The sequence below is a fragment of the Eschscholzia californica genome, unplaced genomic scaffold (assembly GCF_041429995.1).
Source record: "Eschscholzia californica isolate CP2 unplaced genomic scaffold, dmEscCali1.0.p SCAF_2, whole genome shotgun sequence".
NCBI lineage: Eukaryota > Viridiplantae > Streptophyta > Magnoliopsida > Ranunculales > Papaveraceae > Eschscholzia > Eschscholzia californica.
In genome coordinates this window covers 49,530,118-49,601,287 of record NW_028238309.1, presented here as the reverse complement: position 1 = coordinate 49,601,287, position 71,170 = coordinate 49,530,118, and the positions used below count along the sequence as shown (strand labels likewise).

The window sequence follows — 71,170 nt, the reverse complement described above, 5'->3', positions numbered from 1 at the left end:
CACACATATCTAACTGATGTACATTCATTATGTGGTTGTGAATGACGGAACAAGCTATCAAGTCATAAAATGTAAAGGTTTGTAGGCAAGCAATTTTTTTAAGTAACCCAAAACACCTTTCTATCTCATTTCTTAGCGAGGAATGTCAATAATTGAATAACTCTCTAGCGTTTGTAAGAAGACAGCCACGACGTTTGTTGAGATGATAACGGACTCCACGATAAGGAGTCATAAAACCAGGAGCATTTGGAAAATCTGCATCACCTAAGTAGTATTTCCCTATGAATAAATGATAAGTTAGTGTCGTAGTTAAAACCGTTTAATCAATGTTATGCAACAAATATATAGATATGAATTATAAAGCTAACCGGTTGCGACAGTCAATGGATCAATTGGACTTCTTAATGCGGACCTGAATATTCGAGCATCATGAATCGACCCTTTCCATCCAGATAATGTTGGGTTGTGGAGTCACCTACTAGTGTTATATGCGGATAACTTGACATCTAATGTCAAACACTAGTATTCCCAGGATCATCATGCATAAGCTAATAATCAACTAAGAGTTAAAGAATACCTTAATCGTTATTTTCCCTCGAACCTTTCCAATCGCATACGAAGACCAAGAGCTCCAATTGTAGCTCCTCTACTTGGGACACCGAATGGTCTACTTAATCTCCCACCTTGTAAGCTAGCTAGAACTCCAATGGTGGTTTGATAAGAAGAACTCCTTATTCTTTATTGACTAGTTGATAGCTTTTGAGAGTTAGCTCACTTTCTTCTCTACTTGATGTGGTAGAGTAAGAAAGTTGTTAGAGAAATTTCACTCCTTATTCAAGTCCCTAAGAGACCTTATATAGAGTTCTAAGTGAGAGTCCAACTCTAATTAGATTCCTAAAAAGTCCCTTTTGAATAAGATTAAGGAAATAGTCGAAAATAGAAACTAATTGATATTTTCTCTATTCCTTTAGATGTGGTCGTCCCCGATAGGGGAATAACTCCAGATATGGCCGGCCCCTATAGGCCACCCCAATCATCATGGTCGGTCACCCTAATGGGCCCAAAACACCATTTTGGTGCCCCGACCCAAATTCCCTCTTTTCAGCCTTTTGTGCTATCTTTGCCTAAACTTCTTTTAAGCCTATGAGACAAATTTATGGGACTCTCCCATGATTATATATTTCATTCTCACTAGTCATATCATCCAATTAAATAGCCATTCTTATGTGTAATCCGATGTAGGATCCGGTCGAAGTTAGTCGCGAATTACTTCGTAATTCGACAGTCGTAGTTGGTTTCCAGCTAAACACTACGACCCCTAAATCAACCGGACTTGATGATCTTCTTCATCAATTGTCCTATTCGACAAATTGCTCGCATTGCCCTAGTCTTAGGACACTTCCTTCAAGGACATCTTCTTTATAAAGGAATATCCTTCAGATAAAACTTACATAATTCTCATATTGAAATAACATTCTACAAGCACATTTTGTCGTATATCACCTTTACGGTTACGAAACCTCGGTTGATAATTGGTCGAGACAGTTGCATGTATATATGTGACATCTACAACCTCCATAATACATTTGCATCACTCAGTATCCTCAATTCATATCCAAGAGCATGAGCAGATTTAATAGCTCATAATATGATATTAGCTAGGATGCAATGGAACATTCGCTATCTCTTTAATTGTTCTTCTTTGTGAATGAATTTCAGTCATCATCTCTATGAGATAGTTCCAAAGAACAGTAGACATTAATTTATCAACAATTCAGTGATACCCATCTCTTCAACAACCCAATCCTCACTATCTTGGTCGATACTTGTCGTGTCCAAGTCGAAAGCTATAACAATTCCATCCATCTTAAACCCTAGACAGAGTCTAGGGTCTAACTCAGTAAGACAAAAGCATATCTATTTCACTTTGACATTTAAGAAAGCGCCTTCTAAGCACCAACTAAGCAAGACAACCCTCAAAAGATGAAAACAATGCAATTGGATAAAAATATTGAAATGTAGAGGATGAAAGAGTGAAAAATGTCTTACCTTCCGAGAAGACAACCGAATTGGAGAGTTTAAAAGCAAAAAATGTCTCGTCACTTCAATTCTCGATATATGATGGACATGAACCTGCACAAATTCAATTTCAGATACAACATCAAGTTGAGAAAATTTACATCAACAACATAACCAAAATTGAGAAATCAAGATGCCCCCCTTCAGGATCATAGAGAAAATCAGAAAAAATACTAAATTCAAATAACTGTTTAAGACAATCAAATAAGATCAAAATGTTGATTTCTTGAGAATTAACATCAAAATAAGATCAAACTAAGACCCTAATAGATACATCAAAATGTATATGACAATCAAATCTCAGAATAACCCCAAGAGTTAGTGAACCCTACCATAAGAAATCGTTGTCATCGTCAATATGGATCCATAATTTCAAATAAATGATTTTGTTTCATATGGAGAGAGAGAGTTAGTAAATTGCAAGAGAGAGGGATAAATGCTGGAATTGGAAAGATTAAGATTTCAGAAAGAGGAATTGGAGAATTTGTAACTGAAATCTTGATGAATTGAATATTCAAGATGAAGTAAGGGATAACCTCTTCGAATCAGTGAATGGGGGATAGAGACTCTTAACTATCAAACCATTGATTTGAAAGAGAGATAAGAAAGAAACGCATGATTAAGAGAAAGAGATAATGGATTCGATCAATGTATGACTGAGGGAAGTTAAAAGTGTGGAAGGGACAATGCAAACGGATTTAATTAATGAGGGAAGGGATAACTAACGCTAATTGATATGATATAGTGGCTACAATAGGATTTGATAGGAGACAGTAGATTACGCAGACGATTACGATTTATCGTAACATATCTCAGTCAACATGTTCAGTTCTGTAACATTGTTCCATTGAATGGGTGAACAAATAATTATTTTTTCAGGTGGGTAAGAGATCAAAAGGTTAAGATATAAGATCAAAGGGAGTGAACGATCGGATTTGTCTTTCGGTTTGTCCCAGTCAGCAAAAAACTTTACGTTTTATATAATAGACTAGAATCTAACACTTACAAAGTTCCCTAAAAATATAAAACTGCTAAAAATAATAATTATCTACTAACAAAAATATTATATTACTAAAATAACTAGATCTTCAGATATCCAAGATACTTGGATTATCTTCTGAAAATCTCTCTGCATCAGAAGGGCAGCATCAGACAAGGTAGCAGAGGAGTCGAAGATAAATGAAGCAAAAATTAGCATAACTTTGGCTCCTGCCATTAGATTGAGGGGTGGTGTTTGGCAAGTACTCCTACAACTGGAGGATCTTCGAGAGGGAAGAAGCAGAAACCGGTATGTTCTGCTCTACAGTAGGTAGATTATTGATTAACCCTTGAAGGGAGGGAGCCGCCGATGTTTCTGTTCGAGCTAATAGTACTGAAAGTTGACTCGATCTGTCGGTGTTTTTACTTCAGTTAATTTCTGGATCAGTAACCTGAACAACATAATTTGGTTTTAATATACTTCATACAATATTGACTTCTTCCTAGCTCATTTTGGTTTCTCTATTCATGAAAATATGTTGCATGTAACATTTTTTACTTTGGTGAAAAATGTCTATTATTAGCAAAATTTGGTATGACTCCAAGTTGCTTATGTTAAACCCAATTGGTTGGTCGGATAGTTAAAATTTGAGCCTTGGGCGAGTTTGGGTGTGACTCAACTCAGCCTCTTTTCCCCTTCTAGTGTACAATGTTGAGGAAGATTGTTTGGTAATTGATCCAGGTTTGGCAGGGGTTGTCTTATATCGAAATAAAAGGTTTAATTAGTGATGTAACAGTCCGTGATTGTTTAATCCAATACAAATGCAATTTTTCTTTTTTGACTTGTAAAGTAGGAAAAAAAAAATATTTCCTTGCCAATTATCATCCAACTAAACAACGATTTAAACAAAAACAATTGGGAAAAAATTGATTTTGTTATAAATATTTAATTTATGGTGGATGACCACCACACTTTGTAACTCCTACCACCATTAGTTTTCCACCATTACTTTCTATTCAAACACCATTATTATATGACTATTTGTTATGTAACTCATCTAGCTAAATGCTTATATAAAGAGGTTTCTTGCTTATGAAGAATATGCACCTAATGTACCCAATAGATCAAAGTACCAATGTATAAATGGATCAAAATATCAAAGTACTAAAATGGAGAATTCTCTACAAACACAAGATTACAATCTAGTTTCTTCTTGTCTATATCTCTTGGCTCATATTTCCATTGTATTGTTCTTCCTTACCTCTTTTATTTTTCACACCACGTTATCAGCACGAATTGCTTTATGATTAAAGGTAAGAAGAAATTATCAACTTTTTGATCAAGATATAAGCAAATAAAAGATTGGTAAGTTTGGTAAATTGTGATTGATAATTTAAAAGATATTTGCACATTTCTTTGTTGAATTTTCAAATTTATTATTCTTATTTATCTCTAACCATTGATTGTGTAATTGTTGAGGCATAGTGAATCATATCAAAAAGATATTAGAGTTACATAGATGATAATGAAAAAATGGTTAGTATTGCATCAAACTAATATGAATGTAATGCAATCTATTATATGGTAAGGTCAAGGTAAGTTATGCTTCAAACGAAAAAAAAAATTTTACTCTCATACTAATGTTTATTTTTGTATGAATATATCATAAGTGCATATTTTGATTTATTAAAAGAAGATTTCTCCGAAGAGGAAACTTAACCACCAGAATTTGATTAAGATCAAATTAAAGCATTTATTTGTAGATGAGGTTACCAAACCTGAAGTTTGATGTATATACTTCTTCAAATTTAGAAAATTCTAAAAGAATTACTAGAGTAAATAATCTCCAAGGATGAAAATGTATATCTCATATGAGTTGGTTTTTTTTTTGTTGAACATATGAGTTGGTTAATTGTATCAAAAAGGGTAAACCCTTAGAAAAACAAATTTATCTACGCATTTCTGAAGAATGACAAATATTGGTATTTCAGTATTAGAATTAGTTTCCACTGATTATTAAAGGATTATAATTAAACAGTGGTAAGAAAAATCTGATACCGAGTTTAGATTGAAAATAGAGTGACAAAATTGAGAATCTCATTTTACTATACCAACATATAGTTTGATTAAATTTGACAAAGATCTTCATCGTGGAATGCCGCCATTTTTTGTGAAAAATATGAAGGAGAATAAGATATCACAATCTTGGTTGCACTTATATTGCAAACCAATCATATATCAATGTCTTGATATATCAATGTTTATCACATCGTCTTGATATATCAACGTTAATTTGTCAGGCTACAACCATTTAATTCATCGGACTTTAGGTCCAATAGTATTTCGGCAGTTATCGTGTTTATCACATCGTCTCGATATATCAATGTCTTTTAACGACTAAAGTATATGGTATTCGACTTCTCAAAAAACATGTCTTCTAAGCCACATGATAGAAAAAGTGTTGTTATTGCACAGCAGACTTAAGGACCCCTCGACGTGAATCCTTTCTACTGGTTCTAGTTTGATTATCTTCAAATGATTGTACTAATTTGAGTTTTCTCTAAAAGTAAACAAATTATGTTTTAATACTAGGTATAACCCGTGCCTCCGACACGGTAAAATTTATTGGACGCATGTCTTAGTTGGCAAAAAGGTTTGTTCTGTATATTATTTCAATTGCCTTGCATCAAACCATTAATCACATTATTAATCAAATAAAGTGATAGCTTGAACACCTTCACTAAACAAACTCATTACCAATTTAACAAATGGAAAGAGATAAACCCTACAAAATTCTCCAAAAAAGATTATTTTGAACAAAATTTCTCAATATTTATCATATCCCTCCTTGAAGTTGTATGCAAGCTATTCAAGTCAAATGAAACTGCCTTTAATTCCTTTTATTGAAAGAGAAAATATTTTTAAGTCATAAAACATGAGTTGTCAAAGAAATTGCACCCCTCACATCATTCTTGTGCAATAACATATGTGTATGATCCGAGTCATTCACATCACGTCCATGTTGTTAAAATTGAAGTGAGAACCTCTATAATTTCATATTCTCTCGAAGTATTCAAAGAATAGTAGCTTCTTCAACAGTATTTGAAAGAAATTTTCAAGGCATTCACACATTACTACCAATTATATTATAATTATTTGAATTGCTATCTATGACAAACCTAGTAAAAAAAAATTCAAGGCAAACAAATTGGAATAATTTCAATCCTAAATTACAATCATTAAATTCTAGAACATATTAAGTAAAGCTCAAAAAAAGCTTCCTCCAATAAAAATGCATCATTGATTTACATCTAGTCTACAGTTTTACAAAAAAAAAAAAAGACAAATAAGTTTGATTTTCTTCTTAAGAAAGTGTACCTGAAATTTTGTTTCTGCAACCCGCATGATAAATTTCTCATTCAAAGTATGGTGTTCTTCGTTTCCCCTCATACGACCAAATTTCAAGGTACCTCTCCCCCTGAAACTTCAGAATACAAAATTTTCATTCGAGTGTTAATAATCTAATAACATTGCACCTTTAGATAGTTGGAAGTTAAATCTAATTCGTTGAAAAAAAATTTGCATTGGATGTAGTGAATAATCAAAAGAGACCATCTTTGGTTTTGATGAATGAGGAATCGTATATAGACGTAGCTTCTTAATATCAATGAAAACCTAGATGTGAAGAGAAGTAGCGACAAGATTAAACATCCACCAAATTAAAAAAATCTTTAAGAATAACCTAAACCTACCTCAAATATATAATAAAAGCTTAAATACCGTAAAATCAATGAACCATTAAAAAATTTCTTACCTTAAATCCAACATCATGGGAAATACTGACAGGACTAAGCATCAACTCTCGCTTGATTTTGTAGATCCGAGAATAAAAGATGAGATACTCACAAACAATAACTTACTCATGATAGATATCATGGGTATCAAGTGAGATACTCACATACAATAACTTACTCGCAGATGAAGATGACAAAAAGGATATGGAAGGCATAAAGTTTTTTTCAAAAAAGTGATGACATAGAGGAAAGAAACTTTAGATGATATGTTGTTATGATGAATGTATGAAATTGTTTGGTTGTTGTTAGAATTCAAACTGGATAAAGAAGTCATTCTCGGTTTTGCCATCAAAATCCGAGCATCTTTCATTGACGTATGTAAGAAAGATACCTTTTGAAGTTAAATGCCAAAATCAACATGTCCCAAAATCTTAGAAGACCAAAATGTAAGATAAAAATACAGAGTTCAACCTCAACAAATATTACATTCGCCAACAATCATGGATAGTGGATGTGAGCCTAAAATACAAGCTTTTTGATCACCATTGAGGAAATTAATGAAGAGATTAGTAACTGAAGAAAACGGAAGAAGAGTGAAACGAAGTATACTTATAGTGCATCTTTTTAGACAGAAACATAATGTTAGATACAAATGACGATTATAGTTAGTTGATTATGAACCTGAGGTATCTAATTAAAATGAGGCTAAATGAATCAAGTAAAACCAAGCATTTTGGCAGATAAATATATCTAATGACCAAGGAAGAAATCTTCAGCTCACATAACGCTAACTTAACCTACATATAAAGGAGTTTATACCTTGATATATAGACAACTTGAGTATATTATAGTTCCAGGAGCAGAACTAAGTATTTGTTGGTCTAACACACAAAAAAAAAGATTAGATGGAATGAATGCAGTAATGAGCTTTTAGGCCTAATCACGCAATGCAAAATTTCTAAGCTAATAAACAGAGCAATGACATAAAACAGAAAGTAAACAAAAAAGGAAGTTCAAATATCTCTAAGCTAATAACCAAAGCTTTAGACATATAATATCGTGTGGTGCATTCATATACTTTGGGTGTTAGGGGATAAAACCTAGATTTGCATCTTGTGAACCATATATCAGCAAACAACTTGGCCCTACACAAATGCTACAATGAAACTCAAATATAGAAAATCTGAACCTAAAATAGAACTATATTTACAATACTAACAGTACATTCTTACACCAATCTAAATTTGACAAAACTAAATTTGACAACCATTTGTAGTATGAACTCGAAATATTTACCTTATCCGCACATTCTTAGTTGTTAATAAGGAATGAGAAATACGAAGTAACCTGGCGTGCAGTATAATGCAATTGAGTAGTTTCTAATCAGTGTCTACAATAATAATAAAAACACTAATGATAGATATGAAGAAACAAAAAAATGCATTTACATAGATAGATAGATACCATTTCAATAGTACATAAAGAAACAAAGGAATTAGTTTCAACACAAAATATACTTTGTAAAGCATCTCAAAGATTAACTAAAAATATGTTTAGATTCAATCGAACCTGAAAATTTGAATGCATTTTCAGAAATCAGTACTAAACCACCACAATCAAACCAAAAAAAGATGGTTACTTGACAGGGTACCAAATACCAAAAATAAGCCAGAGAATGTTAAAATCACCTATAGCTTTCCAACATTATTACAAGCTTAGGAGATTTTTCCTTGTAAGGTGTTTGATCTCAAGTTGTTTTCCGTTCCGTAGATATCTAGTATTTGAAAGACGGTGATTAAAGACATTGAAAACTACAAGAAAAACACTACGGATGACGTGAAAAACTACGATGAGGGGTCACCCAAAACGTGTTATGGAAAAGGACAAGAGAACACTACAAGAGACATTTGATCAAACACATACATGGCAACATTAAACATATAAAGAGGCCAACCAAATTTTGACATTTCTATCAAAATCTACCTAACAACTACCGAAAGAAACATTCACAAATATCAAAATGTAAAGTTATGGAAACGAAAGACTATAAGATAAAGAAATGCAACCAATGAATCATTCTTACCACTAAACTTACGAAAATAAAACCAATGTAATAAATTTCTATAATGAAGATAAAGTTTGCCAAAGATCGAGAAAACAAAAGATTGTAAGATCAAACCACATAAACTTATGGACAATTTTGAAAACGAAACCAATTTCTACAAAGAAGATGAAGTTCACCAGAGATTGAGAGAAGGGAATCAATACTAACCTTTCACCTGACCATGAACAACGAACTCTAAAACGAAAGGAAAATGATGAAGGACATTCAAATGTGTCCATGATTTAGTGAGGGAGAGGAGATGTGTCTGGTCAAGTGAGTAGATACATCCCGTCAGCTAAGGAAAAAACGTTTGTTGAGAAATCAGGAGTATGGCTTTAGGGGCCCACATGGTCACTTTATAGTTTTGCTTAATTCAACGGTGGATGATAGTGCTGAAATGGGTCGGACGACTGGATTTACCCAGAGGTTTGTCCCAGATAGCACCATCCACCTGTTTTACTAGACTAGGTTTCTGCCGCATCCTACAGATGCGACAGATCCCTCTTGCTTACGCCATCATATTTTTTTTTTTAATTTATTCCAAAGGGAGAAGATGAAGATAAAGAAAGTAAGGGATAAGAAATAGGGTGGGTAGTTGTGGAGAGAAATTAGGGAATGGATTTCTGTATGAATCGATTTTGACACTAATACCCTTCTTTTTTAGTCTATTTACATAAAAAAGGATTTTATGTCATCCGTCGGATGTGATCTCTATCAAACTCTAAAAAAAATGGACGGTCAGACTCATCCAAAATAACTGACTAATCTGTTTTTATATATTAGATAGACGTAGCTTCTTAATATCAATGAAAACCTAGATGTGAAGAGAAGTGGTGACAAGATTAAACATCCACCCAATTAAAAAATCTTTAAGAATAACCTGAACCCACCTCAAATATATAAAAAAAAACTTAAATACCGTACAAAATAAATGAACCATTCAAAAATTTCTCATCCTTAATTCCAACATCATGGGAAATACTGACAGGACTAAGCACCAACCCTCGCTTGATTTGTCAGTCAATTTATGTCAATGTTAACGGTTGACTAATTCTTTCTCCTTTTACCCCTCCTTTTGAAAAATTTGCTCTCTTTATCTCTTCTCTATCCATGTCGGGTAAGTGTCATCGACGACGACAGACCCACATATCTGACTACCCATTACCATAACTTTTTTTAAGAAATTAGTTTCTTCTTCATCCCCTTACATCATCACCGAAAATCCGCCAGAAACACTATAATTACCTCCCTTCCTCATCGTTTCACTTTTGAATTTTGGTGACGGGTTGTCGCCGCAATCCTTCTCTGACGATGGAGCGAGAAAATATAAAGAAGACAAATTTTTCGCAGGGAGTAAAAAGGGAACAAGTTAGTCAACTGTTAAAGTTTACTAAGATTGACTAACACAAAAACTCTAAAAAATACTGTATTAAAAATTGGTCGTCATTAGAGGCCATTTTGGTAAGTTGGTCATCTTTAGAGATCCAAAATAGAATTAACTTCTAATTTTAGTGGGCACTAGACAAACCACACTAGTTTATAGATAGGGCGATGTTGAAAATGAGAAATGACTATTTGAGTAATAATATTAAACGCAACTGTTTAGAAATACTAAAGTACCATAATTATAAGTGGTGTGTGGACCGTTCAGTCATATTATTTCCCATCTTTTTCATTCTGAAAAATACCCATACCCAATCAAGTTCAATTTTCTTCTCAAGAGTGACCACAGATTTTCTGGAATTCCTTTATTGTCCTTATTATTTTCTTTTTGTTCTGCTTCTTCGTCGTCCATGTATGATTTTGACATAAATGTATACACGAAATATATTGAAAGTTGCCAATAAATGGAAGTGATTTAGTTGAGTAAATCATAAGATGTCAATTGTGGCGTATATATCACAAATTTAGATCGAGATGATTAGATCATACTGAGTAAAACAAAATTAGTATAGTTTGGCCGACCGTCGAACCATGGCAGGTTCATGCGAGAAGCACAAGTACCCTAGTTCTACTTCGCGATACAACATCATTATGTTTGAGACTAGGTAGATGCTCATACTGAGTAAAAACAAATTAGTATAGACCAACCGCCAACTCTTGTGCGCAAGGCGAGTGCCTTAGTTCTAGTTCACGATACGATACAACATAGTTAGGTTTGAGACGCTTTACGTGCCCATTCTGAGTAAAAATAACCTAATTCTAGTTCACCGTACCACATCCTTAGGTTATATGAAATGAACCAATTCACTTGCGCGCCTAAACAAACGCACCACCCCAAACCCACCAGGGAAGAGCGAACACATAACAGTAGAGTAGTAGAACAATAGAACTCCAGGGACTGATAAAATATCACCCAACCTCATAATTTATCGTCGTTGTAAACCTAAGAAATCTGCAGATTATTTCAGTTGATACCTATTTCTGAAATCTCCATGGCTAGGATTTAATTCCAGCCATGCAATTATAGCTTATAGAATGCATTCAGGACTAGGGTTTATCCTGAGACTCAGAAGGTCGGTTTCAAATATCTCGAATACTAGATTCACGAGTACTGATGATGTTTTGATTCGTTTACCTCGATTTTCAATTTTCAATGTTGGAGTTACCGCAAAAAGTAGAAGGAACTTTTGCGGATACGCAGTTGAGCAGTTTTCTGATGATGAGTACGAATGCGATTTTGAGAATCAGAAGGTTATTATTCTAATCTTCATATGAATTTATGTGTATTTTGATGGAAAAACTATATTTTTAAGTTCGGGACTGAAAAAGAACCGATTTTTTTTTTAATCAGAAGGTTTTTGTTCTAATATTCATTTTGTTTAACATCTGAATTTGTATTTATTTTGACGAAATGACTCTGTTTTTATAAGTTTGTAATTGAAGAAGAACGATTTTTTTTAATGAAGTTAGAGAAACTGGGAGTTTTTGTTTGAATCAAAGATCTTAGTGCGGAATAGGTTAAGTTTTTTTTTTTTTTGAAGTTAGTTGAATTTGATGTACATTGCTGTAGTACTAAGATTAGAGCAAGTTTGTGAAAGGTGAAAACTTTGCTTCACTTTCTAAATCCCTTGTAGTTTTCTTGATTGAATTTGAATAGTTTGTAGAATGTAATTGCATTTGGGTCATGTTTTAGAACCACCTTTTCTAGTTTTGTGTTTCAGGAGTACGAAAATATAGATTTTTTTTTGTTGTTCTAAAATAGTCGAAACTCTTTTATGTTAGGCATCTTCCTCTGTCGCCAACATTGACGAATGGAGATGGAAACTTAGCTTACTTGCACGTAGTGAAGAAGACCAAGAGATAATTTCTAGAGATAGAAGAGATCGACGAGATTATGAACAGATTTCCAACCTTGCGAAAAGGATGGGACTTTACAGGTAAGAAGAAAGGACATCTTATCTCCTGTAATCCTTCATTTGTACGTGAATATGAGAATCATATTATCGTTTTTATGTTTCAGTGAACTTTATGGAAAAGTGGTGGTTGCAAGTAAGGTTCCTCTACCCAACTACAGGCCAGATCTTGACGATAAGAGGCCACAAAGAGAGGTAGTGATTTTGTACTCTATGCTTTTTGGGTCTTTCTGAAGTTACATACATTTTTCTTTTGTGGGTGATTGAATGTTCGGCGTTCTTCGCTCACAGGTAGTTATCCCGCTGAGTATGCAAAGGAGGGTAGAAGGCCTACTTCAGGAACACCTTGACAGAGTGCAACTAAGATCTGGAAAGGATGGAGATAGTTTAGATGATGAAAAGGTCGGTGTTCCAACTGAAAATATGAACCCTGAAGAAAACCCAGATACATTTCTCGATGGATCTGTAATGGAAAAGGTTCTTCAAAGGAGGAGTTCGAGAATGCGTAACTTTCAGAGAGCGTGGCAGGTAAAGTTGTGTGCTTTTCTTTGTCATTGCAAATTGCTGGTTAGTTCCATCCTATTTCTCTTTACTGGCTTTTTGCGCCTGAGGATTGCGCCTTTCTTAGGGCTACTTAGACAAACCACATCCTGTATTTAGTTCTTTCTGTAATATCTCTCTGGAGTCAGTTCTCAGCCATTTATCTGTTTTGGTCAGATCATCATTTAGTCATAAGGAAAATTTCCTAGCAAGATATCTAACACTTGCAATGTAGACATCAGAAATGCCTACTGCTGAATTGCAAAACTCCCGAAATCCTCTCTCTTAAAGTTCGCGTCTTTTCGTAATTACATTGCGTTGGTTATAGACAAAATGACAGATGTGAGTTACTATATAATAAGGCCACTGTTTGGTTGGTCAATGAAGAAAATCCTCGTTCCTAACCAAAACAGGGGTTGAAATTTAATCTCTTGTTAGGCGTTAACATGTAGTAGACTTGCTAAACCACAATAAATCAACAATTAGGGGTTTGAAATTCGGCATATGATTGAAATTGCTTAACCATATCAATGTATTAAAGTTAATTACAATGATCAGATAATGATCACAATATTGATCGTGCGGTCTTGTTGAATATTTTAATTTCGTGCCAATATGTAAGCCAATGAGACAGATTGTCTTCATTCAAAAAAGAAAGAAAGAATGAGATAGATTCTTTCTAAACCACAATAAATCAACAATTAGGGGTTTGAAATTCGGCTTATGATTGAAATTGCTTAACCATATCAATGTATTAAAGCTAATTACAATGATCAGATAGTGATCATAATATTGATCGAGCGGTCTTGTTGAATATTTTAATTTCGTGCGAATATGTAAACCAATGAGATAGATTGTCTTCATTCAAAAAAGAAAGAAAGAATGAGATAGATTCCACACCAGGTACACGACCATTCGCTATCTACATTACATGGACTGATGACAGGTTGTGCTTCTTTAAATTTGAATATGGCGTATCCTTATTGGTGTTTTTATCTGTTTGATGACTATATTTCGTTTTACAGGAATCGCCCGAGGGCAGGCAGATGTTAGAGTTCAGGAAATCTCTTCCTGCACACAAGGAGAAGGAAAGACTGCTCTCAGCCATTGCACGGAATCAGGTTTTAATTTGGAGCTGATATCCTCCCCTAGCAGGATTTTCAGCTGAGTATGTTGAACAATTGAACATTATTTTGTTCCGACCATGAATATTTTTTTTAGAAAGCTCTAGCATGGCATGCAAAATTTACTATCCTGACGTTTTACAGCCTACAATGTGCTTGATCATTTGCTTGTGAATATGGATCCTAGAAAACTTCAACTGAAGGATAATCATATTATTTCTCTTTCCTATTTTTTCTCTTTTGTATTACTTATGTTCTGTTAACTGCTTTCTATTTAATCTGTTAATGTTAAAAATCCTATGATCAGATATTCATCATAGGGTATTACTTCTCTTGCTTGACTCTTATTATGTTTATGAGTTCTGATAAAGTTTAGCAAATAAAAAAAAATACTATGAGAGCAATCTACTTGGGGAGCTACAGATGTCGGCTTGGATTGCTTATATCGGTAAAGTTATATTTCTAGAAATAACAGATATGAAGTAACGTATCCGTATAAAAGTTCCATTAAGTTCTTGTGCAGAACCATAAGGGGACCCAAACAATCCAATAAATTAAAATATTTTGGTAGGTTCAAATATAATATGTAGTCTACTTTAAATGTACTTTTTGATACTTCTCACAATGTGTTATACAATGATGTGGACAGAACATAGAGTCAATGTACTTGTTTTGACGGTTACTCATATCTTTTGTTTTCGATAAACCTAATAACCTTTAGGTTGTCAGGTTATTCTCTTTTACGTACTATAATGCATAAGATAAAACTGTGGATCCTCATTTCTTGTGCAAAAATATGAAACGAAACTATTTCCTTCTTACTATGGAATATCTTGTACATTTCTGATGTTATACTGTTACGACATTCGTTTAAGTTGTAGCACAAGACTTCTTTGACATTTTATGCTTATTAGCATTTTTCGCTACCTCTTAATCATTAGTCATTACATCAGTAAGGATTTCCATAAAGGCTTATACATTTTGTTCGTCTTAGATGAAGTTGACATATAAGTTAGAAGTCAATGATAATGATTGTAAAGAGTTTGTCATGGGCACTACCAAATCCAGATTTACCCAGTGCTTTTGCAATTGCCAACTTTCTTTTACAAAGAAGTACATAATTTGATCTTCATTGCTTTCTATGTGCTAGTTAGGGAAAAACTCTCTTCTCTGTTATGTCAAATTGTCCTATGGCTGGTATGGTTTGTTGATCTCTTCTACAATGACAGGTGATAGTGATCTCTGGAGAGACTGGATGTGGAAAAACCACCCAACTTCCTCAATATGTATTAGAATCTGAGATAGAATCTGGTCGTGGAGCATTCTGTAGCATCATATGTACTCAACCTCGAAGAATATCTGCTATGGCTGTTTCAGAAAGAGTTTCTACAGAAAGAGGCGAGCCTCTTGGTGACTCGGTAAGTTACTAAGTTGCTATTTTATTCACCTTTCGTTTTCCTTAATTTTGGATTATTTTCTTTGAATGGCTTATATTTTGTTTTAGAGTTATTTATTCCATCAACTGTACAATATAAGCTTTTGTGGTAGGTTGGTTACAAAGTTCGATTAGAGGGAATGAAAGGAAAAAATACCCATCTGCTTTTTTGTACCAGTGGTATTCTGCTTAGAAGGTTACTGTCTGATCGCAATCTCAATGGTGTGACTCATGTGTTTGTCGATGAAATACATGAGCGTGGTATGAATGAAGGTACACTTCCTAAGTACTCAACTTAGTGTTGCATGTCTTTCCTATGAAAGTATTCCAGTTCAATAAACACACCTACTGTATTCTTACTTTAATTTTTGTTGCAGACTTCTTATTAATCGTGTTAAAAGATCTTCTTCCACGTCGCCGGGATTTGAGACTGATTTTAATGAGTGCCACTCTTAATGCGGAGTTGTTTTCAAATTATTTTGGAGGTGCACCAACTATTCACATTCCAGTAAGAGAATACTCAATCCATTAGCTTCAAGTTCCTAGCTATTTAGAAAAGTTATGAAGGTCAATGGCGGTGTCATATAACTTATTTATTTCTGTTGCGAAGAAGTTATTCCTTTCATGTTAAGATATAATTTCTTTTAAGTGCTCAGCATTTGAACTGCACATGGATGATAGTTTTTTTTTGGAACTTCGAATGAAAATATAAATAAAAGTAATATTTACATGAGGTAAAAAAATTCTAGGCTTGCAAACGAGTGTAGGTAAAAATCAAACTACACCTAAAGATAGCTCCTCTAAAAAACCCAAAAGTTACATGGTCACTACCAATGCTGCCCAAGATGTTGTTCATTACTTCATTGTTAAATTCTTACCCCACCGGACTCCGCTTGATCAACCAAAAAGCAACCTTTGCACCATATGAATAATACTGTTCACTGCCGGTATCTTTTTTCTCAAAGTACCTTTGCACCATATGGCATATAGATACTTCTCCAAATATCTTTTCCTCTTCTTGATACCTTTACCTTATGCCATTGAAGTAGTGATTCTTCTGCGTATCGTGCTAATACCCATGAAGTCTTGAAAGAAGATAAAAAATAAGCCCAGACCTTAGGTGAAACTAGACAATGTAACAAGAGATGATCCAAAAATTCCAAGTTGTGCTTGCACAAGATGCATCTTCATTACTTTTGGTCAGATATCAATGGTAGGTATCTTCTCCAAAATAGCATGCCATACCGAAAGATTGACTCGTGGCTGTCTGTTTTTTCCTCCATATTTCTTTAGTAATCTCCCTCTGTGTTCTGTAGTTGACTATATAAAATAGGGGTTCTTTGTATCCTTTTGCTTGCCTAATTATTCACTATAATATGACGTTGCATGTTTTGGAGTTCCAGAATTTAGTATATTTTGTTTTTGAAAATTTGAATTAATATTAAAGAAAAAAAGGGAGAGACCAATCTTTTGGAAACACCAATGCTTCAGGCAACCCTTATTGTGAATATACGTGGTTCAAAATCAGACTTTTTTTTTCGTGAATACTTAGGCATTTATGACTTTTAAACCTCTACCCTTGTCAATATCAGGGGTTTACATATCCTGTAAGAGCACATTTTCTGGAAGATGTCCTGGAAATGACTGGATATAGGTTGACTACATTCAATCAAGTTGATGATTATGGCCAAGATAAGTTGTGGAAGACTCAAAAGCAACTATTACCCCGGAAAAGAAAGAATCAGATAACTACATTAGTCGAGGTACTACATTCAATCTCTTCTGAACAGTTGGTGTTGCAATGATAGAAAATAAATGATTTCTTCTAATCTCCAAGCACAGTGCCTTAAACCTTCTATCTTTTAATACTCCTCAGGATGCTCTTAGCAAGTCAAGCTTTGAGAGTTACAGTTCAAGGGCACGTGATTCTCTGTCATCTTGGACACCTGATTCCATAGGATTTAATCTTATTGAGGCGGTTTTATGCCATATATGTCGAAAAGAACGGGCCGGGGCAGTATTGGTATTCATGACTGGGTGGGAGGATATTAGTTGTTTGAGGGATCAAATTAAGGCTCATCCTCTCTTAGGAGATCCCAACAGGGTTTTGCTGCTTACATGCCACGGATCAATGGCCACATCTGAACAGGTACTATATCTGTTGTATAGTCTCTTCTATCTTTAGCGTGCATCTCTTTATCGGAAGCAACTCTTGTTTCATTTCTTTAGTCTATTGTTTTTCCGCATTAAGTTCGATTGAGGTAAAATAGTGCTCGGATGTTGGATTTGCTCCACAACCTGAAATGTTTGACTCGTTCCCATGACTTCTACCTTGCAATTGGTTATGGGTTGGCCTGGCCTCACATGAGTACTCCTTTGTCTTCTGATTGCTCCAATAGCACGGGGATCTTTGTTCTAAAAAAGTGGGTGGTATCTCTACAATAAATATCTTTTTGCTTAGGGATTGCACTAATTCACATCTCTATCAAATCAATGACGTTGTAGCTGAACAATATAATTGCATGGTAAAATAAAGAATTTATACATTTGCAAACTACCAGGTTGTCGGACTTATTTTGGAAAAATGATCTTTAAAACTGCTTAATAGCTATAAGGTATGAAAACTGTTTCTTCTGGTTCGTTAAAGAGAGATAAAGATTCCTCAATAGATTAGAGTTCTGGATTGATGATTGATTCACACTGAGCACTTATTATGAGCTCATGAAAAAAAAAATAGATATAGGAAATGGTACTTTTGTAGTAATGTAATTTATCTGCCTGTTTTATTCTCTTCTACAACATGGCACTGTTTCCAGCTTCTGGTTAAAAGTTCATGGTCATATGTATTTTGAGTGAGTGGTCTGTTTTGAATGAGTTCTTTTTTCTTTGTTCGGCAAGTATGGTATTGTGAAAGGATCACAGTTAGCATTTAACGATTTAGAATGTTGAGCGCAACTAATGAGTAAACAGATTATGGCCAACTATCAGTAAAATCCTCTCTGACATGTAAGATTCGAACCTTGCACTCCATACTGGACAGACGCACATGTCAGCACCCAACCAAAGTGGACTTCTCATTAGGTTTATAACTTGGAAAAAGACAAAAGATAAATTTTAATCCTTCTCCATCGTCTTTGATATGTATGAGTAACACTAATACAGCCATGATTCCATGTTATTACAAATTCCATTTCCTTTTAAGGCTAGGATGTTCAGGTTTGTTTTGTTGTTTCAATAGCCCATAATTGGCCTATGCTTCTGTTTAATTGTAAACAATTAAGGTTTGACCAATTTTTACACCTATAGAAAGGGACTACGCACAAACATGAATATGGGCGGCCTTTGCTGTTTGCAGCTTAGTGGCTTGATCTTTTGACAAAATATTACATTCCTCAAAAAGTCCAAATGAATTACATGAATTTTGGTCCCCAATGTTTTGTTTGCTTACGAATTGCTAATTGTGTTACTATGAAGAGGCATCTTCTTTTTGGATGATATTAAGTTCTGGCATTTGTAATGGAAGCCAGAAGTACTTCCGTTCTCTTCTTTGGCATCTAGTAGTTGATTTTGATATTTTCCATTTGCACATTCCTCAAGATTTACATGTACTGCGAGATTAATTCGGCCATGAAATGATTATACGATGCAGAAACTTATTTTTGAGAGAGCCCCTCCAAATGTACGCAAAATTGTTCTTGCTACAAACATGGCAGAGGCCAGCATTACGATCAATGATATTGTTTTTGTCGTTGATTGTGGAAAAGCAAAGGAAACTACATATGATGCTTTGAACAATACACCTTGTTTACTACCATCGTGGATATCACAAGCTTCTGCTCGTCAAGTAAGTAACTTTTCATTTTATGGACTATTCTTGCAAGTTGCAACTGTGAGATGGATGTTTAGTATGTATGGTATCTCTATCAAACCAGTGTTTTATTTGTACGTTGAATAGGTATCAATTTGTTTTTTCTCTGTCTTTGTGCATGCACTTGTTGATGGTTGGATATTGGTTTCCAGGCATGTTATTTTTTTTTATAATGCACTGTTTTACATGAACATCAAAGGAGCTTCACGCTTTTGCAGCTTCAAGCATTCTTTCCCTACATTTTTCTGCAGTATTTTATGTTAGACTAAGTTTTATTTTGTCTTTTCATGGATCTCAGAGAAGGGGTAGAGCTGGTCGTGTGCAACCAGGAGAATGCTTTCATCTATATCCAAGATGTGTTTACGAGGCTTTTGCTGAATATCAACTCCCTGAACTTTTAAGAACTCCTTTGAACTCACTCTGCTTGCAAATAAAAAGTTTGCAGCTTGGAACGATTGGGGAGTTCTTGTCAGCCGCTTTGCAGCCTCCAGCACGACTGGCTGTAAGTTTTATTTTTTTTATCATCTCTTTCTACTTGGTATTTGAGATCAGTTTCGTTTGTGTAATCACCTATGACCTAATTTGTGCTTTAGCATCTTCTGAACCTTCATACCAGCTATCAGATAACTATTCTCTCCACTGCCATTAGAGACTAAGGATGATCATTCGGATAAACCTTTTTATGTTTTATAGATGTCTCCCATCTTTGTTTTATACTTCTATTATGATCTGATCATATATATATGTTGCAGGTCCAAAATGCAGTTGATTTCCTAAAGATGATTGGAGCTTTAGATGAGAAGGAGAACTTGACGAATCTTGGTGTGTTTGGTTAATCTGTGACATAAGAGAATACACAGTATTTTCTTTTTGTATAATTAGTGGCTCATGCTTACGGGATTTTGGTTCTTTCACTCTTTCAGGGCAATTTCTGTCAATCCTTCCTGTTGATCCCAAACTTGGAAAGATGCTTGTCATGGGTGCTATCTTTCGCTGTTTTGATCCTGTTCTTACAGTAGTGGCTGGATTAAGTGTTAGAGATCCTTTTCTGTTGCCTCAAGACAAAAAAGATGTAAGGTCAATTTCCAACATATTAGTTCCTCAATTACTTGTATCGTTTTGGCTGAGGGACTTTACCAAGTTATTCAGTTGTTTTCTCTCCTCCCAAGTGATGCATCGCTGCGTCTTAATTCTAAAGTATTGGTTTACTTCCATCAAGTTTCTCCACATATAAATTAAGCTCAATGAACTCATTTTATCTTTATGGCTTGAATGTGGAGAGCAAAATTTGTATGTGGACAGCTTGATAAGGAAAGAGCAAAGGTTTAATATGGGGGAGCTGTGTTTGTATCTTGCAAGAGTCAATTTTCTCATTAGTTTCCAGGAACTCATGATGGGTAGAAGGTTTACAGCAATGGGATTTTGCCGGAACTGTCAGATGCGGATAGTTTGACAAAAGATCAGCCCTTGGACCTTCTCCTTGTGCACCTACAATGATAGGGCTATACACGTCACAAGCTTATTGCCACTTGTTATTCCAGTATAATGAAAAGTTTAGATTATGTTGGGGCATGCTTCCCTAGTTGTCTGTGGCTGTGCTTAGACTGCTTTCTTATAGGCATAAATCTCTTAGTACTTGATCATGCAACACGTATCTGAATCAAAAGGAGTTACTTTTATGTGCCTTGACAGTTAACAGTTAATAATACTGCTAGGATCTTAGGTTCACCTGTCTCCCATTATGAACCACATAACCTTGTTTAGACTCCAAGAAGGCCAATCTGATTTCTTGTTCTCATTCAGCTGGCAGGGACAGCGAAGTCAAGGTTTTCCGCGAAGGATTATAGTGATCATATGGCTCTTGTTCGTGCGTATGAAGGCTGGAAGGATGCAGAAAGAGAAGGATCAGCTTATGAGTATTGCTGGAGAAATTTTCTCTCTGCCCAGACTCTTCAGGCCATCCATTCTTTGCGGAAGCAATTCAACTTTATCTTAAAAGATGCTGGTTTATTAGAGGCAGAGGCCAACAAGAACAATAGTTTAAGCCACAATCAGTCACTGGTTCGTGCTGTCATCTGTTCTGGCCTCTTTCCTGGAATAGCATCCGTTGTGGTAAGAATTCACTTATTCATCTTATATTTTATGCATCACCATTAAAGTTCTCAGATGCTTATGATGTGTAAATCAACTTCATGTGTGCAGCATCGAGAGAGTTCCATGTCTTTCAAAACGATGGATGACGGTCAGGTTCTATTATATGCTGTAAGTTAAAAATTCTATTCTAAAGCAATTGTATTTTACCTTATGATTTTGTCACTTCATACTTTTGTAGTTTGTAGCATTGATTTTTTTGGTAGTAATGTATACATGCATGTTTCAATCTGCAAACAGCTGGTCTTATTTTAGATCTTAGTTGGGCCGCTAGCTCCTATTTTACTTGTGAACATGTTCTGTATCTGTAATTTATGAGCAGGAACTCCCGTAAAAAGCTAAGCAAATACTTGCTTATTGACATTTCGAGCGGAACTTGTGTGGTTATTTTACACTCTCCCCTATTAATGGATTATTTTATCCGTTATCTGGTCACGTGACGGAGAGATCTACGCAATGTACGTCAGAATAGCCTTTAAGTATCTGATGAGATATCCCGTGTTGTAACCAGGGCTCCAACTAATCCTGACCACCTTAAACTAAAACTAGTGTACTTGGCAGAGTATAATGGATAGTACTAGTAGGCTGTCCTTTAATCAAAATGTTTTTGATACGAGATAGACGATAGCTTGCCTCCAAACTAGGTTAATGTCTTTTTTTTCCTCGGGTGAATTTGTGTTTTTATTTTCTTCATCAGTCCTTGCGTACTGCTGTTAGCTGACAATGATTTTATACCTATTTCAGAATTCAGTCAATGCACGTTATCAGACAATCCCTTACCCATGGTTGGTATTTGGTGAGAAAGTAAAAGTCAATACCGTCTTCATACGCGATTCTACTGGTGTATCTGATTCAATACTTATCCTCTTTGGCGGTACTCTTAGCCATGGTTGCATGGTAATTACATTTGGACACAAACAATTCTCATGTTTTTGTTGCTACACATAATTTAACTGGTATAGATCTGTTAGCAATGATGACATATTGTTCATATTTCAGGCTGGGCACTTGAAAATGTTGGATGGGTATGTTGATTTCTTCATGGATCCAAGTCTTGCAGAATGCTATTGGACCCTAAGAGAGGAACTTGACAAGCTTCTTCAAAAGAAGGTTAGTTCAACAATCGAAGAAGTGTAATTTGAAGCATTCCTTGTGCATGTGCATTAGATTCTATGGCCTTGGGAACTATAATATAAATTTGGATTATTTTAGCATACATATTGAAGTTCTGTTTTATCATGTACAATGCAGCTTAAAGACCCTAGCCTAGACATCCACAAGGAAGGAAAGTATCTTATGCTTTCGGTGCAGGAGCTGGTCTCAGCTGATCAATGTGAAGGAAGATTCGTGTTTGGTCGTGAAAGTAAGAAGGTTAGGGAAACTTCTGGTGAAAACAGCGAAACCAACAATCACCTTACAAAGGACGGAGCAAACCCTAAAAGCTTGCTTCAGACTCTATTGATGAGGGCGGGTCATAGCGCTCCAAAGTACAAAACAAAGCACTTAAAAACCAATGAGTTTAGGGCATTGGTTGAGTTCAAAGGGATGCAATTTGTAGGGAAGCCGAGGAGGAACAAACAACTTGCAGAAAGGGATGCTGCTGTGGAGGCATTAGCTTGGTTAACCCACACTTCTGATAATAACCAAGATGAAGATGACAAGTCCCCACCTGATGTCACCGATAACATGTTGAAACTGCTCGGAAAACGAAGGAGGTCAAAGAGACATACTAACTAGTCAATGGTAGTAGCATTAGCAGATTATCTAGGTTGATCCCAATTCGAATTCTTTTGATTCTTCCGATCAGCCAACGAGTCTCGTGTTGGTTATTCCATCTTCCTAGATATCGGAACAGCCATTTAGGCCATTGGTGGCTGGTACTGATCGAGGCATATGCGCTTGGGCGAGTATAATATTTAGTATCTTATCTATGATCATGGTTCCGTGGGAGATGTATATGTTTATTAATGTTATTGTTGAGAAATATGTAAAGTAGTATTGAAGATCAGATTGTATTTGTAGTGAGTTAATTTTTTCTTATCTGATAATCTGATCTGAGATGTCACTTTACAATCATGAATAATCAAATAAATACTAGCTGCACACTAGAATATACCCAGTTGTATTTTACATTCTTTCACCTGCCCAAGGGAGGTATCAGTTTTAAGGGAATGGTGTGTGAAATTCACATTCAAGTGGTTGAAAGTTTAAAATAGAAATTGAAACTATGGTAGTTTTTGTTTTGAAAAATTGGGTGAAGTGACTCTGGTTGTGGTGTATTTTGGCCAAATAACTGTATATTGCTCAACTGACATTTTCTTTATTCTACTGCTCTTCGTATACAAGAGAGTGTAGACGATCTATAATCATGTGTTGAGCTCGTTTTTATTTTCGTCTCCAGTGTTGGAATTTGCTTTCGAAGTTATAGTCTTCATTTGTTCTTTGGCTTCCACAAGATTGAGTTGTTGGTTTAATCTAATGCTAAGATGAAGGAGAATGGGAGAGAAAAGAGTCATGATTTGGTTTGTCTACAATAGATTTGAAATTTGATTGGAATTCTAAATGGACTCAAGTCTGATTTAAAAATGTTTATTTTTATCTGGTCGTGATGTTTGATTCGTCGAAATACTTGAATTGGGTTGTCGCAGTTCCATCTGAGTCATTTGAATTCAAACTAGCAAGAATCAACCAACAAGAAAGAAAAAAAAAAATACTCCTACTTAGGTTCTAACTTTTTATAAGTAATTAGTTTGTCTAGGGGCTCATCTTTCTCATTTCTTTCTCTCCCATTACAAAAATGGTTCTCAATTATTTTTTATGTACCACTATCATTGGAAGATCAAAGAAAGAACATGTTCTTTTCGAGACCTAATCTTTCCCAAAAAACACAGTATTGGACTTTCGTGTTTATGAGACGAAGTTTTATACACCAAAGCGCATAATGTACTTTCTGTAATAGACAAAAGCTAATATGGGAAAAAATGGGAAACTATATTTACTATCAAAATAAATTTGTTTTCCCCATCTCTTTGTGGACAAACCCTAGGTTAGGGTTTGTTATGAGGTATTGCATATAAACTTATCATCAAATTCCTCAGTGCACAACATTCTGCAGTTTTTTGAAAAAACATTCTGCAGTTTTGTCTAAACAATCTAAGTAATACAAGAAAACAGAACTACGTCAACTAACACAAAAAGTTAGTTGATAGGCAAATTAAGAAGCGCTTAAACACCCAATAAACAATGTCAATAACTTGGCATTTGAACAACACAATTGAACATCTCTACCTCTAAATCTCTCTGAAACTTTAGACCACAGATAATGGCTATAAGAGAATTAGTTAGAAATATAAGTGAGGTCTAAGAACTTTAAATTCAAACAAGTACTTCAGTTTAGATGCAAAGAGAACAAGATAACGTTCTAAAATAGTACGATGTGTAATTCGAGGAAACATATCTTCGACTACAATCACATTCTTATGCAGATTTTTAGTCGGCTGTCCAGCTCTGTTCCACTATCTCACGCACTTTCCGATTGTATTCACGCTTGCTCTCACTGAACATACGTGCTGCCTCTGAATTTGCTGGAGAATTGGGGTTCGGATCACAAAGCAAAGACTGAAAAGAAACGAAAAGTACACAATAGTATTAGAAATTACATCAATTAGGCCAAAAAGAACAATTGATTCTCACAAACTCAAGATATAAACAAAGAAAATCAATGATTTGGCTGTGTAAGAAAAGAAATGTATACTTGCTAACAATTTTGAAGTTTTGGGCAATACAATTTAAGGTCGCAAAACTGGACACCTTGGGCTAAACAGACACCACAGGCAAGCATAGGCATAACAAACATAATCTGTTATGGAAGGAATCAAGAATCGAATCCCAGACTCACAGGTACTGATGAGCTTATGAGCTTTGTTTGGTGGCTTTTAAACATTCGACTACCCAACTCCTTAGTTGAGGTCTCTTCTCCTTTTCTTTTCAACATTGGTTTACCTATCTCGTGTACAGTATTATGATCCGAGATCGATGGTTCCAATTTTTTCCACACTTAATCGAATTGTCCCGTTCAGCGATTTCTTATATAACTAAATCTATAATTTTGTTGCTTAAGCAATAAGCTTTATTATAAAACGATATCAGACCTGAATAGAAGTCAGAATAGCTGCAGCATCATAAATAGGACTCCACTGGTTCTGCAAAATATCCAAGCAAATACTTCCATCTGCATAGACTGAAAAATTCACAAACACACTTTCAGGGGAATGCAGAAACATCGTCACTTCAGCTAAAATCCTCCTCATCAAGCATGATTCAATACTTAATAGAGCAAAAGTATATATATATATATATATATATATATATATATATATATATATATATATATATAGAGATGGATATATGTAGATAGATACGTATAGGTTTAGGGAAAGGCAAACATACTATTTGGGTGAAACATCCGGGAAACAAAACGAACTGTTGGAGGCTTATTAGGGTATTCCTCTGAGAACTGCAGTGTCAACTTAAACGTACCTGCAAATATACAAAGAAGATTAGGAATCTAAGCAACTACGGAGTCAAATTGAAATAGTAAAAGATCAATGATTTATCAAAAGTTATATAAAAAATAAGGAAGTCCAATTTTTTTTTTTACATTTGTCCTCTTCTTCTTCAAACTTATACTACTTACATATAGAATCACTCTTCATAAAAGTGAGTGATATAACTGAGATTTTCATTGTAAGTTTAGAAGCTCTCATGATCCAAAACGGAAGACTAACAAGCAAGAATTAAGGGCACAAGAACAATAGATTTTCATTGTAAGTTTTGAATTGAACACTCATATTCAAATAAGAATAATCAGATTCGCTGTCAAAATACGAGAGTTAGCTAGAAAGAAGATCGTATAACGAAACATATTTAAGTAAACCATGTTGCCGCATAAGTATAACCACTCAGTTAACTCCTCAATTCACTCTTAGCATATACTATAAGGGGCAACACCATTAGTAAGCTAATCGGGATTTAGAACGGACTTGCCAGTAGTCTACAAATGGTTCCTCTGGAGGGGGATAATATGGTTAAATTTTGTCCGGTAAGGCGATTTATACTAATGGTTCTCTTTAGATGGGCTTAATCGGTCCAAAATTTTCCAATTTATAAAAGCCTGCATCAATCCGCCGATAGGGTAGGGTCACACGAAACTACAGGCCTGTTCCGCACCACTTCTTATAGAACTTTTGGTTCCACTACATCTACGACGACCAAGAGGAACGAGCATTTCAGCACCAAGAATGACATAATCCAATCAATAGACTGCACCATATTTATGTATAATACAACTCCTAAACTTGAAATTAGATATACTTCAAAGTTCAAAGCAAGCAAGAGTGTTCCAAAAGAGAACTTCAAACATTCACTAAACACCCAAACAACAACAACAAGAACAACCAAAATACCTTGAAATTCGAAAGTCATTAAACATCAAACCCCATACAATCCATTCATTTTCCCTATTCTCATCATTTTATAACTACCCAGAACTAAATTACTAAGAAATTTAAACACATAACAAAGAAATGAAAGAAGTAGAAAAAAAATCCCCAAATTTACCTCCATCCCAAGGGGTATCATCAGGTCTGCAAAATCAAAACCCAAATCAAATTAACAGAAACTAAAGTGAAAAAAAGAACTCAAAGAAGAAAAAGGGGATAGTGGGTACCCAAATATCACAGCGTTCCATAGCATGATATTATTGTCTTGAGGAGCCCCACTGATACCAGCAGGTGGGTCTTGCTGCAACCTCTTGAAATCCCTCATTAACCTCTTCCTTGCTGATGTCGACATCCTTTCACACACTTCCTCTCTCTCTCTCTCTTCTCGCCGGAAAATTCTTTCTTCTTCTCTCTCAAACAATTATCAAGAAACGAAAATCAGGGCTTGTATAGCTTCTTGACCTTTTTCTCTGATTGGGAGAGGAAACAGGCAGGAAACAATATATATAAAGAGAGAGAGAAGACCCAAGTGGTTGATTTTAAAGGGGAAAAATCAAATCAAGTGGGTGTTGTTGTCTAAGATTCGGTTACGTACTGAATAGCCTTCGTCCCTTTATGACTGTTTTCATTTCTTTCCTTCAAAAATAAAACTTTGGGTTAAAAACCAAAATCACCCCCTAAATAGCTTTAACTCTAATTAGGTTTCACGTCCGTGGGTAATTGAACTCACGTCCGTGGGTAATTGAACTTCGGATTTATGTTATGTGGTTTCTGTGAAAAGCTAGAAATAATTGTGTTTTCGAAGGTATACTACCCGACGGGTATAAAATTATTAAAGAACCTCAAGACATGCAAACTGAATTCTCGAATAGAAATACCAATATGGAACATCATATGAATCGTCTGGTGGTGAAAGAAGTGGATTGTTGGAAGCCGCCTCCAAGGGGTTTATTAAAAATCAATTTCGATGGAGCGTATTGCAATAATATAGCGGGAGCAGCTGCAGTGTGTAGAAATGAAGAGGGGAACTTTGTAATGGCGTTATCGAGTAGAACAAACGCATCGTCGGCAATGGAGGCCGAAGCTATTGCAGCTCGATTGACAGTTCACCTAGCGCTTAAGTTACCGGAATATGGTTGTCTATTAGAGGGGGATGCAATGACTATTATAAAGGCTTGTTCGAAGGAGAAGGACAACATCCCGTGGAGAATCATACCACTTATCATGGAGATTACAGAGGAAGCTTCGAGGCTACAAAATAATGACTTCTTTTTTTGTAACCGTGAAGCTAATAATGTAGCTCACACTCTTGCTAAACGTGCTTACAATAGCGATCTAAATCAGACTACGAAAATCTATTAGATTCCGAGTTATCTTGTAAGTCTGTTGGAAACAGATTTATCCAACATGAATTCAGGCTCTAATAGTTAATAAATTGAGGTATTAACCTCCTTTCACCAAAAAAAAAAGGTTTCACGCCCGTGGTCCATACAATAATTTGATTTAAGTACGAATAGGAGGATATATGGTGTCAATATAGAGTAATGATTATGTCATATGAATGTGATATAGCGGAGATATGAAATAATGTATTGAAAATTGACATTCCTAAACAAACTATCTATTCATGTCAAATCTAAATTCTTTTAAGAAATTATACTTAGAAATCTTACATCCAAACAAACTATTAGACTAATGAGACTATTAGACTAATGGGATTCTATTTTGTCATTAAATCTCAACTGAGTATGTGGTCGGACCAGACTTACTACAAAAATAAAATAACATGTTATATTATGTCATGAAAAACACTTTTTCTCGTTAAATTTGGACTGACTCCGTAGGCTAACCCGGATTTGACTTAGATTATGGTGGCGGTAGAATGCCAAATCTAAAACTTCTCGGATTGAATCAAATGCTGGAAATAGCTCTGTACCTAGTAGCTAATTAGCAAATTTAAAACATATTTTTATGACAAATGCAAAGTATAAATTAAATTAAACCCTACATCTACAAATAAAAGAAAACTTTTTTTTTTTGTTGAACTAATAAAAGATAAAACTTAGAAAAAAGAAAAAAGGAAAAAAAAGTACCAATAATTTTATTCCCCTGTTAGAAAGAAAAGCTGAAAAGGAAAATCAGAGTGTTAGATTCTATGTATGAGGTGAAGTGAGTTTCATCCTCTCATCTTTCTTTTCTCTTTCCATAAGCCCAAACTCATGGTCCATACACGTGCAAATGTGCCATAACATTATATTCTCCTTTTAGGGGTCGAGTTCTTTATAATCTTCTTTTTACAAATTCTCACATCTCTTTAATTTGTGGGGCTCAAGATAAAAGATTAGGTCAATTTAATTCTGAATAGCGTGTTGCTAAAGGTGAAGGCGAAAATGTTGTAGGTTTCCGGATTATTCACAAATTTCAAGAAGTCCAAACTAGAATCGAGAGACCTACAACATTTTTGTCGGGGCCTTTAGCCCCTCCCTTCTGAATATATTTGATTTTATGTATAAAATTATATTTCAAAATAATAACTAAAATAATGTTGATCATCACAACTTTGTAATGGAAAGTTCGAGTGGTTTATCTTCAATATGATTTAAAAGAAATTATGCTACATCGTGAAAATAATAACAAAAATATAAAAAAAACGGTATTAATATACAATAAGAATAAAATAAACGTACAACATCATGAAATAATTCAACATTTGCGCTAATTTTAGTGAAAATTTTAAATGACTATTTTATTGTCCACCACTTCTTGGTGTTGTGGTTGGACACTCAATCATGTAACATGAAGAAGTCTCAAATTCGATCTCATGGAAGTGTAAATTTAGGATTTACTGAAATTTGATATGCATTAATTAATTTAGTTGGATTTTAGACTTATTAGTGGAGAAGTCCCAAATTCATTCCCACGAAAGTGCAAATTCGGGTTTTATTGAAATTGGGTATAAATAAAGCAATTTAGTTGGATTTTAGACTCTTAAATTATAGTGTGCATTCAATTCTTACCTTTTCATGATATATTAATGTCTTGTAATGACTATCGTAGTCTATTTCCAAAAGAAGTAAATGTCAAGTTTTTTCAGTTTGGATTCAAAGAGTCATTACATTTGAATGACATTGGTACATCATGAATACAATATGTAATACATCATGAATTTGGATAAGCACTATGACCGCCAATTAAAACATCTTGGTCCTAAAGGTCATATATAAACACTTTTAAGGTTATCCTAGGGCCATGAAAGCTCAACTATTCCTACCTCTACTTTTTTATTTCGTAAATTATACGATATAAATCTTGATGATAAACTGCTTCCACCAAGACTGGATCTCAAAAGCTTAAGAGGGAGTGTCCAACCGCTGCAACAAAGAATAGGGGATAAAGATGACAATTCTATTCAATCTAACATTCAGATTGACCTCCAACACTTGGTTCCCCGAGTGGTTGATATGTGTTGACAAATATCGATTCCCAGAGAAGGTGAAAACCATGGTTATCGAATTTGGGCTATTAAAGATAAATAATGTAATAAGTTTTTTTTTGATAATGTAATAAGTTTGTCAGGCTTCAGACATCTTTCACGTTGTTGGGCTTTAAGCCGTTTTCATTATAAGTTTAACTTAGATGGTTATCGTGTTTATCACATCTTCATGATGTATCAATGCCTTGTAACAACTAATGTAGATGGTAGTCTGTCGAAAAAAAAAACATTTGGATGGACCTGGTTTGTTTTTCCCGCCTTACTTCAAATGGCCTTTGACATTTGCACAAGAATCCTTAAAGGGTTATTTCCCTAATACTCCCAACTTTGTGACCGGTTTCCTGCCTAGCCCCCTACTTTGTTAAGAATATTCAGATGGCCCCTTTTTTCACTTACCGTTATAACACCGTTAACAAGTCAACATTTCTCTCTCTTTCATCTCATCACCTCTCTCTGCCACCTCATCTTCTCGCCACCTCATCATTTTCACCGACCAGAAAAAAATTCCGACCGGCGACTTTCGAACATCAAATTGTTTTTTTTAAAAAAACTCACCCCTCTCTCTCTCTAGATCTGGTGAACCAGATCTGTTTTGGTTCACCAGATCTAGAGAGAGAGAAAGGGGCGAGTTTAAAAATGTCTGAAGGTCGCCGGTGAAGATGATGAGGTGGCAGAGAGAGGTGATGAGATGGAAGAGAGAGAAATGTTGACTGGTTAACGGTGTTATCACGGTAAGTGAAAAAAGGGGTCGTCTGGGTATTTTTAACAAAGGAGGGGGCTAGGCAGGAAACCAGTCACAAAGTTGGGGGTATTAGGGAAATAACCCATCCTTAAATTATGAGCTTAGGTAGCACTACAAGGCCCACAAAATGAGTGGGCTTCAAAGCTTTTGAACAATGGTGTATTGGTGTGGAGGTTTGCCTCTTACAAGAAAGGTATATGGGCACTGCTAGTTTACCAATCACACCTCTAGTTGAGGGCCAACTGTCCCAAAGCCCAAATGACTCCAACTACATTATTTGTACAACATCTGTAGTTGTATTTGGTAGCAATCTTGGTTGAAAAGTTTGAAAAACAATTGGGAACAAAAGGTGGATCAAGTGTTTGAATGGAGTCTTTAATTCTCCTAGTTGTGGTCTTAATGTATATATTTACCCATTCCTGAGTTCAAAGCCACATTTAAAATTGATGGTGATGTTGAAGAACTAATAGTACTGGGAGTGGAAGAAAAAGTATCTCATAAAATATCAGAACATGAAAGTTTGTTGTTGTAGTTATTATCCTCATCAACACAGCTAACACCATTAACACTGCAACTACCAACAAAGCTAGAAGAGGGATCCTATGGTGATGAAAAAGCTCCATTATGATTTTGAATTGGGTATCCATAATATTGAGATCAAATTGAAGAATACTAATCCCATCACCCATTTAGAGAGAGAAATTTGTGTGCTAACCACTAGTTCTGAACTTCTGATGATGAAGTAAGAGCATCTCCAATGGGACACTCAATCTTTAACACTTAGAGTGCCACATATGACTTTTTGGAGTTTTTGTTAAAAAACCATCTCCAATGGAACACTTTGTTAGACACTCTAATATGAGATGGACACATTTATTATAGAGTGTCTAGAGAGAGAATCTCTAAAATGAAAGTGTCTACTTGAGACTCTCTAAGTGTTACTTTATCATTCCAACCAATAGAAAACCTTATTTTTCAACTACTTTTTATCTATTGGATTGAGGGGGGACATGTGTATTAAGTATAGAGACTTTAGAGATCTCCATTGGAGACCAACAAAAATTGGAGTGTCTCTATATTGACATTTGGGAAAGAGAATCTCTTTTGACCCTTGACACTTAGGATTTTTAGAGTGTTTGTTAAGTGTCCCATTGGAGATGCTCTAAAGAGAAGGGAACTTTCAACAAAATAAAAAGTAAAGAGAAGGGAATGTGAGAAATTACTTTTGTAAGAAAGAGCCAAAAAGAGAAAGAAAAAAAAAAAGATTATTTCCTAAATAGCCCCAAACTTTGTGACTAGCTTCCTACCTAGCCCCTTACTTTATCAAAAATATCTAGATGACTCTGTTTTTCAGTTATCGTTATAACTCCATTAACTAGTCATCACCTCGCTCCTCCATCTCATCACCTCTCTCTGCCACCTCATCGTCCTCACCGACGAAGGTCGCCGACCGACCGGCCAGGGACGGATCTACATGCAGGCCAAAGGGGTCCATGGCCCCCCTTGACTTGCCGTAAATTGTTTTAGAAATGCTGATTACTCTCTGGTTTTTCGTATAAATAAATTTCGAGTCATACTCATAACATATATGTAGTGTGGGTGAGATGGTAGAGGTCTGAGTTTCAGACGTGAGACACTTGGGTTCGAGCACTGGTAGACTTAGATTTTTCACTTTTTTTTTAGTTCGGCCCCCCTTGACTACTACTCCTAGTTTCGTCCCTGCGACCGGCGACCTTCAAACATAAAAAATAAAAAATTTCTCTCTCATGTCTCTCTCTCTTAAATTTTTTTTTTCTCTCTCTCTCTCAACACTCCCGCGAATGGGAAACCCGTTCACCGGAGTGTTGAGAGAGAGAGGAAAAAATTTAGAGAGAAGAATGGATTTCTTTTTAAGGTTGTCGGCCAGAAAATTGGCGACCGACGACCTTCTTCGGTGAAGACGATGAGGTGGCAGAAAGGTGATGAGATGGAAGAGAGAGAAGTGATGAGATTGAGGAGAGAGAGAGAGAGGTGATAACTAGTGATTGAATCAGTGATTGAATCGCTTATGGAACGAAATCAGTGATTGATCACTTATGGAATGAAATACAGTTTCAAAAAAAAGAATTAAAAATAGGCGAGAAATTAATATTTTCCTCGGGCCAATAATTCCTCCAACCAGTTACATTACTTTTAGGAGTTCACTATCTGCCATCATTAACCAACAAAAAGAGGAGAGGCCTACAAGCAAGTTTTGAACGGTTGGATGAAAAATTTGTCATACTCTCTAATAATACTCAACGGCTAAGATTGATAGAGTGGTGGTCAAATTATGCACGTGCAGTTTACTTAGTGGTGTGTTTGATGTCTTTTAGCTGAGCAAAAGGTTAAATTTCTACCAACTACACCCAAAGATTTCATCACTCTTTAAGTATTCTACTCTCTCACCTAACCTCTCTCTCACCTTTATTGACCCAAACTTGGTCAGCAAGTCTTTTATGACCAATTTACCCCAAGCAAGTGTTTGAATGTCCACAAGTATTTATTAGTGTAACTAGATAAATTTCTATGTATACTTTTTTTTTTATGAGAACTCTTTTTCTTTTTGTTGGTAAAGATAGTTATATATATACTTTACAATCCCTTATTAATATAAGGAGTTCGAAATGGTTTAATCAAAAAAGTCTATTATCTTTAATCAAACCAAAAAAATAGCTTAATTGTATCAACTTTGTAACTAGATGTTTTTCTCTCAAAAAAACAATAAAAACATATGATCTTAACTCAGGGAACCCTTTTTAGATTACTTAAAATAAAAAGTAAATGCACTTTCTCACTTCACTTCCAAACAAAAAATAAATTGAACATGAAGAGTTAGGGTGAATGAATAAGGTATATCGACAACAAATTTTATGAATATCAATCCAAATATACTTTTGACACTACAAGATTACCTATGACCAATAAAATTTTAGGTCCTTCAACAAATTTTATGAATATGGATAAAAGGTCATTTTCGTCCTTTGGCAAGACAAATGCATTACAAACTTCTCTTGTTTGCCCTATAACATCACCCCAAGTTCCAAATCTCCTCCCATTGCTTCCTCCTCAAATCTCAAATCAAAATCTCTCACCTGCCAAAACAGAGCTTCTCTCTCTCAGGAAAGATGGCCATGGCAGCTTCTTCCAACTCCCTTCTTCTCAAAAACCCTAATAACAATCTCTCCAATGGATACTCTTTCAAAAACACCATCCCCAAAATCACCTTACCTTCTTCTCACAACATCTCCATCTCTAACTCAACCAAACCCATCTCAATCACCTGTGCAACCCAAGTTCAAGATCGATCATCAACCAATTCAAAAACCCAATCTCAAGAAAGAGTTTTCAATTTCGCAGCAGGTCCAGCTACTCTTCCTGAAAATGTTTTGAAAAAAGCTGAATCTGAACTTTACATTTGGGGAAACTCAGGTATGAGTGTCATGGAAATGAGTCACAGAGGTAAAGATTATCTTTCAATTATTGAAAAAGCTGAATCAGATCTACGTACCCTTTTGAATATTTCTTCAGATTATGCTGTTTTGTTCTTACAAGGTGGTGCAACTACCCAATTTGCATCTATTCCTTTAAATCTATGTAACCCTAATGATACTGTTGATTATGTTGTTACTGGATCTTGGGGTGATAAAGCTTTTAAAGAAGCTCAGAAATATTGTAAACCTAATGTGATTTGGTCTGGGAAATCTGAAAAGTATACAAAAATTCCATCTTTTGATGATTTAGAACAAACCCCAGATGCTAAGTATTTGCATATTTGTGCTAATGAGACTATTCATGGTGTTGAATTCAAAGATTATCCAACACCCAAGAACAAAGATGGGATTTTGATTGCTGATATGTCTTCAAATTTCTGTTCTAAGCCTGTTGATGTATCGAAGTTTGGTATAATTTATGCTGGAGCACAGAAGAATGTTGGTCCTTCTGGTGTTACAATTGTTATTATTAGGAAAGATCTTATCGGAAATGCACAAAAAATCACACCAGTTATGCTTGATTATAAGATTCATGCCGATAACAATTCGCTCTATAATACTCCTCCTTGTTATGGAATTTATGTTTGTGGGTTGGTTTTCGAAGATCTATTGAACCAAGGTGGTTTAGTGGAAGTCGAAAAGAAGAACATCAAGAAAGCAGAGATTCTTTATAATACAATTGATGGAAGTGGAGGATTTTATAGATGCCCAGTTGAGAAATCAGTGAGATCGTTGATGAACGTTCCATTTACTTTGGAGAAATCAGAGCTTGAAGCTGAGTTCATAAAGGAAGCTACCAAAGAGAAGATGGTTCAATTAAAGGGTCACCGATCGGTTGGTGGAATGCGAGCTTCGATTTATAATGCTATGCCTTTAGCAGGAGTTGAGAAATTGGTTGCTTTCATGAAGGATTTCCAAGCTAAACATGCTTGATTTCGGCAGCCGATGTGGTTCGAAACTCTATTCACTTTGAATTTTTGCATGTTCGTTTCGTTTGAATTAGTTTTGGTTTATGCTTTTTGATCTTAGCTCATAATGTCATGCTTTGATTGAGCTTGCTTGCTATAAGTATTCCGTCATGTGATCTCATTGCAATCAAATGTCCGTACGGTGATTATAAAATCTTCTTTTATTGAATGATAAATCAGTACTTTTTGTTATGAATATAAGTTTCTTCTAATGAAATTTGAATGGACACCACCTATCAACCGACCAAATCGAGTTAGTTGATATTAACACTATGTTTGATCATGCACTAACACCTTTTTCCACCCACATAGCAAACCACCCAAACTCAATGCGCTTAAAAGAAATGCCAATTGCATGAGGAAAGAGGAAAGCCGCACCTGCGGGCGTATGTTTCATTATGTAAGCGAGCATATTTTCAACGAATGTCCTACAGAATACCTTATTGCTACAAAAAGTTTCTACTGTTAGCAGGTAGCACATCTCTCACTTTTACGGATCTGCTCTTGTTCCTTTCGCATGCAGAATGATCCGGAAAGTCTTTTTGTTGTTGAAAAGGACACTGCAAAATCTACAAAAGAGAAAAAATTATAAAGCTCAAACTGTTAGATCAGAAAAATAGTTATGTACTGATAAGCTACATGTATAGTTATCTGCCCATGAGCTTATTTTTTGAGTTAAATTCTTGAGTGAGCCATTTTGTGGGTTAATTTATGGTTAAATAAGCTACATTCTCAAGCAAAATACTTAAATACTAACAATCTCTTATACGCGTAATATTTTTAATTACAGATCCCATGAAGTTTAACTCTGATTTATTTCAGGTAAAGGACTCATCGTTGTTCTAAAGAAACATTACGATAATCTAGTGATTATAAATCACAAACCAATATAGTGAAACAACAAAATGTAAACTACATGTACCACAGACGACAGTACATGAATTTGTGCCTAGGTGCACATAATGGTTGGATGGTTGAGGACTTTTTATCTATCTCTATGTAACTCAAAATGGGATAGGATCACATTTTGCTTTGCTTTCGTAAACTACCACAGTTATAAAGTTTTGACAACTGTATGTGCTACAGTTGTAAAGAGATGAAAAGATTTCAACCGTAGAGTTCTAGAGCAAACTATACCACATGATAATCAAATGAGTTTTCAGGAAGTTGGTCTTAGCTCTTTCTCTACTAGTGCGATCTGCGGATCTTCTCTAGATTGATCCATAGAATAAAGCTAATTTTGTGTCGTTTTGGGGTGAAAATCTTTTTTTGCTTTAATTCTAATTTTATGTAAGAGCATCTCCAATATATCTCTTAATGTATCCATGTCATTTGATGTAATGATACAAAAAGTTTTCCTATACAAAGAAAAAATATAAAATTTTCAACAAAAAAAAAATATATATATATAAAATTTGATGATAAATAAGATTGTTCCAATGGAATTCATAAATGGAAAGTTCATGAACAAAGAATTCATAAATGGAAAATGATTGTTTTTTATTTCATGCTTAAGTTTATGTATATTTTACCTCATGAGCTTATTCCTTCCAGTTAAATTATTGATTGAGTCATTTTGAATTAATTCATTGTTAAAGAAACATTGTCACTCAAACACAAAAAATTTGCCACGGTCGAAGATGAAGATATTGGAGTAAACTAAAATACGAACACCATCTTCACCACTACACCGTATTCACGAGACGATTGATAAGGAGAATAAAAAATGATAAAATGTCTACCATGTTTTATCTAGGAAACATTTGGTCAAATAGTTTGATGCCCTACCAAATATTTTTATTCAAAATAGCTACGAGGGTAGTATCGTGAAACTTATATGTACAAACATTACACGAACTAGCACTTTTCTTTACCATGTCACTTTTGTATGTAAAAGCATTATGGAAATAGGAATTTTGTTAGCAGGGATTGACCTAAAGTTGGTGTAGCTTAATATTATAATACAATTCATATTACTTATAATGTATTTACCCTCTTCATTTTTTTGTGGACGACTATGTTTTCAATTATTATCTCACATATATTTTATGTTTTTCTTAAAAAAAAAAAAATTAAATTAATAATTTATTTAAATAGAAAAATATGTCATATAGATGCAGTATAGTATTAGGCGAGCGAAAAAATCTCGTTGTACTATAGAGTACGAGTTTCGTTAGATTAATTATAGAAGAAATTGACAAACTAGAAGCTAGAATAAAACCGATTCAAGAAAAAAAAATTCAGAGATCATTATATATATATATATGTACAAATTTTGGTGATTTTTGTAGATAGAACATGAGAATAGTCCATCACAAAAAGCTTGGATTTTTGTAGTGTCCATTGATTTAATGAATATTTTTAACTTCAAACGCGAAAGATCCCCGTAAATTTGTCTATGTAGAAGACAATTTCGACCAAAATTAAAATTCCTATGTGAATCTCTAAATATCCTATGTGTTACACCCAGTATAGGATTTAGAAATTGTCGAGCTCTTATCTACTTGGCCAATTTAGAGATAGCGGTTTTCGCAAAAAGTTCTTTGAAGTATGGAAGAAGATTCCTTTTACGAAAATTTGAAAATTTAGATATTTGTGATAGTTTAGTCGGTTTTATACTTTTATGGTAGATGTTTCAAACCATTTGGCTTGATTTCGAGTAAAAACTAGTATTTACTTTCAAAATTGTCAACTATAGCTTAACACAAGTTTGGGAGAAACAGCCCTCTTAATTTGTATCTCTACTATGTTAGTCTGTCCAGTGTTCAGAATTTTTACAATAATATTTTGATCTTTTAATGTATGCATACCATATGATGCAATGAAATAAGAAGTTTTCCTATATAAAGAGAAAATATACTCCTAAAAATTTGATGACAAATAAGATTGTTCCGTTAGAATTCATACATGAAAACTTTATGAACAAAGAACTCATCACTGGAACATGAGCCTTTTCTATTTCATGCTTAACCCTTGAGCTTATTTCTTGAGTTTAATTGTTGAGTGAGCCATTTTGTGGGTTAATTTATGGTTAAATAAGCAACATTCTCAGGTAAAAACAAAAACTTTATTGCAGTGGAAGATGAAGATATTGGAGTAAACTAAACCACGACCACCATTTCACCACTATGGTCGAAAAGAATAAGATCAACAAAGGGAAAGTCTTTATAATACAATTGATGGAAGTGAAAAATTTGATAGATGCCCAGTTGAGAAATCACTCAATTAGTGAGATCGTTTATGAATGTTCCATTTACTCTAGAGAAATCAGAGCTTGAACCTGGGTTCATAAAGGAAGGTACCAAAGATATGATATTAAGATGAAGGGTCATTGAATGGGTTGGTGGAATGCCAGTTTCAATTTATAATGCTATGCTTTTAACATGAATTAGAGAAAATAGTTTCTTTCAAGAAGGATTTCCAAGCTAAACATAGCTTAATTTTGGTAGGCTATGTGGTTTGGAAGTTTATTCACTTTATTTTGCATGTTCGTTTCGTTTGATCTAGTTTTGATTTACGTTGTTTTATCTAATCTCTTAATGTGGTGCTCTGATTGAGCTTGCTTGTTATAAGTATTATGTCATGTGGTTTGATTGCAATCAAATCTTAGTTTGGTAATTGTAATTTTTTTTTTTGCCAAGTGAATGATAAATCAACACTTTTATGAATATAAGTTTCTTCCCGGATTTTAATTTGATAACAAGAAGCTCTGTCTGTCCCACAAGACTACTATATCATTAGTTTCTCTTCTATTCCTGTAATGTGGATCCCACCGGCTAATGAAATTTGGGATAGACACCACCGCCACCGTATTCCTACAGAGGATAAGTGAAAATCTTGCTCGTTCCCCTATCGACCGACCAAATCGTGTTAGCTGATACTAACACTATTTGCTCATGCACTAACACCTCTATCTCTCTATTGCTCTTATGGTCGAGCACCAAGGTGACGATGATAGACGAGGTAGTGGAATGGATCGAATGTTGCACACTGTTTTCATCAATTGTTGGTAGTTGCAAAAACTTGATGAGAACACACATAAATGGTGAAGAACCATGTAGAGTCTTAGCAAGTAGCAACATCACTACAACAGCAGATTGCAGCGTTGCAGCCTCATGACTTCACACAACCTTGTTAAGTTGACATGTCGCTAGCTATACACACCATCATACTTCAGTCTTTCAGCTGAGACAACTCCATCTGTTTCATTGAGCTCGATTAGTAAGTCAATATTCTGGGCCATTAGTACAGGATGGTGATGACGATTGAGGAACATTTAAATATCCAGTATGTTTTAGTAAAACCCCTTGAATCCACTACAATATATTTATGACGTTCCAAGAATTCATAATTTATCACATCAATCAACAATAAGCAACATAAAAGGCAAGTCTGGTAAAGCGGCAAGTTCCCGGGGCAACCAGAGGAGATCCTAGGAAAACAGTGTAATCCATTTTGCTTGAGCTTATAGTACCTATAACTGGAAGCAAGTTCTTTGCCTTCCAGTGTTTGGGGGGGGGGGGGGGGGGGGGGGGTCACTTTGGATAACGGGTAATATGTATGTCAACAACCCGTAGCTGGAGTGGTTACCATGTTTGTTTCCACCTTCTAGGTTTTCGATTGGAGACAGAGATACATATTAGCTTTCCTGAAAAAATTGTGTAGCCTCGAGAGTCAGGATTTACATGAATTACTGGAACGTACTAATGAGTTATCTCAGGGTTTTGAGATGTTGGATTTGAAAGGCCTTTATGTATTACCTATTCAACATTTTGGGTTCACAATGAATTTTTTAAAAGTTACGACGGAAACAATGATTTTGACAAAGCTAGTTTGTAAATTAGATTTGAATCAGATATTTATGCGTTCATTAATTATAAAATCAATGTTTGGTCTTCTAGTAATAGACTTAGGGGTCATAGCTCTCTATTTCGTCCAACAAAGTCACTTATTAAGATAACAAAAACGTCTTACATTAGGGAACATGTGAAAATAATCATAGGATTACATTTAGAAAGCTCCTTGCTCACTAAATAATATTAGGACTTTTGTGCTCTAACGCAAATTGATTTTACATCGAATTAATAAAAACTATAGTCAGTGCTACAATAGAGGTGGTAATCGGACAAGACAGATAGCCAGTAGATAAGTACTCGTCCCGTCAAGGTGGACCAAACATTTTTCAAATTAGTTCATTCAAATAGCGGGAAAAATGGACAGACACTTGACAAGGTCAAGCTGCATGTTGCTTGTCTGAGTCCGCCTAAAATATTAGGCAATCCGAATACCGGGCCATTAACGCTCCGGCACAAAAAAGTATTTTTCTTCTTCAAGAGCCCATAAGAGATACTCATCAACACTTCACTTAAGAGCAAAGCGCACACTCAAAGTCGGACGAAGAATGATTAACCCTTAATTCTTTGTGAAGTTTTACAAGAGTTCCCAAGAGTATCATTGGTGCCTTCTCGTTATGACGTCTCTATATTTAAAAAATGGTTAAAAACAGGCCCGGCCCTGGGCCCAAAGCGAACAAAGCGCCGCTTTGGGCCCCCAAAATCGAGGGCCACATTTAAGAGAAATCCGACTAGAGGTGCCTTTAAAATCTTAGTTGAGACCAACAAATTTGTGTGGAAAAGGGCCACAACAGTGTTCTCTATTTTGGAAAAAGTGCCACAATAAAGTCGTGTTAATCAAAACAAAGTATTGAGCCCCACAACAAAGTCATTTTATACCCTTGCAATCTCTCCTCTCCTCTCATCCGTTATACTACATCTCTCCCTACATCTCTCTCTTACTCCCCCTATATTTATATGCATGGACAACATAACTATAACCAGTGGTTTTATTTTTGTTTCCTTTCTTATTTTGATTTATTTGATACACAAGGTATTATTATTGTTTTGATTAAGTATTGGGCCCCACAATATTATAAATATAATTTTATTTTTATTATTTTTTTTAGAAGGTTGACTACGTCATTACAAAATTCATCAAACCACTTTATTTATACCTTGATAACTCAAGTTCAGTGAGCTATATGTTTCACTTTTGATGGGAATCGAATTTAAGACTTTTAAGGTTTTATAGTACTTACCAACTGAAGTATCAATTTTCGGCTATAAAATTTTATTTTGCAAATTTAATAATAGGAGTTAAAATAGTTATAATATAACAATACACGAACTATTTTCTTATGTAATTTGAGCAACTCAAGATTATATAGTATTAATATAATAAGAGACAACTTTTGTTACATGCCTACAAGTACAGAAAGTTACATTATAGACACAATTAATTCTTACAAAAAAGATCAGGCAAATTAGTTTGACTCATTTTTCTTGTCTTTGTCTGTTTTCTCCTAAATCACGGTCAAATCTCCATTATTAGAACACTTTTACGTTAATTTTTTCCTATGATTTCGTTGAATTACTGAATCAAAAATTCGACTAAAGACCGACTAGTACTCTCTTCGAATCCGCGTCGATTTTCAAGTAACTCTATTAAATCGTTTGAGCCATGTTGCATAATTATTAACACAAGTTTTATATTTAAACCGGCATTAGGTGTAAGGAAAACGTAGAAGTTCTAATATATGAATTGTTTTAATGTGAAAAAACATACGTGGGCCACATTCTTTAAACTCGCTTCGGGCCCCCGAAATCTCAGGACCGGCCCTGGACTTAAAAACGCCCTTCTTAAAACAACCATTTTTTTTTAAATTGGTAGGCTCGAGCAGATTTTGTGGTTGAACCTTCCCGTCATTTTTTAGTATAACTTAAATCGATAGATTCAAGTAGGGGTGGGATTTTGGTCCGAAAACCCGGAATCCGCCCACGACCGCCCGAGTCTGAAGCGTTTGTGACCGTCCGTTGTCCGAATCGGTCCGTACCCGCCCGACCGCAAGAGCTTAAGCGGACGGACGCGGGCATAGATCCTTATCCGGTGGTCTGACCGAATCCGCCCGCTTATATTGTCCGCCCGACCGGATCCGTCCATACCCGTTCGTTTATCCTACTAGTTATACCCGCCCGCCTATATGATTGATTTTAAGCCTTTAGATTTGTAGGGTTAGCTACAACCATTAGATTTCAAGAGTAAAAATATATAACCCTAGAAATCACTTTTCTTAATCTTATCTTCACCTCTCTACTTCTCTAGTATCTCTCTCCTCCAAAATCTCAATATCTCACCATTAATCCTTGAACCCATAATACACCGTAGAACCCACAATGCACCGATCGTAATTCATGTGAAGAAGAATAGAACTGATCGTAATCTATGAGAAATCTCAATGATTATCTTTTGATTTTGTATTCATGCACTTTTTGGAATTGTAAAGTGGGAGTTTAGAAAGTTGTGTTTAGTTACTAAACAGTTTTAATTTTCAGTAATTTTTTTTATGTGTTCATTAGTAACCGGTGACCGACCGACCGATACCCGGTTTGCCCGACTATCAAAACGGTCACGGACGGGTACTTTGTTAGAGAAAAATCCGAAATGCCCGCCCGTTTTGTCCGGATGTCCGAATGGACACTTAAGACTTATGTCCGTTCCGCCCGGACCGGTTGACTTAGTGTCCGTTTCCCGCCCGTCCGAACCGATTCCCACCCCTAGATTCAAGTCGAATTTTATTACAAATTGGCTCCAAACTAGCGCTTTCAACTTCAGAATTTTAGAGTTGAATTTTGTAGACCTTGAATAATGTCCTTCTTATTAATGCAGTGCGCGGGGATCCGTTGGGTTTGGGTGGATCCGGAACCGCAGGACTTTTTCCTGATCACAGCCTTAACTGCCCAAACCCAAAGCCCTAAAAAGAAGTGGCGATTGCCTAAGGAAAAGGAAAGCGGCGCCTGTAGGCGTATTACTGGAGTTTTTAATAAAAACACTCTATAACACACACTCAACTTGAAACTCTATATGATGTGACAACAATAAATGTTGGGATACTTAAAAGAAAACATAACAATTGAGTTTTCTTGTGAGTATCTCAATTGACACACATCATCATTTTATATACTAAAATAAAAACTAAGAATAAATCTAAAATAAATGTTGAGTTTTTTCAAGTTGTATAGGAGAGGATTTTGAATTGGATATCTCAATAGTGTCACCTACAAAAAAACAACTCATATTTGACACATTAGATTAATTGAATTTTTGTTGAGTGTTGCACTAAAGATGCTCTCAGGACTGCTTAATTCTTAGAACACCAAGGCTAAAGTGTAAAATGAGGGGCGCCTATACATGTAGACTTCATTGGTCTTCTCTTTTGTTGTGGTCATTGTTTCCATTGATCTAAATACAGAATTTGGGATTAAAAAGTGACATCGAGATACCACATATCGAACTAGATGATCAAATAGCTTATATCGTGTCATGCATATCTATAAGATATTTAGACCTGTCACCGATATTTAGACCTGTCGTCGTGTCTCCAAATATAGACTTGTTTATCACGTCATACGTGTAGATGAAGGCGGTAGGGCCTGCATAAAGTTGTAACTCAAATAAATTACAAAGAAACCACAATTGAAGCTTACAGAAAACTTCACGCTTGAACTTGAAAGTCAATAAAAACATTAAGTTTGAAAATCATGACTCTAAGAAGCTGAAGACAATGTCAACTGCATTGCAATTTTAATGGTTTTGCCTTTCATATTGATATCTTTCTCTTTCCCTAATATAGTAGCCTTTTTCTTATCACTTGCTATCTTTTTCAACACTAATCCATATTCATTGTCGATTCAGATGACTTGCAAAGCAAGTTAAATGACAGACTATATTCTTGAGGAAAGGTCAAACTTAACTGAAAAAAATGCAATCATCAATAGAAATATGAAGTTATAACAGTCACATTTTAGACCTTACTGTCATGTTTAGGAATCTGAATCTGACTCTGACTCTGTATCTGATGTCATCTTCACTGGTCTACGTCTATTGGTATTAGCTTCTAGAGGGGGAAGCCCATCATCTTCTTCATCACTCGAATTCATTGATTCCTCTGCAGTCCGAGAGGTTGATGTTAGTGGCTGGCCATTTGAAACATCATTCGGGATTGCTTTTCTGAATATTTCAGGCCTGCAATGAATGTTTAAGGCAGACAAAATAAGTAGATGATTCTTGTCGAACTATCTTAAAGAACACGAGGAAGATCTGACATGACGTTTATGGATCTGAACATCTTTCATGAATTAGGAAGTTAGGAGTTGCTTTTTAACAGCTAAAGGGGAATATAAGCTGACACGTGATCTTCTACATGTAGTAATATCATTCATACTAAACTAGTGGAAGAAGATAAAGAACAAACCATTCAGGAGATTTCTGTAGGAGGCGAACTTGTTTGAAGAAAAGAACTTGTGTAACAATACAGGTGACCTTCCTGCCAGATTCAAGTGCACCATCCCGTCCTCTTTCATCAACTACGACAAAACTTCCTAAAAAAGCGAAACAGAAAAAATTTATACCCGTTATGGAAATCTGACATAAAAGACATCAAGCAAAACAAAACAGTTTGCGACACTGTCTCCATATAGATATTCAGTAAGTTTTATTACAATATGGATATAAGTATGTATCATGAATATTATGATAAAAACATGGAGGGGTGAAGGCATCAGGGTGCCTTCCTCATGATCTAAACCACATAGTATAATAACAAACACAAACCTCGTCTTGTCCACATGCTTTTTTGAAATTTAGCTGGAAGCAGTGCCAAGGATTTCTCACCCGCTGCATTTAGTACCTTAATATGTGATTGTTGGACAAGAACAAAAGGTGCATCAGTAAAATGTTAGTTTAAGCAGACGATTACACAAATACCGATCACGGTAATGGGTTTAAGAATGCTAGTACTAAGAACTTTATATTCGCCGTCTCTTTCTACAAGAAACAACCCATTGTTCATAGTGTCATGCATTGTTTCAAGTGTGAAGAGATGAGAAAGTCCTAGATGTTGACCTATTAGAGCCTAGTACACCTAACCAACAACTAGGAGTGCATTAGAATCTAGTCAAAAGCTGTATACGGTTCTATTACAATATATACATATAAGCTTACGAGGAAACCAACATCTTATATTCGATTTATTGCAGAAAGACTACAAGAACATTCCAGTTTTCATCCACACAAAACAACAGATTCTCAAAAGCTTCATGTGTCCTACAGTATCCACTAAACTGTGTTACTATATGAATCTGAACTAAGAAAAAGAGAGAGAGGAAGCAAACTCGGAATGTCAGTTCTCTTGGCAATCTACCCAGTTTGACAAAATTAAAAAACGCAAAAGCATAAATCAATTTAGAAACCACAAACAAGAAAACAAGTAAGAGTTATAAAATGTTGAGAAAATACGGCATGAAGTTATCGACTTCCACATTTTCCGTAACCTGAGAATGAGCTATACGAGATCAAAGACTAAACGGGAGGAAATTAAGCAACGAAAGTTGGACTAGAAGAGACAACAACCTCAATGAGATTCGACCCACGGTGGGAAACAACTTGCATTATACTTTCCCATTCTTGTAAGGTCAATGTTTCTTCCTCAACTGCTCTCTTCAGATTCTTTCTCCCTCCTCTCATTGCTTGATTTCTTAAACTCTACAAACATACAAACCAAGGTTGTCAAAATTATAGAAAATGAAAACAAACTCTCCAAGCATTATCCTTTTATCTTCAATGGTTGGTAAAAGAGAAATAAAATTTGGTCTACTGAGCCATAAAAATATCCAATTATTGTCTTCAACCTAGAAGAACTCTTTTATGGTGTGTTTGGATGAATGAATCATGAATTATAAGTTCATGATTCCTTTGGATTCACAAACACTAGCATTCATGATTCCAAAGGATTTTCGTTAGTCAATTCAGACTCTATGTTGTATTGAGTGTGAGGGGAGGCGAAAAGCTTCAAACATGCCAATTCATAAACAATAAAAAATAGATGGAAGCGAACACAATTCAAACACAATTCATAATGTCTAATCTAGGTTGATTGTTGTTCGACTGAACAGTGAGATGCTTACTATTTAGTCTGTATTGGTTTTTGTTTTACTTAGGAACCCATTTGAGTGTCTAAACATTACGGCATTATGGTTTGCTCTAGAAGAAATAGGCTTACCCAATATTTCCATGAGAATGAAATTTTTAGCCCATTTGTTCATTAATAAGTTGGCAGATGAAGTCATTTTCATTATGAACTTCGTAACTTCCCAAAAACCAACCACCAACATTTACTCATAGACTCCCTAAGACTTCAATTGTTTTTATTCATCCTAACTTTAATTTGAAACTTTTATATGAGAATTGCTTTGTTGAGTGGGTTGACTCAGAAATATCAATAATGTTTGTCCCCAAGTATTTGGAGATATTTTACAGAGAGCACTCGCAAAGCTTCAGAGGAAGAACACAGGTGAATCATCTAATCGTCGACCATTGAATCCAAATGCACACCTGTTTGTCCCTAGGGTTAATCAAGCAACCATTGCAGAACGAACTTTATTTCTTACCTTTTCACGCGGTTAGCATATCAGTGAAGAAGAAATAATTGAATTTTTTACAAGAATGTGGGGCAATTGCGTGGAGTCTCTCCAAATGCAAATAGTTTCTTCGGACAAACAACCAATGTTTGCACATTTGGTGGTACGGAATTTTTGGACTTTTCCCTTGGTTCTTGGAGGAAAAGAGATGGTGCATTATAAAGTCAACGGTAAAAACCTAAGGATTCGACGACATGTACCAAAATGGGGCTAGCCCCACCGCCACCCCAAGCACGAGCAATAGCAGGAGAGATTATGATGGTTCATTCGACACAAAATGAAATAAGTATCATATGTGGTACCATTTAAGTGAAAGTGACTGTGAGTACTACTAGGATTAGTAGTACTAGGATTAATAGTATTAGGATTAGTGAGTACTACTAGGATTAGTAGTATTCACTTTTAAGTTTTTTGTGGTTAAAGATATTGGTATTGAAGTTTCAATCAATCAAACATATTTCTTCAAAAAAAAAATAATAATACGAGAAAATCAGAATAATTAACTATATCGCTAGTACTCACTTTATAGGAATTTCAATCAATCAAACATATTGTGTTTGAACCTACAACATTAAGTTTTGGAACTAATTTCTACTCAAACCTAAGAAAAATCAACCCCCACAAGACAACTATGCTCAGCAATTTCCCAACCATAATAAACCCTAAGAGAAAAAGGATTTTAGAAGTATTTGGACTGTCAATGAATAGAAAAGGGAAACCCTAATATCAAAATCAGTAACCTAAATGCCCAAAACAATAGATATTGAAGTATTAGAAGCTTTAGAAAGAATCAAAAAGAAGAGGGAAGAAATATCACTTACCTAGATGATAGATAACAAAGTTGAATCACTTGATTAGTTGATTTTGTTTTTGTTAATAAGAGAGAAGATAAAGAACCATAAATTTCAGTTTGAATCTTCACTTTAAACCCTAATATGTTAGAGAAAGTGTGCAAAAGGGTTATTGTGCAAAAGGGTAATAGAAAGGGGTTGTGGATTAAGTGTTGATCAGTTAAGTTCTAACACCGTTAAATTTTAATACCGTTAATCTAACTCCATTGCTTAAAAATATATTATTACATTTAAAAAATTTATACGATTTTGTCACTAAATTCGCAAATGTGGAAAATATAAACATCCACCTTGAGAAATATTATTTTTCCACATTTTCTAGCGTTACACATTTAAATAATAAATTTCATAATATAATACATAATGAATAAATTATAAACAAAATTTTTACTCAACATAACCATGAGATAGAAAATCTAAAAGCACATGAAAATAACCCCTAACTTTACTCTGTTTACTCAAGTTAAAGAGTTAGAAAGTAAAAGGAATTTAATATGTGTGATTAGGATCCGTGAAAAAAAGCATTTTTTTTTTGAAAAAAAACTGACAAAAAAAACCTTAAGCTCTTTTCTCGTCGGCACGATCTTATTGTAAAACTCAATTAGCAACACCTCTTTCGATTTCCACTGAATATCGAAGGTGGAAAAAAGAAAAAAAAAAAAGATGATTGGAAGTGCTCTCTTCGTGCAAGAAAAAGTGACGACATAAGTTTGATCAATAGGTATTAATCATCCAAGATAAGGAATTGTGTCCACCGGATTCACTTGGGGTGACCTAGTTACATCTACATAACGATGTTAACTATTTATGTAACGTGATGTTAAATCTAACATTTATTTAACGGTCAATGTTAGTCCACGACCCCATCGCAAAATAATAATCATGCCCCTTTCGCAAAACCCTGTAATTACGTACGCCCCTTTTGTAAAATAACCCAAAAAAAATAAGAATAAAGAAAATACCCTGCTGCAAATACGAAAATAACCCTCACCCTTTAGAAATATAACGGAACTACCCCTGGGCCCTGGCTGCAGCCAGGGATGGTCAGTCTGCTTGTGGCTCCGCCGCCCTTGGCGGCGTATGTTTCTATTTTCCGACTGCTTCAAGTAATCTTTTATTTTTTATTTTGTTGAAATTTCAAGCAATCTCTCTTTTTAAGGTTCTTTTCTCTCTCTTCGTTTTCTTCCTTCAAATCGTTAACTTCTCCTAGAGAGAGAGAGAGAAACATTAAAACCCTAAATTCTCTTTCCTCGCTAAAATCGTTCTTCTCTGTTTTCTTCCTTTAAATCGACCTCAAATTAGTTGATTCTTTAATACTATAATTTTGATAGCTCATCATCCAATTAGGGTTTCTCTGTTAACTTTCATGAAATTTTGTAACAAACGATGCCGGAAAACGTAACAAAAAAGCGAAACCGTTTCGTTTCTTCAACGAGTTCAAAATCTGTGACAGAAACCACCAATGGATCTCACAAATTCGTTATACAAGGGTATTCACTTGCGAAAGGGATGGGAATTGGAAAACACATAACAAGTGAGAATTTTAGTGTTGGTGGTTATGAATGGGCGATATATTTCTATCCTGATGGGAAAAATCCTGAGGATAATTCGATTTATGTTTCGGTTTTCATTGCTTTGGCTAGTGAAGGTACTGATGTTAGGGCTTTATTCGAACTTTCACTTATTGATCAGAGTGGGAATGAGAAGCATAAGGTTCATAGTCATTTTGATCGATCATTAGTGAGTGGACCTTATACATTGAAGTATAGAGGTAGTATGTGGTAAGCTTCATCCTTTTATGCATTTAAATTCATCAAATTTTGAATCTTTAGGGCTTCTTGATCACTTCAATTCGATTTTATGTTTGTATATTTTGATATTCACCAATTAGGGCAAATGCCAATTATGGTTTTGAACAGACCCTAGATAATTTATATTTTATGCAGTGGGTTTGATGTCAAAGTTTTGAACATGCAAGACTGTAAATTTAGATACACATTGATGATGGTAGTTGGAATTGCATTCCAAATTGATGTTTCAAACGCGGCTATGCACTAGGCATCACATTTCGAGGGGGAATCTAAACCCAGGAGGTGGGCGGGTTTGTGATTCCCTTGGAATCCTCGAATAGATAATCTACGGACAAACCAATCTCTATCAATTCTATTTCTTACCAAACTATACAATATAGTGATGTATTGCGATTAGTAGGAATACATTACAGGACTGCGTAGTTCTGGTAATTACGTTTCTTTCCTTCGTTCCAAACATGGCCAGGTGTCTAACCAAGGGAAGTTTTATGAGTACTGTTAGATTGGGTAAAACGAGTTAGAGTCAGGGTTTCTTGCATGTTGACGACATATTTTTTTAATACTTCTATGTTTGTCCTTGTTATACAGGGGATATAAGCGTTTCTACAAACGAGCAGTGCTTGAATCGTCAGATTTTCTTAAGGATGATTGCTTGAAATTTAATTGCACCGTTGGAGTTGTGAATTCAAATACCGATTGTTCCTCGAGATTACACTCAATAGTTGTCCCAGAGTCTGACATCGGTTCACATTTTGGTATGCTCCTGGAGAGTCAGGAAGGCACAGATGTTGTTTTTAATGTGGCTGGTGAGAAATTTAATGCTCATAAGTTGGTATTAGCTGCTAGATCTCCTGTATTTCGTGATATATTTATCAATCGATTACAAGAGAGTGAGCAGGAGATTTTTGTTACAGACATAAAACCGGAAGTGTTTAAGGTGAAAACTCACATGCTTTGCCAATATTAAGCCTTTCTTTCATCAGAAGTTCACATTCTGTATGTTTGCACAATATATCCTTGTGCTCTTTTTTTTCTTGACCCTCACTTGTGTATTTTCAACAGGCGATACTGCACTTCATATACAGAGATACCCTCATTGAAGACGAGGAGTTGCTATCATCAAATTCAGCCTGTGAATCCTCTATATGCGACACGGTGGCTGGCGAGCTGTTAGTTGCTTCAGATATGTATGGTTTAGATAGACTTAGGCGGCTGTGCGAGTCTTATCTCTGCAATGAGATATCTGTGGATTCTGTTGCCAGAATGCTTGCTCTATCTGACCATTGTCATGCCACGGAATTAAAGGCGATCTGCCTAAAATATGCTGCTGAAAATCTAGCAGGTATGCTTTTATAGTTTGAGGTCTCTTGTTTGTGCCATTCTTGTTATATTGGTTGTCTTCAAGAAACTATTATGCTCCATATAATTCCTTATGATGCATGGGATGTTATCTATCTATATCATGTCGAGTTCTTGCATTTTCTTGTTTTGTAACTTTTGTTATTTCATTCCCTTGATTTCATTTAATTTCTTAGGGTTCCCAATTAACTATCAGCAGTTTATCATTTCTCCAAGATAAATGGAATATGATAATATGGTTATGGGCTCATGAACTATAAATTCCCGTTTCAGTTTTACTCGGGAGTTGTGGAATTTTGAGGGATGAATGAAAAAACCACTTATCTGAAATAATGAGGATATAGCTTAGGCATCTAGAAAGTTAAGCAAACAAAAAAGTTCTGTCGTTTATTGCCAAACATGTGAGAATAGTCCGACATAGACATACAGTCTTGACCAAGAATAGGATATCTACTGCTTTCCTATTAGTTCTGAGCTAAATGTTGACCAACTTAACAAAACATAGTGGAAACTGGAAGTTGGAACCCATTAGTTTATGTTCATTTTGATTAGTACTTCGCTTTCTCTTGTTGTTTCAAATACTAAATTTCTAATGCACCGAATTTCTCTTTTCTTAAATGTAGCTATTATACAATCAGACGGTTTTGAGTATCTTAAAGAGAATTGCCCGGGACTGCAGTCAGAACTACTGAAGACAGTAGCAGGGTTCGAAGAGGAATGCAGTAGTGGAAGTGGAAAGAGCCTCAGTGTGTGGGCACAGCTCTCTGATGGCGGTGATACCATAACTGGGAGGAGCGTAAGGCAACGTACTAACTAGGAAAAGAACTTAAGAAACAGTTCCTGCAAGCCCTTTTTGGTTCTTGTTTTTTCTTGTAAAAATGTTGGTTCTAAACAGATAAAGAAAGATATATAGAAGATCAAAAAATTCAAACATTTCCTTTTAATTTGGTGTCGATCCTTCTTTCAACTGCCTTTTTTTTGGATAATTATAGAAAGACATTTTTTAATAATTACAAGGAAGATGAATGATGAAATTGATGGCAATCAACTATATTTGATGAGACCACCAACCATAAACAGACCAACTTGATTCTCTCTTAAGGATCTTTCCCCAACTAATGAAAGAGATTTTGGCCGAATTTTTTTTCAAGGTATTGATGCATCATGAAGAGATAATCCAGAACTAATCCTAGTTGTGTAGGACCATGGGATCAAACCTGAGACCTCCGTGTTACAGAGTGGGTGTGCAACCACTACATCAAGTGATAGGACGATCTTGGCAAAATTACCACGAATGAAATCGTACAAACTATGTTAGTTCTCTCTACATACTACATGTAGACTAATTGGACATATAGTAAAATCTACAAGTTAAAAGTTAGTTCTGTTCATGTAGACTAATTGGACATATGGTAAAATCTACAAGTTAAAGCCAATTTGAGACCTATAACCATTTAATGAAGCTTGGGGCTTGGGAAGGTCCTTTTCTAACTTGGATGAAAAGTAGTCGTTGGAACTTCAATATTCAGTTTCTCCATCTAGACGACAATCCAGATAGCCAAAATCAAACTTCTAACCATTAATGGCCGTCTTCAATGGAACAAAATCATCAACATTCTCCAACATACAGAGCTCTTCTACAAGCAGGTCCACGTCTCAAACCACTCCAACAAGTTCATGCTCAAATCATCATCAATGGTCTTCACTACAGTCGTTCTCTTCTCACCAAACTCATCACATTAGCTTGTTCTACTGGTTCCATCATCTATACTCGTCAAATTTTCCTTTCTATCCCAAACCCAGATTCTTTTCTCTTCAATTCACTCATTAAATCTTCTTCTAAATCTGGTTACCATTTTGATGCATTACTTTTCTACCAAAGAATGCTTCTTTCTGGTATCTCTCAATCAAATTACACTTTTACTGCTATTATCAAAGCTTGTGCTGATTTATCTGCTCTAAAATTTGGTAGAGTTATTCATTCTCATGTAATTGAGTCTGGGTTTGGCTCTGATTCGTTTGTTCAAGCTGCTTTAGTAACATTTTATGCGAAATCTAGTGATTTGGTTGTTGCTAGAAATGTGTTTGATAAAATGCCTGTAAGAAGTATTATTGCTTGGAATTCTATGATATCAGGTTATGAGCAAAATGGGTTTGCCAAGGAAGCTATTGATGTGTTTTATAAGATGAGGGAACTTGAGGTTCAGCCTGATTCGGCGACTTTCGTGAGCTTGTTATCTGCTTGTTCTCATTTGGGTGCTCTTAATTTAGGCATATGGGTGAATGAATATATTGTTGATAATGGGTTAGAACTTAATGTGATTCTAGGTACTTCCTTGATTAACATGTATGCTAGATGTGGAAATGTGGGAAAAGCACGAGAAGTTTTCGATAGTATGAAAGAATTGAATACTATTGCTTGGACTGCCATGATCTCTGGTTATGGGATGCATGGTTATGGTACTCAAGCAATTGAACTTTTTGATGAAATGAGAATTCGAGGACCAAAACCAAACGATGTCACGTTTGTAGCTATTTTATCTGCTTGTGCCCATGCAGGTTTAGTCGATGAAGGAGTTAGAGCAATGGAATCCATGAAGAGAAGTTACGGGTTAACACCGAGAATGGAACATCATGTTTGTATGGTTGATCTACTTGGCCGAGCAGGATATCTTGAAGAAGCAATTCAATACATTGAGGAATCGATATTGGGTAAACCCGCACCTGCAATATGGACAGCCTTACTTGGTGCATGTAAAATGCATAAGAATTTCGATTTAGGAGTACAAGTAGCTGAGCATTTGTTAGAAGTAGAGCCGGAGAATCCTGCTCATTACGTACTATTATCGAACATATATGCTTCTGCGGGTAGGATGGATCGAGTCGAAAAGGTTAGGGATATTATGATTCGTAGAGGTTTGAAGAAGCAAGTTGGGTATAGTTTAGTAGAGATTGATCATGTAACTCATATGTTTTGTATGGGTGATAAATCTCATCCGAAGACATCTGAAATTTATCGATATTTGGAGGAGTTGATATGGAAATCGAAGGAAGCTGGTTATTTACCTGAACCAGAATCGGTGATGCATGAGTTGGAAGAGGAGGAGAGGGAATTTGCACTCAGATTTCATAGTGAGAAGTTAGCTATAGCTTTTGGTTTAATGAACACAAAGACAGGAACTGTGATCAGGATCGTCAAGAATCTTCGGATGTGTGGCGACTGTCATTCTGCAATCAAGTTCATATCAGTTGTTACTAATAGAGAAGTCATAGTTCGAGATAAACACCGATTTCATCATTTCAAAGATGGCTCTTGTTCTTGTCAGGATTACTGGTGAACCCAAACTCGGAATCCAGTGCCGAGTGTAATAGGGGATTTCATCATTTCAAAGACGGCTCTTGTTCTCATCAGGATTAATGATGAACCCGAACTCGGAATTCCCTAGTTGTTTCCAGTAAGGGTTTTTGTTGAGTGTCATTCAGCAATCAACTTCATCTTGTCATCCTAGTTTTGTTAACAGAGAACTACCTGTGGACAGGAGTACCCATCATATCATTTTACAGCAGACGACAATTGTTGTAATGTTATTAAACTACATTAGTTCCAAAGAAAATAAGAAATTTTGCACCGATTTGATAATTGATGATTTTGTTTGAGATGAAACTTTTTTATCTTCATATTGTAAATTCTCTTGACATCAAAAGGTATATTGAAACAACAGAAAGTACAGTGTAATTTTTCTTGATTAGAAGAGATGCTGAAACAGCAACTGATTAGAAGAGGTGTTGAAACAGCAACTGACCCAATGAAAAGGTTATCATCCCGGTGGGTGAACTCACTTCAAAAGCGAACCAACAGCTTGATGAGAATTGTGCAGTAGAAAAGATATACGATAAACGAAATTAGGGCATGAAAGCCGGTCCTTGGTACAGGACCATCTCTGACATCACTTATAAACGCAATTGATACAAGATATAAATGGTTCTTCAGCTTTCTATTTGAATGCAGATTAACAAAAAAGATTTATCTGATCATACATCGGTCAACAATGCCTAAGACAAAACTGAAAACATAGTTTAGTGAGTTGTATAGCACATGACTGCCATTTCTTTTATACTACGAGTTCAATGTTTAACGAGTGTCCCAAGCCTTCAATTTCTTGCTTCCTCTGGGTTTCTCTATAGGTGCATCCATTCCTGCCATCTTCGCATTGTATTTTGATCGAAGAGGATCATTGTATGTCCACCTGCAAACCACAAAAAAGCATCATCAGGACCGCAACAAAAGTAGATTTCTCCAAAAGAAAAAGGGAGATCTTATGCGAGATAATTACAGAAAAAGTAGATACTAATAACCAAATAAATTTACCAGGTTCTAACGGAAAAGAGAAGAAAACGAATGAATGAGCTGTCAATATCTTCACATACTCTCATATTTGGACACCTTATTGGAGTTTTAGATTGGTTCTCGAAGTAAAAAAGTATCGCGATAGTCGGTTTGCATGTTCTTAGAGGAACATAGATTAGCAGTCATAGGTTGAAGGATGTATCATATTTGTGTTAGTTTGAGAGTTTCAACAGATATCAATTCGGTTAGCAATAGCTTCATTGTACTCGACTCAAGGCTACCATGGGTTCTATACTCTGAACATTTACACCAAACATTAGTCAACCATGGGTTCTATGCTAAATCTTCTAATTCCTATGTTATGTCTATTAGATTAGCCGAAGAGTGCCTGTACTTAGCATAGGATCAACAGTGAAGCTATCTATATACATGAAAGCAAATTGATAAAATATATGAAACGTGTAAAAGAATTAAGGAACCAATCGTTAAAAAAGCGAAGGAAAACTTACGGGTTGTTCCAATCTGTCGTATCCTCATTGACAAGATGAGTCCATTTAGTCCTCCCACTACGTCCAAAGTGCTTGACTTGCATGACCTTCGGCAATATAGACTTATCCATCTTATCTTCCCCAGTTGGGGCAGAGAAATCACGTGTGTAAATATTGTCAGAACCGGCTGTTGCAGCACGATCATCTGCATCTGTCTGGAAGTAAGCACCTTTGTGGTAATACTTCTGCATGAACCTCCACTTCCGTTTGGAAGAATTAACTGGTTTTGGATTCTTCCTCTCCCACTCTTTTCGCTCTTCCATTGTCATGTTTCTTACCCTCTCAATCTCCTCCCTCTCCTTCAACATTGAATCTCGATCTTCCCTGTCTCTCTTAATCCTTGCTATCTCTCTAGCCTTCCATGCTTCATACTCCTCCGCTTCATTAAGCTCATCATCAGTATCCACATCTTCAATATTAGCTTCTGCTTCCAAATTCTTCTGAATTTCTTCATCCTTTCTAATCTCTGAAACAACAATCTGCTTCGTTTCAATTTTCCTTTCCTCCTTCCTCTTTTTAACAAAATCCTCAAGAGCTTGTTCTTCCGCCTCTAGCCTTTCACGCTCGGCAATAGTATCTCGTTCCGACTTAGGTACAAAAACAGGCTTCACCATAGCAATACCCGTTAACTCCTCTTCGGAATCAGTTTCATACTCAGATTCTTCCTCTTGCTCCTCTTCAATCTCATCCTCCTCTTCCTCTGGAAGAAGAGCAGCTTCTTCTTGCTGACGCTGAAGCAATTTCTCCCTAATTCTTCGTCTTCTTTCTTCCATTGCATCTTCATCCTCTTCCTCTAAATCTAACCCTTCTTGCCTTCTATTCTCCTCTTCAATAGTGGAAACAATCTCAGCTTGTCTAATTCGTCTATGATCAGCTCTAATTTCTTCCCTATTGTCTATCTTACTCTCGGCCAAACGTCGTAACCTAGGATCATCTTTTCGAACAACATCTGAATCATCCCTAGTAGGAAAAGCTTTCTCTAAGGCAACTTCTCTAGTTGTCCTAATATCTCCATCTTCCTCAGCATCATCTGCCCATTCTGGAGCTTTACCAGGCCAATATCTTTTCACCTTAGTTTGCCCTATTTTACCTCTAAGTTTATCTCTAATGGCAATTATAGTATCGCTAACCCCCGCAGTCACAGACATCTTTGCAAGTACTTTCAAACCCTAAAACAACAATTATCAAAACCTAAGTTTTCTCTAAGTTCCCACTGAAACCAAATTCCACAGATCAAATCTGAAAATAGAAAATAAACAGGTAAAATTGAAAACTCCTAGAAACCCTAATCCGGTATTTCAAAATCGAAAGAAAAAAAAAGAAAATGTGAAATTCTTTTGTTAGATTCAAAACATATGTGATTGGAAAAAGATTAAAAATTTCAGGATGATTTAATTACGTACCTTCAATCGGATTAGGGCTTTTAGGAACTTGGCCAAGAACTAGGACAGAAGAAAGAAACCAGAGAAGTGAAGACAAATGACCTAAAAATCTTCTTTCCCCAATGGCCTACTCTTTCTCATTACCCACTGATTCGGGTTGGCCCGTATCTGTTAAACCGCTTCTAGCTCGACCTATCTGCAGTAGAGTTGGAGTTGGCCCGTGTATTACTCTTTGGTTTTTGTGCTAGGATAAACAACACCTGGTGGTATGGTACCAACTTTTCTTCAAATAGAGAAAAGAAAACAACAACGACGACGACAAACAACAACAACAACAACACACCAACAACAACAAACAACAAACAACAACAAAAAAAACAACAAACAACAAACAACAAACAACATCAACAAACAACAACAACAACAACAACATAGCAACCTCACAATGATGTCTCCATATTAATACCAAGTCAACATGTACAAGTTTCTAGCAAACTCATGAATTTTTCACTAGCAAAAGACATTTGTTTAAGGGGGAATGTTAGAATAGTTAGTCCTACACAAGGTTACCGGATACTCTCCTCTACCCTACGTACCGCGTACCCGATTCACCGTACCCGAATTTCGTACCCTTTTTGGGTGGGTTTGCGATCCAGTACCCCACAATTAGTGTACCTGAATTTTTAGTCTTAATTAACCTAAAATCTGTGTGGAAAACTATAAATTCGACTAATTGAGTAGTTAAACCACATGAATTTTTTTAATTCGCTTGTTAGATTGTAAGTTTGATGGAGAAATGATGTCTAAGAGTAGGTGTATCCATTATAAATGCATCATAGAGAGTATTTAGTGTCTATGAAAAATAGTCCAAAACGTACTGAACTCAAAAATGGCGTATCGGAGAAGTATACCCCTAGCGTACCCAATACTCACTTGGTAACGTTCCGCGTACCGGTACCCGTACCACGTACCTGAGCGATCCGCGTACCAGGTGACCTTGGTCCCACTCCTACATTGTCCAAAATTGATAAAACTTCTCTCTTGTGTAACTATTTATAAAGAACTTATGTAATAGCTAGTAAATCAGTACAAATCATTACAATTCTCTTTTCTTACAGATGGTTAGGTTTGGGCACCCGTTGCCAATGAGCTAAAAACGAAGTTTTAACATAATTTTTCTATGTTTGGCAGGCATATTTGATTCTAGTGTTTTGTTTCATACGGTGTGAAATTTGTTAACAAGATGGATTTAACTCTTTCTATGCAAAGGCTGGATTTCTCGCTGATAACAAACATAATTTTTGTGAACAGAAGCTGATCAATTATAAAAAGGGTTAATTCCGTTTTGGCCCCCGATTTGTGACCAACTGGCCGTTTTGGCCCCGAATTGTGTCCGGCAGTTCGTTTTGGCCCCAAAAAATTCCTAAATGGCCCCAAAATTTTTCAACCTCCCAATTCTACCCCCATGGCATTTCTGTAATTATTTTTTTTCTTTTTCTTTGTCCACCTCATCTAACCATTACCACATCACTCTGTCCACCTCACCCTTCTTCTCCGGCGAAAAGTTGCCGGCCGGAATAAAAAATTCCGGCCGGCCACCTTTACCAAAAAAAAAAATCTTCATCTTCTTCATTTCTCTCTCTTCTTCATCTCTTTTTTTTCTCTCTTCTTCTTCTTTCTTTACCTCTCTCTCTCTAACCCTCTCTCTCTATATAATCCGGCGAAGGGGCGAAGAGAAGGGTTAGAGAGAGAGAAGGGTTAGAGAGAGAGGGGTGAGAGAGAGAAGGGTTAGAGAGAGAGGGGTTAGAGAGAGAGAGGTAAAGAAAGAAGAAGAAGAGAGAGAAAAAAAGAGATGAAGAAGAGAGAGAAATGAAGAAGATGAAGATTTTTTTTTTGGTAAAGGTGGCCGGCCAGAATTTTTTATTCCGGCCGGCAACTTTTCGCCGGAGAAGAAGGGTGAAGTGGACAAAGTGATGTAGTAATGGTTAGATGAGGTGGACAAAGAAAAAGAAAAAAAAATAATTACAGAAATGTCATGGGGGTAGAATTGGGAGGTTGAAAAATTTTGGGGCCATTTAGGAATTTTTTGGGGCCAAAACGAACTGTCGGACACAATTCGGGGCCAAAACGGCCAGTTGGTCACAAATCGGGGGCCAAAACGGAATTAACCCTTATAAAAATGATTAGAGGTGGTTTCTTATTTGTGTTTAGATATGTAAAGAAAAACTATTGGAATCCTCTCTTGCACACTAAGGTGGTGTTTTCTTTTAGATTTGAAATCTGAATTGGGATCAATTCAGATTTCAGATGTTTGCTTTTCTTATTTAGGAAAATCTGAAATGTTAGCTGAATTAACTCATCGTTTGAATTAGCTGAAAAAAGACCCACATTTTTCAGACTTCAAAACAAGTCTGAAACCAATGCCAAAATCTGAATTGTATTAATTTACACTGATAACCCCGTGAATACAAAAAATTCCACCAGAATCACCACCACCAATCCCCACCACCACCACCACCCCAATCTCCACCACTACAAACCAGACCACGACCACCACCACAACGTTACAGAATGAAACACCTCCGCCACCACCATAAACCACATGAAATATTATCAACTTGTTGACCGACTGTTAAAGAGAGTAACTGAGAGAGAAGAAACCCTCTCTACGGTTAAACGTTGTCGGTCGATCTACTGTCAGAGAAAGAGATAGCGACTGGGAGGATCTACTGCTATAGAAAGAGAGAGAGCGACTGAGAGAGACGAAGTTAAACCTTTGACGTCGATCTACTATTGGAGAGAGAGAGAGAACGACTTAGAGAGGGACAAAGGGTTTACCTTTGCAGATTATGTTCGAGAGGGAGAGCGACGGAAACCGGCGAGGTTATAACTTACTCTGTTAGAGAGAATCTGAGTTATTTTTCACTGTCGTGAGATGGAGGAAGAAGAAAGAGGAACTTAGGGTTTTCTTTTAGGGAGAAGCAAAAGATTAGGTTCTGTTTGGTTGAAGTGTTAAGTGAAGGGTTTTGTGGGTCACTATTACTAGTGTTGTATGCGGATAGCGTTGACATCCAATGTCAAACACTAGTATTCCCATGGAACATCATGCATAAGCTAATAATCAACTAAGAGTTAGATATTTACCTCAATCGTTGGTTTGTCCTCGAACCTTTCCTATCCGCTTTTGAGAAGACCATGAGCTTCAATTGTAGCTCCTCTACTTGGGACGCCTAGTGGTCTACTTTATCTCCTACCTTGTTTATTAGCTAGAATAACAATGGTAGTTTGGTTACAAGAAGAACTCATTCTTCTTTAATTGACTAGTTGATAGCTTTTGGGAATTATCTTTCTTTAAATCTCTACTTGATGTGGCAGAGTTAGAAAACTCTTAGAGAAATTCCACCTTTTATTCACTGCCCTAAGGGTCATTATATAGAGTCCTAAGTTAGAGTCCAACCCTAATTAGATTCTTAAAAAAACCCATTTTGAATAAGATTAAGGAAATAATAAAAAATAGAACCAGCTCCTATTCTTTGATTTCCTTGATGATGGTACGTCCAAATCACGTAAAAATTGGCAGATTTGTCCTTCCCTATTAGGGGAACCGTCCCACAAAATTTCAGCCCAATCCGAGCCCAAAGAGTGTTCCCTTTGCTTTCGGTCCAAAACCCCTTTTCGGGCCTTTTATGCTATCTTTGTCCAAACTTCTTTTGGGCCTATGACACATATTTATGGTACTCTCCCATGATAATATATTTCATTCTCACTAGTCATAACATCTGATTAAATATGCACTCTTATGTGTAACCCGATTTAGGATCCGGTCGAAGTTAGCCATGAATTACTTCGTAATTCGACGATCGTAGTTGGTTTCTAGTTAAACATTACGATCCCTAAATCAACCGGACTTGATGATCTTCTTCATCAATTGTCATATCTGACAAATTGCTCGCATTGCATTCTTGGTCAAAGAACATCTCCTTTAAGGGCATCTCCTTGACAAAGGAATATCCTTCATTAAGTAAGGTTATAAATGTCAAAATTTAATTTCATGCATAATAATTCAGATTTGGAAAACAAACATCTAACTAATTCAACCAATTCAGTTCAGCAAATTCATATTCAACCTATTTAGATTCAGACACAAATAAAAAACAAACACAACCTAAATCAGTGTGTTACTTCTCATTATATAGTAATAGAGCAAACATATGCACGCTTAAATTACATGGATTTGAAATTCAAAAATCATATCTACAATAATAATTTCAACAATCAAAGAAACATAACAAATATATTGTAACTAATTGAGAGAGAAATAAAGAGTGTAAATGAATATGTGATTGAGAGTGAATAATTGAAATGAATTGATCCTTTATCGCTTTATATATGGAGAGAAATATATAATTGGACGTACAAAGTTTGATACTCTTTTTGAGGTATCAGTGTTTATTCACATGAAATACCTCATAATTTTGAATACATTGTATATAGTCCTGGGCAAGATCACAAAGGTCACATGCCTCCACTGCCCACAACCCCCATATAGATGAAAGAGAGGAGTTACGCCCAATGTTCTTTACATGGGATATGGCAATATTACTAAGTTTTTTTTTTATGAGAAGGCAACATTACAAGTTGCCAACAGTTTTTTCTCATAACTAATACTGAGAAAGCCAGTTCAACCAAAAAAAATACTGAGAAAGCCAGTTCAACCAAAAAAAAAAATACTGAGAAAGCTCTAAAATTTATCCATACAATTAAACCAACTCCAAAAACTATATGCATGTTAGAGATTTATATTTGATCGGCACACACAAGGAAATAAACGTTTGTATAAATAAGTTTATTCTTTCGACATGGAACCAGAAAGAACAACCAAAGAAGTCAAGAGTTTGTGTTTAATTGCTAATGTGAGAGGCAAGTAAGAAAAGAATCCCACCATGAGCCTGTATTTGTTCCCAGGGACGGCCCTGGTTAGGCGAGGGCCCCCGAATTTAGAGGGCCCCCAAATTTAGAGGGAGCCTTTATATGTATTATTTTATGCACATATATGTCATGTATATTTGAGTAGTAGAGTTGGTAAAGTAGTTGTTTAGTCCGTACCGGCCCTGACTTTAGGGGGCCCTAGGCGAACGTATTGACGTCCCCCTTACACTTTAAGTTTAAAAAGTTGAAAAAATTATCTAAAAAATAATGTTTGTGGTGAGTCGAAGTCTTGACCTTAAAATCACTAATGAACTACTATACCAACTCTACTACCCAATCAAACTTGATACAAATGCAGATAAAATAAAACATATAACAATACTATCTATATACACAATATTTTATGAATTGAGGGCCCTCTAAATTTGGGGGCCCTAGGCGAGACCGCCTGGGTCGCCTAGGCTCAGGGCCCGGCCTGTGTTTAGTGATCGTAAGGTCAATGATTGACTCCCACGACTAACATTATTTTTTAGATAATTTATTTAAAAATATGCATGAAAAGTAAAATGTAGTTATCAATAACAAAATTTACCCAAATCTACAATTTAAAAGACAAAGTCATAACATTTAAACTTAATTAACTAGAAGCCTAAAAATACATTAATAAAAGAACAAAAATCAAATTAAATACATATTTTTATAATTTAGATTTTTCTCTTTTCTAATTTATCTTCAATCTCACATTTATATTTCATTCTTTAGATTCTCTACAGGGGGTTATCACACATTTACACCTGAAGAATCATTTCGAATCAACTACTTTTTACATATTGTTGATCAAGTTATTTCATCTATTAAACATAGGTTTGAACAATTTCAAGTATATGCAAACATTTTTGAGTTTTTAATTTATTTACATAAGTTAAACAATGAGAGTTGTGAAGGTTTAGAAAGTTTAAAGAGGGGTTTGCCAGAAAATGTTAAAAGACCAAATTGATGGAAAGTTGTTCGAATGAGTGGATCGCTGATAGAATTCTTTTGACCATTCCGGTTATTGTGATTTTTGCGGACAAAGTTTTTCAAAGTTGAAGTTAATCAAGTCTTACTTGCAATCTACCATGTCTCAAGAAAGAGTAAATGTATTAGCTTTGTAATCCATTGAGCTTGAATTAATAAGAATATTGACTACGCAAACGTGATTAGTGATTTTGCATCGAAAAATGCAAGGAGAGCGATGTTTAAATAGTATTTGTTTCATGTATAATTTTAACAACTATAAATTTTACAAAAAAAATATCAAATTTTATATTTTTCGACCTAAAGTGTAGGGTCCCGTCGAATTGTTCGTCTAGGGCCTCCCAAAAGTCAGGGCCATTATTGTTTGTTCCATAAATACAACAAAGAAATCACTTTCTTCGGTTCAAACTAAAAAAAAAATACAATCGATTTTGACATACCTTTATAAAGTATGTGTAAGAAAATATCAAAAGGAGAGAGAACCAAGATATACCTCTCAATCGAGATTACTTGTAGGTTGATTGGCAAATTGCTTCTAAGATGTGACAAAGCTTTCATATATAGGACCATATGAAGTAAGCAGTGGATGAACTCTAGTGAACACAGATGGTACTTCCACATGGGAGAATGGGTATCTAGTAACCAAGAATATTTGGTTTAGGTCTTCTCCACTCATTGCCAATTGTTTTTAGTTGGATGACCACAAACATAACATGGTATCAGAGCTAGGTCCGCCCCCACGTGATAGACTTAAAAGCCACACGTGCTCCATGTTGCCCAAAGAAGTACACGTGTTAGGCTCAAATAATGACACATGTGAGGGGGCGTGTGAGAATAGTCCCACATGGGAGAATGTGTATCTAGTAGCCAATCAGTTTTGAATTGGATGACCACAAACTTAACAGATGGTGCATATGACGCGGAGTCCGCCGTATTCGGGACAATCTTAAGGCGAAGTACTGGGGAAGCAATAGTGGATACGACTTTATCGACAAAACGTGAATCAGTTTTATTACATGAACTTGAAGGTGTATTGTTAGGCTTACGTCTAGCAAGGCAATATGACTAATGTAAAGTTATATTGGCGGCTGATTCGACAACGGTAGCAACAATTATGTGTAATGATAATTTTGTCTTTCCATGGAAGACTATACGAGTATGGAATGAGATACGATATTTATGGGGTCTATTTGAGGAGTTTCGAGTAATCCATGTATATCTATAACTAAATCAAGCAGCAGATTACCTATCAAAGATGAAGCCGAGCAATGGTGTCCTAATTCTAGATAGTAATGAGTTCACACAAGCACTAGTAGATATTATAGAGACAGATAAAAGCACAGTCATTAGACTAAGGAGAACTTGATGATATTGTTTTCCATTCTTTTCCTTAACCGCTGACTAATGCAAAAATAAAATAAAATAATGAAGATTTCACATTTAAAGCATAAGAACATTTCAAAACTGACAAAATATTTTCCAAGACAACAAGTTAAGAATAAAAAGAACTCTGATTATCCTTTACACACTACCATTTCCCTCCATGATTAGATATATAATTTAATTTGAGTACACTTATTACCTAAAATAAAAGAGCCTTTCCAATTAGAATTTCAAAAACAAAACTATTAAAATCCAAATGATTACAAAACGAACTTTTAATTTTATAAATAATTTATTACTTATTAATTTGCCCAAAAGTGTTATGAAAATATGTGCAACAAATGCTTGATTCGTCCATCATTCATAAGTGCAACGGTTGGACAGTCACTCCAAATATCTCGAGGTCATGTATTGGATTTTCATTTGAGGTGAAAATCTATATTTTGAACAATGTTAGGAGAGATATAAATTATGACACTAGAGTGTCTATTAGACATTTTTATAAAAATTATAATGATGTTGTTTCAAAATAGAAAGCTTCAACCAAGTCAATGAACTAACACCATTTGCACTTTATCTGCACTTTATTACTGGTTTTGTCGAGTTTTCCAGCTTGGACTCCGTCAGTATCCCATGTTCTCAGGTGTTTCACTACGATGTCTACAGATTGGGGTCTCCTTCGAGAGAATACTACTGGAGTACCCTGGAATCTTTGAGTTTCGCTCTTAAGAAATTACTCGGCTTCCTTGAAATTATACAATTCTTTTTCCATAGACTTCTACTGGTGCGGTTTGAACTATTTCAGGTTTTTAAGTGGTGGAGTCGGTTGAAGTTCTGTTTTGGCGGTTGCTCATCAAAAGACTTCTCTGTTTCTTTCGAGCGACCGTGGATTTGGTCTAAAGTTGGTTGGGAGACTGCTAGTTCTTAGAAGTTTTATGTGACGGTTCCGATTACAACCGTGAAACTTACAAGATGGAGAACGTGCTTAGAGTTTATTTTCTGTTATTCACTCTGATGTTGTAACTTTGATTCTATTGATGTAAACTTTGTTATAGAAATCATACGATGTTTACAGACAAAAAAAATACTAGGAAGCTATCGTTAGAGCTACTTTTGCTGAAAATATTTGGTACGACCAAACTTTTTGAACAAATGTCTTCGATAAACTACGGTGAACATTTTATCATTTTTTTTATTCTTCTCTTTATCAACCGTATGGTGAAGATGGTGTAGCGGTGAAGATGGTGAAGATGGTGATCGTGTTTTAGTTTACTCCAATATCTTCATCTTCCACCACATCAAAATTTTTGTATTCAAACGACAATGTTTCTTTAACAATGAATTGACCCTCAAAGTGGAACAATCAATAATTTAACTCAAAGAAATAAGCTCATGGGGTAAAATATACATGAACTTAAACATGAAATAGAAAACTCTCATTTTCCATTGATGAGTTTTTTGTTCATGAACTTTTCATGTATGAATTCCAATGGAACAATTTTATTTAGGATTTTTGAGTTTAAGGTCCAAAAATAGGGGGTGTAATTAGTCATATATCCACTCCTAAATCAATAAATAAAATAAAACCAAAATAAACCGAAAATGTAAAATAAGTCCAAAAATTCACTATTTGGTGGGCCCCATGCATCAATCCTTTAATTTTCTCTCAATTTTGCCCTTTCATAAATATTTTTTAACCATTGGTAAACCAAAGGTTTATAATGGTTGAGTTAATACAATTATTCTTTCCATAAATTTTATGAAAGAATATTTATGGTGGATATTTAATGTTAATCTTTATTTCCAAAACTTATATTTTTCTAAAGTAACCTACCAAATCAATGGATATTTACCTAAAACTAGTTTCTCTCTCCCAAACACGAGTTTCTCTTTCTGTAACTATATGTTCTTTGAATTCAAGAAAATATATTATTTCCAAAACTGATATTTGTCTAAATTAACCTACCAATTCAATGAATATTTACCTAAAACGAGATGCTCTCTCTCAAAAACGATTTTCTCTCTGTAACTCTATGTTCTTTGAACTTTAAGAAAGTATGAATTTGTGAATTGTTTTTTATCTCTACCTCGATTCAATTAAACATCTACAAATTCTTTTGTGAGGATAAAAAGAAAACTATTTTGCTAGCATCTTACTGATTCTACTAGCATATTGTACATTCTACTAGCATCTGATGAATGAATTTGACAAAGTAGTTTAAAAAGCAAATACTATTTAGCTAGCATCTTATTGATTCTAATAGATATTTTTACATTTTATTAGCATCGGTTGAATAAATTTGAATACAGTAGTTTAAAAAGCAAGAATATTTTGCTAGCATCTTATGAATTTGTTACAATAGGTTAACAAATACTTTTTAGTAATTTTATGAAATAATATTTATGGTGGATATTTAATGTTAATCTTTATTTCCAAAACTTATATTTTTCTAAAGTAACCTACCAAATCAATGGATATTTACCTAAAACTAGTTCTCTCTCTCCCAAACATGAGTTTCTCTTTCTGTAACTATATGTTCTTTGAATTCAAGAAAATATATTATTTCCAAAACTGATATTTGTCTAAATTAACCTACCAATTCAACCAATATTTACCTAAAACGAGATGCTCTCTCCCAAAAACGATTTTCTCTCTTTGTAACTCTATGTTCTTTGAACTTCAAGAAAGTATGAATTTGTGATTTGCTTTTTATCTCTACCTCGATCCAATTAAACATCTACAAATTCTTTTGTAAGGTTAAAAAGCAAACTATTTTGCTAGCATCTTACTGATTCTACTAGCATATTTTACATTCTACTAGCATCTGATGAATGAATTTGATAAAGTATTTTAAAAAGCAAATACTATTTAGCTAGCATCTTATTGATTCTAATAACAACTTTTACATTCTATTAGCATAGGTTGAATAAATTTGAATACAGTAGTTTAAAAAGCAAGAATATTTTGCTAGCATCTTATGAACTTGTTACAATAGGTTAACAAATACTTTTTAGTAATTAAAATATATTATGTGAAATTGTTTTTGTTACATTTTCAGTATTTTACTAGCATTTTCTTGATTCTGTTACCATCTGATATGAATTTGTTAGAATAGGTTGATTCTAATAAAATTTGATGCTGGTAGAATCTTATCGAGTCTAACAACATTTTTAACATTTTATTTTAACGTTTGTTTTTTCTTACTCTTCACTACTGTAGATGATGAATGAAACCATCAATCGATTCTCTCTCTCTCCCACTCGATGCTTTCACCTTTTTCACTCGGTTTAATTTGAACGTTGATGATGAATGAAATCAAAACCTAGTTCATATATTAGAAAGTGACGATGCTCTCTCTCTCTCTCTTCGGTTTGCTTTTGCCCAATTCTAATAGAAATATAAAAGAAAGTATTCTGCTAACCGGTAAAGGCAACTATATATTTTTCCGGAAAGAAAGTTTGTTTTTGAAGAAATCATTTAATGAATCTCTAAACATTATGGTATATATTATTTTAGGTTATTTTTTTTTTAACTTAGGATAGGTTAGGCAGTAAAAGAGAATGAAAGGATAGACATGTAATTTACTTTGAGTGGATTTATTTTCTATTTCAGATTATCTTTGGTCTCTAGACTCATTGATCATGCGATTTTGGACTTAAAACACATCCCCCGTTTTATTTATCATCAAATTTTATATTTTTTCGTTGTATAGAAAAACTTCTTGTATCATCACATCATATGACATGGATACATTTAGTGATTAAGAGATCAAAATATTTTTGTTACAAAATATGGATTTTGGACATAGAGATACAAATAATGAAGGTCGTTACTTCCAAACCTGTGTTATTCAACAATTTTTGAAAGTACATTTTTAGTGGGAATCACAGCAAGTGGTTCAAACATCTACCATAAAACCAAACAAACTACCACAAATATCTAAATTTTCAGGAAAAAACGGTAAAACAAAATCTTATTCTGTAATTTAAAGAACTTTTTTGCTTGAACCACTATCTCTAAATTGGCCAAGTAGAAAAGAGCCGGCAGACAAACGGGAAATCTTACATTGGGTGTAACACATAGGATTGTTTAGGTACTCGCCGTAGTTTTGCATTGGAGATGCTCTTACATAAAATTAGAATTAAAGCAAAAAAAGTCTTTCATCCCAAAACGACATATATATTTTAATTTCGTGAAAACTCATTCAATTATCATATGCTGTAGATGCCCCTAGTATACGGTTGAAATCATTTTTTCAGTTTACAACTTTAGCACATACAATTGTCAAAACTTTATAACTGTAGTAATTTATGAAAGCAAAGCAAAATGTGATCCTAACCGATTTTGAGTTAGGGATAGATAAAAAGTCCTCAATGATCCAACCATGAAATTCATGTACGTCGAACATTTAGTTTACATTTAGTTGTTTCGGTATACCGGGTTGTGATTTATAATCACTGGATTATCGTGTTGTTTCTCTAGAACAACGGTGAATTCTTTGTATCGTTCTGAAATTAATCAGAGTTAAACTTAATGGGATATATAATTAAAAATACTCTATGTATAACAGAATGTTAGTGTTCAAGTATTTTGCCTTAGAATGTTGCTTATGTAACCATAAATTAACCCACAAAATGGCTCACTCAAGAATTTAACTCAAAAAATAAGATCATGTGTGAATTATACAGGATGATGGTGATCGCGTTTTAGATTGTTCCACCTTTTCAAATCTATATGTGTGAATTGCGATGAATCGAAGATGAATTGGGTTGTAACCTCTTCTTGCATTACGCATTGAGGTTCGTACATATTTTGATGGGGTCCCTTAATAAATCTGTTTTAAGGTTAATTATGGGCTTGGGCTTCTAATAGATCAAACCCAATACCATGATGGGTTGTTACCGCGAAAAGCTAGGTCAAGAGAAGCATCAAAAGAAACTAGGGTTTCCTCTGACGGCTATAAGTAGAACACAGCCATTCTTTCTCTACCATCAATCCAATCAACTCATAGACTAAAATAGTGTTAGGGTTTCAGCAGAGGGGTCAGGAATAATGAAAGCTCATGCTTTCAAGTTCTCTCTATCAATCCCAGCCTTCGGTAATCAATCTGATTGATTTTCTTTTCTGGTTACTAATTTTAAGTTTAACATTTGAATCTTTTCAATTTTTATGTATTATGAGAGAAAAAGCCTAATATTGCAAATTCTTGCTGTTAAATTAAGATGCAGCAAGAATCTATCGTTAGGCAATATAAAATCCTTCCTTTAGCTCTGATTTTCCTTTTTTCATATCTTTTTATGAAAATATTAGGATCTTTCGGTGACAAGGTAGGGAAATTTTTAGTCTATTTCATAATTTGCTTGGAGATTTAGGGTTTTTTTGTTCTCTTCTTTTAGGGTTAATTAAGTTGAGGGGATGATTTAAAAAGAATGATGCAGAATGATGGAAAAAACAGATGGATTCCCTATGATTTACATAATGATTACATAATCAGCTACTTCTGACTCATCATTCAGTCAGATCTCCCCACATCTTATAATCATCTTCTTCTGACTCAGATTATGAGTTGTCTGGCTCAAATGCGTACATAGTTTGTCTAATTCAAGTCATAAGTTCTCTTCTTTTTAGATTGTTTTGTCATCATATTTGGATGAATTTGAAAGCATATTGTTGGCCAGTGATGTAAGGATAATATTTGCTACTCTTGATGGGGTCTTCAAAAAACCCTAGTTGATGATCTTTTATCCACCAAGATCTCTGAGGCCTAACAATGTTCAAATTCATCCTTTTCTTTTCTATTGGTAATATTTTGATGAACTAGTATGCATTCATTTCCAATTCATTTTACTAATACTAAATGTTCTTGCTGTTAATTAAGATGCAACATTGAATCTGCCCTTGGGTAACACAAAATGCTTCCTATAGGTCTGATTTTCGGTGACGAAGTTGTTAAATTTTTATTCTATTTCATCAACATTTTTGTCAATTTTCTTCTTATAGGTTTGGTTGAGGGGATGATCTATGAAAGAATGATGTAGAGTGATGGAAACAACAGATGGATTCCCTATGATTTACATAATGATTACATAATCAGCTACTTCTGACTCATCATTCATTCAGATCTCCCCACATTTTATAATAGGCACTTGAGTCACATATGGAGTTTCTGGTGTAGAAACTTGTTGTAAGGTTCAACAATTGTTTGATCACTTGTGGATATGCTTAGGGGTAGGATTTTGGCCCTAAAACCCGAAACCCGCCCACGACCATCTGAGTGCCAAGAGACCATGACCGTCTGACTGAAGTAGACCGTACCCGTCTAACCATAAGTCCCTGTCCAGTGGTCTGACTGAGTCTGGACAGG

The 71,170-nt window shown here is 35.2% G+C and overlaps 6 protein-coding genes, 3 non-coding genes and 1 pseudogene across 11 annotated transcripts; 7 read left to right on the top strand and 3 right to left on the bottom strand.

The window, feature by feature from the left end:
* The first annotated feature begins 11,070 nt into the window (after positions 1-11,070).
* ABO6 (DEA(D/H)-box RNA helicase family protein) lies at positions 11,071-23,543 on the top strand. The gene is made up of 19 exons (XM_086660417.1): positions 11,071-11,650; positions 12,182-12,336; positions 12,420-12,507; positions 12,604-12,840; positions 13,878-13,973; positions 15,206-15,394; positions 15,525-15,684; positions 15,789-15,919; positions 17,004-17,174; positions 17,288-17,560; positions 19,061-19,255; positions 19,578-19,781; positions 20,032-20,101; positions 20,203-20,351; positions 21,083-21,391; positions 21,482-21,541; positions 22,175-22,327; positions 22,430-22,540; positions 22,682-23,543. Exons 1-19 carry the CDS (start codon positions 11,435-11,437, stop codon positions 23,165-23,167), a joined length of 3,453 nt encoding a protein of 1,150 aa, XP_086516543.1. The 5' UTR covers positions 11,071-11,434; the 3' UTR covers positions 23,168-23,543.
* A 1,089-nt stretch (positions 23,544-24,632) lies between these two features.
* LOC147558688 (ubiquitin-conjugating enzyme E2 2) lies at positions 24,633-27,738 on the bottom strand. The gene is made up of 5 exons (XM_086660416.1): positions 27,159-27,738; positions 27,050-27,075; positions 25,880-25,969; positions 25,582-25,670; positions 24,633-25,048 (listed from the first exon to the last, which is right to left on the bottom strand). Exons 1-5 carry the CDS (start codon positions 27,281-27,283, stop codon positions 24,920-24,922), a joined length of 459 nt encoding a protein of 152 aa, XP_086516542.1. The 5' UTR covers positions 27,284-27,738; the 3' UTR covers positions 24,633-24,919.
* A 6,409-nt stretch (positions 27,739-34,147) lies between these two features.
* On the top strand, positions 34,148-35,842 carry LOC147558687 (phosphoserine aminotransferase 2, chloroplastic pseudogene; annotated as a pseudogene). Its single transcript, XR_015234426.1, has one exon. The product of XR_015234426.1 is annotated as a phosphoserine aminotransferase 2, chloroplastic pseudogene (transcript).
* Positions 35,843-44,354: 8,512 nt separating this feature from the next.
* LOC147558686 (uncharacterized) lies at positions 44,355-46,242 on the bottom strand. Its single transcript, XM_086660415.1, has 4 exons — positions 46,111-46,242; positions 45,313-45,388; positions 44,954-45,080; positions 44,355-44,724 (listed from the first exon to the last, which is right to left on the bottom strand). Exons 1-4 carry the CDS (start codon positions 46,222-46,224, stop codon positions 44,523-44,525), a joined length of 519 nt encoding a protein of 172 aa, XP_086516541.1. The 5' UTR covers positions 46,225-46,242; the 3' UTR covers positions 44,355-44,522.
* Positions 46,243-49,050: 2,808 nt separating this feature from the next.
* LOC147558685 (BTB/POZ and MATH domain-containing protein 4-like) lies at positions 49,051-52,131 on the top strand. The gene is made up of 4 exons (XM_086660414.1): positions 49,051-49,809; positions 50,428-50,776; positions 50,902-51,181; positions 51,822-52,131. Exons 1-4 carry the CDS (start codon positions 49,415-49,417, stop codon positions 52,013-52,015), a joined length of 1,218 nt encoding a protein of 405 aa, XP_086516540.1. The 5' UTR covers positions 49,051-49,414; the 3' UTR covers positions 52,016-52,131.
* LOC147558684 (Pentatricopeptide repeat (PPR) superfamily protein) lies at positions 52,108-54,838 on the top strand. The gene is made up of 2 exons (XM_086660411.1): positions 52,108-52,535; positions 52,595-54,838. The coding sequence occupies exon 2, from the start codon at positions 52,794-52,796 to the stop codon at positions 54,534-54,536; it is 1,743 nt and encodes a 580-aa protein (XP_086516537.1). The 5' UTR covers positions 52,108-52,535; positions 52,595-52,793; the 3' UTR covers positions 54,537-54,838.
* Positions 54,839-55,101: 263 nt separating this feature from the next.
* LOC147558683 (uncharacterized) lies at positions 55,102-58,019 on the bottom strand. Of its 2 annotated transcripts, none has more exons than XM_086660413.1 (3): positions 57,498-58,019; positions 56,056-57,263; positions 55,102-55,445 (listed from the first exon to the last, which is right to left on the bottom strand). In XM_086660413.1, the coding sequence occupies exons 2-3, from the start codon at positions 57,240-57,242 to the stop codon at positions 55,331-55,333; spliced, it is 1,302 nt and encodes a 433-aa protein (XP_086516539.1). In that variant the 5' UTR covers positions 57,243-57,263; positions 57,498-58,019; the 3' UTR covers positions 55,102-55,330. The 2 variants fall into 2 exon arrangements, with proteins under 2 accessions (XP_086516539.1, XP_086516538.1); XM_086660412.1 differs by having other exon boundaries at positions 56,056-57,333; positions 57,498-57,895.
* Positions 58,020-70,238: 12,219 nt separating this feature from the next.
* LOC147558682 (small nucleolar RNA R12) lies at positions 70,239-70,315 on the top strand. The gene has a single exon (XR_015235524.1). It is a non-coding gene; the product is annotated as a small nucleolar RNA R12 (small nucleolar RNA).
* Positions 70,316-70,478: 163 nt separating this feature from the next.
* On the top strand, positions 70,479-70,571 carry LOC147558681 (small nucleolar RNA SNORD24). Its single transcript, XR_015235469.1, has one exon. It is a non-coding gene; the product is annotated as a small nucleolar RNA SNORD24 (small nucleolar RNA).
* A 267-nt stretch (positions 70,572-70,838) lies between these two features.
* LOC147558680 (small nucleolar RNA R12) lies at positions 70,839-70,915 on the top strand. The gene has a single exon (XR_015235534.1). It is a non-coding gene; the product is annotated as a small nucleolar RNA R12 (small nucleolar RNA).
* Positions 70,916-71,170: the final 255 nt, after the last annotated feature.

Coding starts and splice junctions, on each gene's coding strand:
- LOC147558686 (XM_086660415.1), bottom strand. CDS start 46,224: ATGAGAGGAGGGAGAAAGAATCTGAAGAGAGCAGTTGAGGAAGAAACA. Junction 45,389..46,110: donor GTGGGTCGAATCTCATTGAG/GTTGTTGTCTCT, acceptor TCACATATTAAG/GTACTAAATGCAGCGGGTGA. Junction 45,081..45,312: donor AAGCATGTGGACAAGACGAG/GTTTGTGTTTGT, acceptor TCGCTTTTTTAG/GAAGTTTTGTCGTAGTTGAT.
- LOC147558685 (XM_086660414.1), top strand. CDS start 49,415: ATGCCGGAAAACGTAACAAAAAAGCGAAACCGTTTCGTTTCTTCAACG. Junction 49,810..50,427: donor AAGTATAGAGGTAGTATGTG/GTAAGCTTCATC, acceptor CTTGTTATACAG/GGGATATAAGCGTTTCTACA. Junction 50,777..50,901: donor TAAAACCGGAAGTGTTTAAG/GTGAAAACTCAC, acceptor TATTTTCAACAG/GCGATACTGCACTTCATATA.
- LOC147558684 (XM_086660411.1), top strand. CDS start 52,794: ATGGAACAAAATCATCAACATTCTCCAACATACAGAGCTCTTCTACAA.
- ABO6 (XM_086660417.1), top strand. CDS start 11,435: ATGCATTCAGGACTAGGGTTTATCCTGAGACTCAGAAGGTCGGTTTCA. Junction 15,395..15,524: donor GCGAGCCTCTTGGTGACTCG/GTAAGTTACTAA, acceptor CTTTTGTGGTAG/GTTGGTTACAAAGTTCGATT. Junction 22,328..22,429: donor CTCTTAGCCATGGTTGCATG/GTAATTACATTT, acceptor TTCATATTTCAG/GCTGGGCACTTGAAAATGTT.
- LOC147558683 (XM_086660413.1), bottom strand. CDS start 57,242: ATGTCTGTGACTGCGGGGGTTAGCGATACTATAATTGCCATTAGAGAT. Junction 55,446..56,055: donor ACGACAGATTGGAACAACCC/GTAAGTTTTCCT, acceptor TGTGGTTTGCAG/GTGGACATACAATGATCCTC.
- LOC147558688 (XM_086660416.1), bottom strand. CDS start 27,283: ATGTCGACATCAGCAAGGAAGAGGTTAATGAGGGATTTCAAGAGGTTG. Junction 27,076..27,158: donor TGGAACGCTGTGATATTTGG/GTACCCACTATC, acceptor TTGATTTTGCAG/ACCTGATGATACCCCTTGGG. Junction 25,970..27,049: donor TGATACCCCTTGGGATGGAG/GTAAATTTGGGG, acceptor GTATATTTGCAG/GTACGTTTAAGTTGACACTG.